Raw genomic sequence first — 72,089 nt, 5'->3', positions numbered from 1 at the left:
CAGTCAAAGTCGAAGGAAAGAAAAATTGGATTCACGGTGTGCATTGTAAGAAAGTGCCTTTGCCTCTACCCTTCGATCAATGGGTGCGTAGGGGCATTGGTGACTCAGAGTGAGAAGGTTCCACGATTCATACCTTTTAGCGATGCACGCCTGAATGGAACATTGTCTGAGAAAGAGGACGACGACATTCTTCAGGAAGCGATAACACCACATCGTCGCTTGAATACGACAAATCCGCGAACATTGTTCCAAGACCAAACTGTACCTGATAAAGAACATTATAATCTGAGACCTAGACCAAACACTTAAGATTTTTCTCTCTCCTATGTAGTATTCTATCCCGGTTGCAGGGTCACGGTAGGAGTCTTGATTGTGACCTGAGTAGTGGCAATAGGCCTGCAGGACTTGCAGTGTCATAGGACGGCAGATAATCATAATTAAGTGATCGAGGAAGATTGCCGTGAGCATCCATTTAGAAAGATGGAAACTACATTAGGCAAAAGAGAGAGAAAGGATGAAATGAAAAAAGTATCCTGTAGATTAATGTACAGTCTGCAGCAAAAAGTTGTCTCTCCTTCTACCTCTTCGTCTTCTTCTACTGTCTCTCCACATCTATTTCATACCCTTCCTCAACATGAACTCATTAGAAGAACTGAATATTATAACAATTCCTTTGTCCAGTTATTACATCAACTCCAATTAGTGATCAACACAGCTGACTGTTAGGTGTGTGGACTTATGCCACATACCACAGAAAAAGGAATGCCGTATTTAGTTCTTCCGTTTTCTTATGAGGGTTCTGCTTGGGCTTATTTTGTTATCTTTTCCAATGCCTATCAAAGCAAATTCAGATGATCCGTTAGTTCATATATTGGTGGTCCGGATTTTAGTCATAGTTCTTTGATAAAGGGAATGGTAGCTATGGCTAAAATCATGGAAAATAGTAGAATTTCCATTGATGAAAGGAAAGCGTACACAAACTGGAACGTCACCCATTATGTCACTAGCCTTAGTGATAAGGTTAAACAAGGGAAATCTCCACCGATTTGGACTATTCCTCATCAGGGAAATTTCTGTCTGCAAATAAATAGTCGGTCTTCTGACACCATACAAAGAAACAACTGTTCCCACACATACGTCTACTCTCAGAACTCGCCGCCTCTAGTGCCATCTCAAGGCACGTATTTTATCTGCCACGATAGGGCTTACACGTGGTTGCCAACTGGTTTTTCTGGTATCTGTTATATAGCTTTCCTTCTCCCCCCTACATACACTGCTTCTGCAAACTATCAACGAAACAGATATGGCAGAGGGATTATTATTATTATTATTATTAGTTCTTATATAGCGCTCAACTCACCCTTGGGCATCTTGGCGCTTGCATTGGGAACCCGTCCTGGTTTTTCCCTGTGAGATAACCCGTAATGGGCATCCCCAAGGTGAAAGCCAGGCATCCCGCCGCGGGGGGGCCGTTGTGGAGATTAAGCAAGCTTGTTGCCCAGAGCTGCATAGTGTGAACTCATGCTTAGAGTGGGCACCGAAGCGAGAATTATCGAGTCCGTGGACAATTGGGCTCCGGACCCTGCCGCGTCGGGAATTGAACCCTGGTCCCGGGTCTGACCTCTGCTTCAGGGTATGCCTCCTCTAACCAGTGAGCTACACTTCTCCACTTCTTATTGATTCTAAAGACACAGCAGGACAAGAGGGAGGAGATTTCCTCAAAGGGTTTCTTCCTTTTTGGGGTCCAATGGCCAACAGCAGAAATATAAGGCAACTGGTTCGTGTCGTAGAAACCACTATAGACATCACTGTAGGAGCCTTAAGTAATATCGCGGCAGAACTACAGGCGGATCGTCTTATGACCTTACAAAACCGAGTTGCCTTAGATTTTGTTCTTGCGGATCGTGGTGGAGTGTGCAAATTGATCGGGTCAAGTTGCTGTATTTTCATACCTGATGACGCTCCGACAGTATACCAAGATATCTCTAAGTTACATATAATCTCTGAGTCGATTCATCAGGACGAAGGAGATTGGTCATTATTGGAGTGGTTTTGGGGACTACTGTCCAAATGGGGTTGGAAGGCATTAATATTCCTTGGAGTAGTTTTGACCATCATTTTCTCTTGTTGCCTTTGTATGCACTGTGGTCCCGCCATCTGCGACCTTTGTGCTACTATGTGCATCCCTAAACCCAAATCACAAAGAACAGAGAATATAAGAATGATGCTACAGCAACAGCTCGATGACCTCATGGCCATTGACTCAGATTAACGTGAGTCTATGTATCTTGCCTGAGTTCTGGCAAAAGGAGGGTCTGAGAAAATTCGGTTTTCGATCGTGATCGAATCGACCCGCCATTTTGTGCTCCGCCGCCATTTTGTGTTGCCCTCACTCAGGCAGCACGGCGAACAAAGTCTATTCTGCTTTTTCTGCAGCATCGTGTCGAAATAAGCCTTCTGCCTCTATTTACAAAGCTGGTGTTAGGACTGGCCGAGTACACTAATCCCTGTCTGGTTTTCCTAATCCCCGTCTCAACTATCTGTTGGTTCACACTATTCTCTTCTGACTTTATCTTGTCGTCTGGCCTTCGCTGTCCTCTGCTAGCATTCTCTCGTTTCACAACTGTCCTCCAAAACACACAAACGTATCTCGCCACCTGCAAGTTGGTTACAGACCTGTTAATGAATTAGTTCGTGGGAGGGGTGACAAACACAGTCAGAGGAGAGGCTTCTTCGAGTTACCTAATACTTTATTTTCAAACTCTTCCTATTGGTTCGGTCTTATTTTCGAACTTTCTTTATTGGTTCTCTATGTATGTATTGGGTGTGCTTTCTGGTTAATGTATATGTCACCTATGTACTATAAAAGATTGTGCGCCACGGAGTTAAGTGGCAGTCTCCTGAGAACCTACCTCGTGTACTTCTGGGATAACTGTACTAGCTGCAGCTAATAAATCCGATCTTCTAACGCCTAACAGAGTGTCCCGTGTCTCTGTGTAGCTGAGCAGGAGAACCCCGGGGATTAAGGCGTACCCTGCGCCGCCAGGCCCAAAAGGTTCTGGTTCTTCAGTACTCCTCCATGCAGCTTTTCCAGTTCCTTCAGGTCGGACAGAGGTTTCTTCTTGGCAGGGCAGGATCTAGTTTCTTGGGAGCAGGGCTCCTACATTTATACAGCAATTCTTTTGTTCTGCCAGGCCAGGGGGGCCCTTGCCTAGTCCAGTCCGGTTTCTGAGCACTTTGTTTTTGCGATGCAGGCTGCTTCTTTTAGGGTGCAGGGCAGAGCCATCAGACGCTCCACAGGGGGCGGAGCCAGCATTGTGGTGGCAGAGCACAGGCCTATTCAGAGTCCAGGCGTACTCCTCCCACCCATCTATCTGCCAATCTTCCTATTCAACACCAGGCTACATAGCCCTGCCCATCTGGGTTTCCCCAGCCCTGTCACTCACACAAGCCAGACAGCAGATACACATCACGCAGAGGCGGATTGAAATGGTTAGGCAAGCAAAGGCCAACTTTCTAACAGTGGCATTTGCAAACGCAGAATATTAAAATAAACCTTACTAAAAGATGTACCTTATTATTCTGAGTTCATGCATACTAACCTCGAATTTCTACCATGTTCCCTGGGTCTGTTAGGATCATAGGATGTAACAATCTTAACAGCCCATTCTGACCTATGAGAACAGGTAGCCTTACAATAGTGAAAAACGAAAATGGCTGTAATTCACTATTAGGACATGCCACACAATGCACCCTGCCCTTGGGCCTACCATAGGGGTGACTAATATGAAGTTAAGGGAAGGTTTAGGGACTGGCAAGTGTGTGCACTTGTGCAGTCAGCATGACAGTACCAGACTGCACGCAGGTTCTGCAATGGCAGACCTCAGACATATTTTACCAGGCCGCTTCTGTGGGTGGCACAACCAGTGCTGCAAGCCCACCAGCGGCATTTTTATTTACACGCCCTGGCACTCCTGGTGCACTTTACTGGGGTCTGATAGTAAACCAAATAAGCCAATCATGGAATCCAACCAACATATACATTTTACATAGGGAGCACTTGCACTGTGGCACTGGTTGGCAGTGGCACAGTGCTCTGAGCGGCCAACACCATAAAAACACATGAGGCACAGCGAAAAAAAGTGGAAGGGAGACTCACGCCAAGGTGCCAGGTCTAACAAGTGGTCTTTGGGCAGTGTAGGGGGTCATACAGGGGGTACTGTTTTAGGGTTTATGGTAGTGCAAGTGGTGTTTGGGTAGTGTAGGGGGTCGGGCTGGAGGTAGTGTTTTATGGATTAGGGTAGTGCATTGGTGTTTGTGTAGTGAAGGGGGTCGGGCTGGGGATAGTGTTTTAGGGTTTAGGGCAGTGCAGTGGTGTTCGGGTAGTGTAAGGGGTTGTGCTGGGGGCAGGTGTTTTAGGGTTTAGGGCAGTGCTGTTGTGTTCGGGCAGTGTAGGGGGTCGTGCTGGGTGTTAGTGTTTTAGGGTTTAGGGCAGTGCAGTGGTGTTCGGGCAGTGTAGGAGGTTGTGCTGGGGGTGGTGTTTTAGGGTTTAGGGTAGTGCAGTGGTGTGTGTAGTGTAGGGGGTTGTGCTAGGAGTAGTGTTTAAGGGTTTAGGTTAGTGCAGTGGTGTTTGTGTGGTGTAGGCGGCCGTGTTTTAGGGTAGTGCAGTGGTCTTTGGGTAGTGTAGGGGGTCGTGTGGGAGTAGTGTTTTAGGGTTTATGGTAGTGCAGTGGTGTTTGGGTAGTGTAGGGGGTCGTGCTGGGGATAGTGTCTTAGGGTTTATGGTAGTGCAGTGGTGTTTGTGTAGTGAAGGGGGGTCGGGCTGGGGGTAGTTTTTTAGGGTTTAGGGCAGTGCAGTGGTGTTTGTGTAGTGTAGGGGGTCGTGCAGGGGGTACTGTTTTAGGGTTTATGGCAGAGCAGTGGTGTTCGAGTAGTGTAGGGGTCGTGCTGGGGGTACTGTTTTGGGGTTTAGGGGAGTGCAGTGGTGTTCGGGTAGTGTAGGGGGTCGTGCTGAGGGTAGTGTTTTAGCATTTAGGGTAGAGCTGTGGTGTTCGGGCAGTGTAGGGGGTCGTGCTGGGGGTGGTGTTTTAGGGTTTAGGTCAGTGCATTGTTGTTCGGGCAATGTAGGGGGACGTGATGGGGTGGTGTTTTAGGGTTTAGGGCAGTACAGTGGTATTCGGCGGTGTAGTGTTTTAGAGTTTAGGGTAGTGCAGCGGTGTTTGTGTAGTGTAGGGGTATGTGTTTTAGGGTTTAGGGTAATGCAGTGGTCTTTGCGTAGTGTAGGGGGTCATGCTGGGGGTACTGTTATAGGGTTTACGGCAGAGCAGGGGTGTTCGGGCAGTGTAGGGGTTGTTCTGGAGGTGGTGTTTTAGGGTTTAGGGGAGTGCAGTGGTGTTCGGGCAGTGTAGGGGTCATGCTGGGGGTGGTGATTTAGGGTTTAGGGCAGTGCAGTGCTGTTCAGCAGTGTAGGGGGTCATGCTGGAGGTAGTGTTTTAGGGTTTAGGGTAGTGCAGTTGTGTTTGTGTAGTGTAGGGGGTCATGCTGGGGGTACTGTTATAGGGTTTACGGCAGAGCAGGGGTGTTCGGGCAGTGTAGGGGTTGTTCTGGAGGTGGTGTTTTAGGGTTTAGGGGAGTGCAGTGGTGTTCGGGCAGTGTAGGGGGTCATGCTGGGGGTGGTGATTTAGGGTTTAGGGCAGTGCAGTGCTGTTCAGCAGTGTAGGGGGTCATGCTGGAGGTAGTGTTTTAGGGTTTAGGGTAGTGCAGTTGTGTTTGGGTAGTCTAGGGGGTCGTGCTGCGGGTATTGTTTTAGGGTTTAGGGTACTGCAGTGGTGTTTGGGTAGTGCAGGGGGTCATGCTGAGGTTAGAATTAGGGTTTAGGGCAGTGAAGTGATGTTTGGGTAGTGTAGGGGGGTCGCGCTGGGGGTAGATTTAGGGTAGTGCAGTGGTGTTTGGGTAGTGTAGGGGGTCGTGCTGGGGGTAGATTTAGGGTTTAGTGTAGTGCAGTGGTGTTTGGGTAGTGTAGGGGGTAGTGCTGGGGGTACTGGTTTAGGGTTTAGGGGAGCGCAGTGGTGTTTCGGTAGTGTACGGGGTACTGCTGATGGTAGTGTTTTAGGGTTTAGGGTAGTGCAATGTTGTTTGGGTAGTGTAGGGGGTACTACTGGGGGAAGTGTTTTAGGGTTTAGGGTAGTGCAATGATGTTTGTGTTGTGTAGGGGGTCCTGCTGGAGGTAGTGTTTTAGGGTTTAGGGCAGTGCAGTGGTGTTTGTGTAGTGTAGGGGGTAGTGTTTTAGGGTTTAGGGTAGTGCAGCGGTGTTTGTGTAGTGTAGGGGTACGTGTTTTAGGGTTTAGGGTAGTGCAGTGGTCTTTGCGTAGTGTAGGGGGTCGTGCGGGGGTAGTGTTTTAGGGGTTATTGTAATGCAGTGGTGTTTGGGAGGTGCAGGGGGTCCTGCTGGGGATAGTGTTTTAGGGTTTAGGGTAGTGCAGTGGTGTTTGTGTAGTGAAGGGGGTCGGGCTGGGGGTAGTGTTTTGGGTTTAGGGCAGTGCAGTGATGTTTGTGTAGTGTAGGGAGTCATGCCGGGGGTACTATTTTAGGGTTTACGGCAGAGCAGTGGTGTTTGGGTAGTGCACGGGGTCGTGCTGGGGTAGTGTTTTAGGGTTTAGGGTAGTGCAGTGGTGTTCGAGTAGTGTAGGGAGTCAGGCTCGGGGTAGTGTTTTAGGTTTAGGGCAGTTCTGTGGTGTTTGGGCAGTGTAGGGGATTGTTCTGGGGTGGTGTTTTAGGGTTTAGGGCAGTGCAGTGGTGTTCGACAGTGTAGCGGTCGTGCTGGGGGTATTGTTTTAGGGTTTAGGGTAGTGCAGTGGTCTTTGGGTAGTGTAGGGGTCGTGCGGGGGTAGGGTTTTAGGGTTTATGGTAGTTCAGTGGTGTTTGGGTAGTGTAGGGGGTCGTGCTGGGGGAGTGTTTTAGGGTTTATGGTAGTTCAGTGGTGTTTGGGTCGTGCTGGGGGAGTGTTTTAGGGTTTAGGGCAGTGCAGTGGTGTTTGTGTAGTGAAGGGGGTCGGGCTGGGGGTAGTGTTTTAGGGTTTAGGGCAGTGCAGTGGTGTTTGTGTAGTGAAGGGGGTCAGAATGGGGTAGTTTTTTAGGGTTTACGGCAGAGCAGTGGTGTTCGGGTAGTTTAGGGGATCGTGCTGGGGGTACTGTTTTGGGGTTTGGGGCAGTGCAATGGTGTTCGGGTAGTGTAGGGGGTCGTGCTGAGGGTAGATTTAGGGTCTAGGGTAGTGCAGTGGTGTTTGGGTGGTGTAGGGGGTCGTTCTAGGGGTAGATGTAGGGTTTAGAGTAGTGCAGTGGTGTTTGGTAGTGTAGGGGGTCGTGCTGGTGTAGATCTAGGGTTTAGGGTAGTGCAGTGGTGTTTGGCTAGTGTAGGGGGTCATGCTGCGGGTATTGGTTTAGGGTTTAGGGTAGTGCAGTGGTGTTTGGTTAGTGTAGGGGGTCATGCTGGGGGTAGTGTTTTAGGGTTTAGGGTAGTGCAGCAGTGTTTTTATAGTGTAGGGGTCGTGTTTTAGGGTTGATGGTAGTACTGTGGTGTTTGGGTAGTGTAAGGGGTCGTGGTGGGGGTAGAGTTTTAGGGTTTAGTGTAGTGCAGTGGTCTTTGGGTAGTGTAGGGGGTCGTGCTGGGGGTTAGTGTTTTTGGGTTTAGGGTAGTGCAGTGGTGTTTGTGTCGTGTAGGGGGCAGTGTTTTAGGGTTTAGGGTAGTGCAGTGGTGTTTGTGTAGTGTAGGTGGTCATGCTGGGGGTAGTGTTTTAGGGTTTAGGGCAGTGCAGTGGTGTTTGTGTAGTGTAGGAGATTGTGCTGGGGGTACTGTTTTAGGTTTTACGGCAGGAGCAGTGGTGTTCGGTTAGTGTAGGGGGTCATGCTGGGGGTAGTGTTTTAGGGTTTAACGTAGTGCATTGGTGTTTGCATAGTGAAGGTGGTCGATCTGGGGGTAGTGTTTTAGGGTTTAGTGCAGTGCTGTATGTGTAGTATAGGGAGTCATGCAGGGGATACTGTTTTAGTGTTCACGCTAGAGCTGTGGTATTCGGCTAGTGTAAGGGGACGTGATGGGGGACTGTTTTGGGTTTTAAGGCAGTGCAGTGGTGTTCGGGTAGTGTAGGGGGTCATGCTGGGGGTAGTGCTTTAGCATTTAGGGCAGTGCTGTGGTGTTCGGGCAGTGTAGAGGGTCGTGCTGGGGGTGATGTTTTAGCATTTAGGGCAGTGCATTGGTGTTCGGACAGTGTAGGGGGTCGTGCTGGGGGTGGTGTTTTAGGGTTTAGGGAAGTGCAGTGGTGTTTGGCAGTGTAGGGGTAGTATTTTAGGGTTTAGGGTAGTGCAGCGGTGTTTGTGTAAGGTAGGGGTACGTGTTTTAGGGTAGTGCAGTGGTCTTTGCGTAGTGTAGGGGGTCATGGGGGGTAGTGTTTTAAGGTTTATTGTAGTGCAGTGGAGTTTGGGAAGTGTAGGGGGTAGTGTTTTAGGGTTTAGTGTAGTGCAGTGGTGTTTGTGTAGTGAAGGGGGTTGGGCTGGGGGTAGTGTTTTGGGTTTAGGGCAGTGCAGTAATGTTTGTGTAGTGTAGGGGGTCATGCTGGGGGTACTGTTTTAGGGTTTACGGCAGAGCAGTGGTGTTTGGGTATTGTAGGGGGTCATGCTGGGGTAGTGTTTTAGGGTTTAGGGTAGTGCAGTGGTGTTCGGGTAGTGTAGGGAGTCGTGCTGGGGGTAGTGTTTTAGGTTTAGGTCAGTGCAGTGGTGTGGTGTTCGGGCAGTGTAGGGGGTCATACTGGGGGTGGTGTTTTAGGGTTTAGGGCAGTGCAGTGCAGCAGTGTAGGGGGTCATGATGGGGTTAGTGTCTTAGGGTTTAGGGTAGTGCAGTGGTTTTTGGTCGTGCTGGGGTAGTGTTTAGGGGTTTAGGGTAGTGCAATGGTGTTTGGGTAGTGTAGGGGGTCGTGTTGAGGGTAGAATTATGGTTTAAGGTAGTGCAGTGGTGTTTGGGTAGTATAGGGGGTCGTGCTGGTGGTAGATTTAGGGTAGTGCAGTGGTGTTTGGGTAGTGTAGGGGTCGTGCTGGGGTAGATTTAGGGTTCAGGGTAGTGCAGTGTTTGGCTAGTGTAGGGAGTCGTGTTGGGGGAGTGTTTTAGGGTTTAGGGTAGTGCAGTGGTGTTTGGGTAGTGTAGGGGGTCATGCTGGGGTTACTGGTTTAGGGTCTAGGGGAGTGCAGTGGTGTTTGGGTAGTGTAGGGGGTACTGCTGGGGGTAGTGTTTTAGGGTTTAGGGTAGTGCAATGGTGTTTGGGTAGTGTAGGAGGTACTGCTGGGGGTAGTGTTTTAGGGTTTAGGGTAGTGCAGTGGTGTTTGTGTAGTGTGGGGGGTCGTGCTGGGGGTAGTGTTTTAGGGTTTAGGGTAGTGCAGCGATGTTTGTGTAGTGTAGGGGGTCGTGTTTTAAAGTTGATGGTAGTGCAGTGGTGTTTGTGTAGTGTAAGGGGTCGTGCTGGGGGTAGTGTTTTAGGGTTTATGGTAGTTCAGTGGTGTTTGGGTAGTGTAGGGGGTCGTGCTGGGGGACTGTTTTAGGGTTTATGGTAGTGCAGGGGTGTTTGTGTAGTGAAGGGGGTCGGGCTGGGGGTAGTGTTTTAGGGTTTAGGGCAGTGCAGTGGTGTTTGTGTAGTGAAGGGGGTCAGGATGGGGTAGTTTTTTAGGGTTTACGGCAGAGCAGTGGTGTTCGGGTAGTTTAGGGGATCGTGCTGGGGGTACTGTTTTGGGGTTTGGGGCAGTGCAATGGTGTTCGGGTAGTGTAGGGGGTCGTGCTGAGGGTAGATTTAGGGTCTAGGGTAGTGCAGTGGTGTTTGGGTGGTGTAGGGGGTCGTTCTAAGGGTAGATGTAGGGTTTAGAGTAGTGCAGTGGTGTTTGGGTAGTGTAGGGGGTCGTGCTGGGGTAGATCTAGGGTTTAGGGTAGTGCAGTGGTGTTTGGCTAGTGTAGGGATTCGTGCTGGGGGGAGTGTTTTAGGGTTTAGGGTGGTGCAGTGGTGTTTGGATAGTGTAGGGGGTCATGCTGCGGGTATTGGTTTAGGGTTTAGGGGAGTGCAGTGGTGTTTGGTTAGTGTAGGGGGTACTGCTGGGGGTAATGTTTTAGGGTTTAGGGTAGTGAAATGGTGTTTTGGTAGTGTAGGGGGTCATGCTGGGGGTAGTGTTTTAGAGTTTAGGGTAGTGCAGCAGTGTTTTTATAGTGTAGGGGGTCGTGGTTTAGGGTTGATGGTAGTACTGTGGTGTTTGGGTAGTGTATGGGGTCGTGGTGGGGGTAGAGTTTTAGGGTTTAGTGTAGTGCAGTGGTCTTTGGGTAGTGTAGGGGGTCGTGCTGGGGGTTAGTGTTTTTGGGTTTAGGGTAGTGCAATTGTGTTTGGGTAGTGTAGGGGGTTGTTGCTGGGGGTGGTGTTTTAGGGTTTAGGGTAGTGCAGTGGTGTTTGTGTCGTGTAGGTGGTCATGCTGGGGGTAGTGTTTTAGGGTTTAGGGCAGTGCAGTGGTGTTTGTGTAGTGTAGGAGATTGTGCTGGGGGTACTGTTTTAGGGTTTACGGCAGGAGCAGTCATGTTCGGTTAGTGTAGGGGGTCGTGCTGGGGGTAGTGTTTTAGGGTTTAACGTAGTGCATTGGTGTTTGCATAGTGAAGGTGGTCGATCTGGGGTAGTGTTTTAGGGTTTAGTGCAGTGCTGTATGTGTAGTATAGGGAGTCATGCAGGGGATACTGTTTTAGTGTTCACGCTAGAGCAGTGGTATTCGGCTAGTGTAAGGGGACGTGATGGGGGACTGTTTTGGGGTTTAAGGCAGTGCAGTGGTGTTCGGGTAGTGTAGGGGGTCATGCTGGGGGTAGTGCTTTAGCATTTAGGGCAGTGCTGTGGTGTTCGGGCAGTGTAGAGGGCTGTGCTGGGGGTGATGATTTAGCATTTAGGGCAGTGCATTGGTGTTCGGGCAGTGTAGGGGGTCGTCCTGGGGGTGGTGTTGTAGGGTTTAGGGAAGTGCAGTGGTGTTTGGCAGTGTAGGGGTAGTATTTTAGGGTTTAGGGTAGTGCAGCGGTGTTTGTGTAAGGTAGGGGTACGTGTTTTAGGGTTTAGGGTAGTGCAGTGGTCTTTGCGTAGTGTAGGGGGTCGTGGGGGGTAGTGTTTTAGGGTTTATTGTTGTGCAGTGGATTTTGGGAAGTGTAGGGGGTAGTGTTTTAGGGTTTAGTGTAGTGCAGTGGTGTTTGTGTAGTAAAGGGGGTCGTGCTGGGGGTAGTGTTTTGGGTTTAGGGCAGTGCAGTGATGTTTGTGTAGTGTAGGGGGTCATGCTGGGGGTACTGTTTTAGGGTTTACGGCAGAGCAGTGGTGTTTGGGTATTTTAGGGGGTCATGCTGGGGTAGTGTTTTAGGGTTTAGGGTAGTGCAGTGGTGTTCGGGTAGTGTAGGGAGTCGTGCTAGGGGTAGTGTTTTAGGATTAGGTCAGTGCAGTGGTGTGGTGTTCGGGCAGTGTAGGGGGTCATACTGGGGGTGGTGTTTTAGGGTTTAGGGCAGTGCAGTGCTGTTCAGCAGTGTAGGGGTCGTGATGGGGTAGTGTCTTAGGGTTTAGGGTAGTGCAGTGGTTTTTGGGTCGTGCTGGGGTAGTGTTTAGGGGTTTAGGGTAGTGCAATGGTGTTTGGGTAGTGTAGGGGGTCGTGTTGAGGGTAGAATTAGGGTTTAAGGTAGTGCAGTGGTGTTTGGGTAGTATAGGGGGTCGTGCTGGTGGTAGATTTAGGGTAGTGCAGTGGTGTTTGGGTCGTGCTGGGGTAGATTTAGGGTTCAGGGTAGTGCAGTGTTTGGCTAGTGTAGGGAGTCGTGTTGGGGGAGTGTTTTAGGGTTTAGGGTAGTGCAGTGGTGTTTGGGTAGTGTAGGGGGTCATGCTGGGGGTACTGGTTTAGGGTCTAGGGGAGTGCAGTGGTGTTTGGGTAGTGTAGGGGGTACTGCTGGGGGTAGTGTTTTAGAGTTTAGGGTAGTGCAATGGTGTTTGGGTAGTGTAGGAGGTACTGCTGGGGGTAGTGTTTTAGGGTAGTGTTTTAGGGTAGTGCAGTGGTGTTTGTGTAGTGTGGGGGGTCGTGCTGGGGGTAGTGTTTTAGGGTTTAGGGTAGTGCAGCGATGTTTGTGTAGTGTAGGGGGTCGTGTTTTAAAGTTGATGGTAGTGCAGTGGTGTTTGTGTAGTGTAAGGGGTCGTGCTGGGGGTAGTGTTTTAGGGTTTAGGGTAATGTAGTGGTCTTTGGGTAGTGTAGGGGGTCGTGCTGGGTGTTAGTGTTTTGGGGTTTAGGGTAGTGCAATGGTGTTTTGATAGTGTAGGGGGTCGTGCTGGAGGTGGTGTTTTTGGGTTTAGGGTAGTGCAGTGGTGATTGTGTAGTGTAGGGGGTCGTGCTGGGGCAGTGTTTTAGGGTTTAGGGTAGTGCAGCGGTGTGTGTGTAGTGTTGGGGGTCGTGTTATAGGGTTTAGGGTAGTGCAGTGGTGTTTGTGTAGTGTAGGGGGTCGTGCTAGGGGTAGTGTTTCAGGGTTTAGGGCAGTGCAGTGGTGTTCGGGCAGTGTAGGGGGTTGTGCTGGGGCTGGTGTTTCAGGGTTTAGGGCAGTGCAGTGGTGTTCGGGCAGTGTAGGGGGTCTTGCTGGGTGTGGTGTTTCAGGGTTTCGGGCAGTGCAGTGGTGTTCGGGCAGTGTAGGGGGTTGTGCTGGGGCTGGTGTTTCAGGGTTTAGGGCAGTGCAGTGGTGTTCCGGCAGTGTAGGGGTTTGTAGTGGGGCTGGTGTTTCAGGGTTGAGGGCAGTGCGTTGGTGTTCAGGCAGTGTAGGGGGTCGTGCTGGGGCTGGTGTTTCAGGGTTTAGGTCAGTGCAGTGGTCGGGCAGTGTAGGGGTCGGGCTGGGGCTGGTGTTTCAGGGTTTAGGGCAGTGCAGTGGTGTTCAGGCAGTGTAGGGGTTTGTAGTGGGGCTGGTGTTTCAGGGTTTAGGGCAGTGCGTTGGTGTTCAGGCAGTTTATGGGGTCTTGCTGGGGGTAGTGTTTCAGGGTTTAGGGCAGTGCAGTGGTGTTCGGGCAGTGTAGGGGGTCATGCTGGGGGTGGTGTTTTAGGGTTTAGGGCAGTGCAGTGGTGTTCGGGCAGTGTAGGGGGTCGTGCTGGGGTTGGTGTTTCAGGGTTTAGGGCAGTGCAGTGGTGTTCAGGCAGTGTAGGGGGTCGTGCTGGGGGTAGTGTTTCAGGGTTTAGGGCAGTGCAGTGGTATTCGGGCAGTCTAGGGGGTCATGCTGGGGTAGTGTTTCAGGGTTTAGGGCAGTGCAGTGGAGTTCGTGCACTCTAGGGGTCGTTCTGGGGTAGTGTTTTAGCGTTTAGTGCAGTGGTGTTTGTGTAGTGTGCAGCGTATGCACTGCGTCGCTAGGCGAGACCTAAAAAGCATTGCACCAAGATGGCTGCCAACACTTCCTGGATTGAAGTGTTGGCAGCCAATTAGAGCCAAGCTCGTGCTTGTGTAGTTAGGCCCCGCCCAGATATATAACGATTTCTTTCCTTTAATATCTCAAAAACTACTGAATGGATTTACACCATTTACAGAAAAGGTCGCTTTATGAACCAAGCACTTCCCTTTTACCAAATTTGGTGTAATTCCGTTCAGCAGTTTTAGCGGTAACCGTGTCTAAAGTTTCCTATGGGAAATTAATTTTTTTACCTCTATTTTTTGAATTTCTCAGGAACTACTGAACGGATTTACAACATTTTAAAAAAAGGTCTCTTTCTGAACCAATGGCTACCTTTTTGCCAAATCTGGTGTAATTCCGTTCACAAGTTGGGGCTGTAGTCGTGTCTAAATTTTCCTATGGGAAATAACATGGAGAAAACGCGTTTTGGGACCCCCTTTTTTCTCGGCCCCCGCTTGGAGAATCACCCCGAAACTTTCAGGATAGGAGCTGACCGGAGCGGGACCAACGTTTTCAAAATTTCGCGAAGATTCGTCAACAGGCGCCAAAGTTATTGGGAAAAGAAAAATAGCTTTTTGAACAGAAACAAGTTCCTAACTATAACTACCTACTAGCGACCGCCAGTAGGTAATATATATATATATATATATATATATATATATATATCAAAGCTCAAAGTACCCAACTGCAAAAGACTCTGAAGAGAAGTGGGGACACTTCGAAACACGTCAGGCATCCAGGGCAGTTTTGAACAGTGAAAGGAATTGTTGTGTTGGAGGCGTGCTTACCTATTAAGGCTCCTTGTGTGCAGCTGAGGCCCGAGTGCTCCTTGTACGTTGGGTACTTTGAGCTTTGATATTTACGCGGTGACCCTGCCGCGGGAGGAGCACCACCCTGAGAGAACCGGGGGCCATGCGGTCTTTAACAATGGGCCTATATCGTGGGGCAGCAGCTTATGGATTTTGCACAAATCACGCACAGCGAGGCCCATCTGTGGGCTTGAAAGGTTGCCAGCTGAACATTTGCGCAACGTGAGGCACTACAAGTCCCATAAGTCCATCCAGGGCGTGCATCTATGCAATTAAGGGGGTGGTGCCCTAAGCGCTTTTTCCAAACTGCCAAAGCCTCTGAAGAGAAGTGGGGACACTTCGAAACGCGTCAGGCATCCAGGGCAGTTTTGAACAGTGAAAGGAATTGTTGTGTTGGAGGCGTGCTTACCTATTAAGGCTCCTTGTGTGCAGCTGAGGCCCGAGTGCTCCTTGTACGTTGGGTACTTTGAGCTTTGATATTTACGCGGTGACCCTGCCGCGGGAGGAGCACCACCCTGAGAGAACCGGGGGCCATGCGGTCTTTAACAATGGGCCGATATCGTGGGGCAGCAGCGTATGGATTTTGCATGAATCACGCACAGCGAGGCCCATCTGTGGGCTTGAAAGGTTGCCAGCTGAACATTTGCGCAACGTGTGGCACTACAAGTCCCATAAGCCCATCCAGGGCGTGCATCTATGCAATTAAGGGGGTGGTGCCCTAAGCGCTTTTTCCAAACTGCCAAAGCCTTTGAAGAGAAGTGGGGACACTTCGAAACGCGTCAGGCATCCAGGGCAGTTTTGAACAGTGAAAGGAATTGTTGTGTTGGAGGCGTGCTTACCTATTAAGGCTCCTTGTGTGCAGCCGAGGCCCGAGTGCTCCTTGTACGTTGGATACTTTGAGCTTTGATAGATATATATATGTATTCACTGAAAAAACCAAAGGTTTCAGGGGCGTTATAGTTAGGAATTGGCATTTAAAAAACCTTAGAAATTCACTGAAAAAACCATAGGTTTCAGGGGTGTTATAGTTAGCTGGACATTTCCCTCGTACAAAAACCTAGAAATTCCCCTGTTATAGTAAGTTCAGCTAACTATAACTAACGCCCCCGCAATGCACTGCTGATGACGTCACATATTACATCACTCATGACATTGTCAGTGACATCACTGATGACATCTCAAATGACATCACTGATGACATCATCCATGTGATAAATTACTGCATCTTCTCACACCCTAATTTAACCGTTGATACACAAACTCAAAATTTCAGACGTCCATTCTCAAAACCATAGATACTCCAATACCAATAACTACATACCCACTCATTGACTCATAGGTCTACATACACCTCCACTCATTCACATGTACAGTCACTCATACTTACAGTCACTCCTTACAAGACTATCATATGCATTTATACACCTACATGACACTCACACACCACCAATCATCCATAGAGGTACTGTCACACCTAGTCAGTCATGCAAATAATTAATCACACTCCTATTTACTCACAGTTATACACACTCAAGTTCACTTCCTCATAAAAATAGTACCACATTCTTTTTTTTTTTTAAAGATTTTATTGTGCACAAAAAGGGTTACAAACACGGGCCTACAACCACCAGGGCCGGCCGCTAGTAGTCGAAGTGTTCCAGCATATCAGTAAACAATGACTGGCCCACAGGGGCTCCGCACTATCACAGTAGATCAGACTGCACATAGGGGCAATCAGAATACACACTTTTAATATAAATAACAACAAAAAAAGAAAAAAACAAAAATACAACAAACAAGGCGAAACGACTTATGAAGGGCGGCGAACACCAGCCGGGGGAGTCAACACCCAACCACCCGAGGGCGGTCAATAAAAGAAGACCTGAGAGGGAGGGGGGGCCACGAGAGAACCAAATCTGTACTCCAAAGTACGAGATACACAAGGAACCCTCAAGGATCAGGGGGACGAGGCAACCCCGGACGTATCCACCAAAGGGGGAGCACAGATAGACCCACGATACGCGTTCCACTGCCCCCAAATTCTACCCCAAGCCCCCGGTTTACCACGAGCCACATACACCGTTTTCTCCCTGAACATGCACCAGTCCATGTTCTCCTTCCAGACGGATACGGTGGGAGGCCGCTGGGAACTCCAAAGCTGTGCAATATCTCTCTTTGCAATCATGTTCCCCAAGGCCGCCCACCGAGCCTGAGCCGCATTGCAGTCATTGGGCTCCCATACATTCAGCACACAATGACGCACCTCCGGCAGCAGAGCGACCCCGGTGACTCGTCTCATAATATCATGCACCCGGCGCCAGTATTCCGCCACCTCGCGGCATTCCCATAGGATATGGAGAAAGGTAGCACTGAGCCCGCAGCCACGCTTACAGAGTCCGTCGTCTGAAAACCCCATCGAGACCAGGCGGGGGCCCGTCACATATACACGATGGAGAACCTTAAGCTGGACCAGGCGGAGACGGGCCGGGATGGCCACCTCCTTAGGGGATGACAGTGCAGTCTGCCAGTCCTCATCGTCCAGCTCCACCCCATCTCCCGTCCATGCCTCCCGAAGACGCACCAAGAGGTCAGCCCGATTGTTTATCAGTTTTTTGTAAATCAGGGAGATAGTACTGTCGGGGACGTGACCATCGAGTATGCGGTCCACGAGAGGCGAAGAAGAAGGGACCGTGGTCCCCTCCCCAAAGACCGAAAGCAGGGCGTGCCGAACCTGTGCATAACGGAAGAACTCTCTGTCACTAAGCTCATACTCGCGCTGAAGCGCCGCGAAGGATTTAACCGCACCTTTAACCCACAGGTCCCCCACTCTGCTGATGCCGATCGTATCCCAGCGCTCGAAGCCTTTCGTTGTCCAGAGGCTTCCCAAGCGGTCTGAGTCGAATAGAGGAGTGGCGCACGTTAAACGCTCACTCCAGCCCATCGCTACGTTAGCCGCCTTCCATACACGGACCGCAATCCTGGTAGGGCCCGTAAGGGCCCTACCAGCAGACCGCGAGTAAAGCGCTCTGTTATAGTTACCGCCGGGGAGCAGGAACTTATCCATCTCATATGCCGGGTTCGAACCAGGAGCGTACATAGCATGATTAATGGCAGACAGCTGGGAGGCCCAATAGTACCGTCTAATATCAGGAAGCGCGATGCCCCCGTCATACCAGGAAAGAGTCAGCTTGGCCAAAGCGATACGCGATCGCCCGTCCCAAACCAGTCTCCTCTGCAAACTCTCCACCTCCCTAAAGTAGGCCGCAGGAATGACATCAAAGGAGTTCTGGAGTGCATAAAGGAATCTGGGAAGGGACATCATTTTAAACAGCGCCGCGCGACCAAGCGGAGACAAGGGCAGCTTACACCACCGAGCCGTATCTGCCCTCAAACGCCGGAGTGGAGACAGGAGATTCTGCTCATAGCGGACCGCCGGATCCAACGAAACGTACACCCCCATGTATTTAAAGCCGGACTGAGATATTTGGAGCGGAAGCCGAGGTGGCAAGAGAGGAAGACCACCAGAGATAGGATACACACAAGATTTGGACCAGTTAATTATCAGACCCGAGTTTTTCCCGAAGGAAGTAAGGACATCAAAGAGAACATTGAGCGACTTCCGCGGTGAGGTGAGATACAAGAGAATATCATCCGCGTACAATGAAACCCGATCCTCGAAGCCCGGGGCCCACCGGAGCCCTCTAATCGAGGGCTCCCAACGGAGCCAGGCAGCGAGCGGTTCCAGGGCGAGAGCAAAGAGCAGCGGGGACAACGGGCACCCCTGCCTAGTTCCCCTCCCGAGAGCGAAAGGCCGAGAAACCCGCCCATTGACAACCACCTGAGCCATTGGTCCAGCATAAAGGAGCTTCACCCAGCTAAGGAACCCCTCCCCAAAACCAAACTTCGCCAAGACGGCCCAAAGAAATGGCCATTCAATGGTATCAAAGGCCATCGTGGCGTCTAGGGAAACCAATATGGCCGGTTCAGCGAAGTACTCAGCCCTAGCGAGGACGCCGTGCAGACGCCGTAAATTGAGAGCGGTATTACGATGTGGGATGAAGCCACATTGATCCGGATGTATCAAGTCACATATAACGCTCAGCAGGCGATTGGCGAGGACCTTAGCAAGGATTTTGGGTTCGGCATTTAGCAGGGAAATAGGCCTATAGGAGGCACAGCGGTCACGTGGCTTACCCTCCTTGGGAATCACCACTATAGTAGCCAGACGCTGGTCGTCAGGAAGGGAACCCCTCTCGAGCGATTCCTGAAACATATGACGGAGGAAAGGCGCGATTTTATCCGGGCGCAACTTATATAGTTCAATCGGCAGACCGTTGGGGCCCACAGCCTTGCCCGAGCGGAGGGAGCGAATCGCAGTAGCTATCTCTTCGACAGACAAAGGGGCATCCATCAGCTCGCGGTCCTCGACGGATAAGTGGGGCAGGGCAATATCCCGAAGCAGAAGACGAGAGTCGTCCTCATCTCTATCAGACACCGGGGAGTACACTGCACGGAGGTGGTCAGCAAAACACTCAACAATCTCACCAGGCTCAGTCACACACACTCCATCCGACACCCGAAGCTCCGGGACCACACGATTCACTCTCTCCTTCTTGTCCAACCAGGCAATCAGCTTACCCGCCTTGTCTCCGGCGTCATACAACCTACCCTGCTGCTCCCTATACATAGTCTTGGCAGCATCAGTGACGAGAGACTTATATTCAAACTGCTTCAGGCTGAGGGCATGCAGCCCATCCGGGGTGATGCCCGCCTCCAAGGCTGCCTCCAGCCCCGATATTTCAGTCTCCAGCGTCACAACCGCCTCTCTCTTAACCCTCTTGGCCTCCACTATCTGGGACAGGGCATGCCCGTGGAGCACTGCTTTGAAAGCTTCCCACAGGGACACCGAGGACAACACCGACCCCTCATTCTCAGAAAAATATTGATCAATCGACTTAATCAGGCTATCACGGATCTTGGGGTCTCGCAGGTACCAAGGGTTAATAGGAGCGATCCGCCCAGCGGACCGCGACCCGGTGTCAAAAAGCAACCACAGTGGGGAATGATCAGAAATACCCCTGGCCAGGTGTTTGACCTCTCGAATCCGAGTAGCCTGGGCCGCGGGCATAAGGAAATAATCCAGTCTGGAGAGACTCCCATGGGCCCCAGAGTGAAAGGTGTACTGACACTGTGTCGGATGCATTAACCTCCAACAGTCCACCAGACCGAAGGTCTCCAGGAGCCCGCCCAGCCACGCCTGGGCAGCAGGGAGGGCCCTGGGCGGATGACGGTCCAGGTCACCCGAGACAACCGAATTAAAGTCCCCACCCATAAGCAAAAGACTGTCAGGAAGCCCAAGCAACATACGACCCAAGTCTGAGAAGGTGGAGTTCTGGAGGCCCGGGAGAACATAGACCGAGATCAAGGAAAGGGACTGCCCCTCCCACCTCCCAGTCAGAGCAACATAGCGCCCTCTATCGTCTGGGACCACCCTGGTGATCTCCAACGGAAGTGAAACTCGCAAGAGAATGCCCACCCCTCTCGAACCAGTGGTGAAACCAGAGTGGGCCACAAGTCGATATCCCCCCCTGTTCATAGCCCGACAAACATTGCCAACCAGATGCGTCTCCTGTAAGAACACCACATCAGGAGTCAGACGACGCAGATATTGCAGCACAACACCCCGTTTGATACGGTCCCCCAATCCATTGACGTTCCAAGACATCAATCTCAACCCGTCCCCCCCCATCCCCTCCAGTAGATCAAGGGCCCCCTAGCAAAGAGCTCAACACCCAAGGATGAACCATAGCCAATACTTCGCCTTGAAAACAAAAAACACAAATCCAAACCACCCCACCCACCCACCAACCCCCCCCCAACTCCAACACCCCCCACCCTGCACCCCTGCGGTCCAAAAAACCACCCCAACTTGCAGTGTGCCTGTCGCCCTACAAACCCCATTCTACGAAAAGACCCCGGAGGAGGGAAGGGACCCGTCCCCGCCCGCTCCCCACACACAACATAATGAAACAAAATGCACAAAAGAAGTAGAACCCAGCCGAACAGTACAACCTGGCAAAGTCCGGGACCATAAGTCACTCCAAAGGAGACCCGCCACCCTCGGTACCGGCAGAGGGCCCAGTCCGGTCACCCCGGTCCGGCAGCGAATCCAGCCAGTCACTCACAGTCGCAGGAGAGTCAAAAAAGGTAGTCCGATCTTCATGTTCCACTCGGAGCCTTGCAGGATAAAGCATAGAGTACTTGAGACCGAGGTCCCGGAGACGCCGCTTCACCCCCTGGAAGCCCATCCGCTGTTTCTGGACAAGTTGGGTGAAGTCCGGGAAAAAGTTAATGGACGAGTTCTCATGTCGGACCGGGCCATGGACCCGTGAGGCCTGCAGAATCGCGTCTCGGTCCCTGTAATGGAAAAGTCTCGCAACGATAGGCCTCGGGGGGGCACCCGGTCGCGGCCGGCCACCTGGGACTCGATGGGCCCGCTCCACAGCGAAAAACTTACTCAGGCCAGCGGGAGCAAGATGTTCGAGGATGAGCTCCTCGACCAGGAGATCAACCGGGCAGTTATCGGAGGTCTCCGGAACGCCTATGACGCAGATGTTATTGCGGCGGGCCCGTCCCTCGAAGTCTTCCAGCCGCCGGGCCATCAGATCATTGGCCGACTTGAGATCGCCGAGAGTGGCCTGCAGGTCCGACACGTCCGTACCAAGGGAGGACGTCCGCACATCCAGCGATTGAACCCTCTCGTTAGTCTTAGAGAGATCCGCCCGGATTAGCGTAATGTCAATGGCCACCGTGTCGATTTTACGGGCCAAGGCCTCGTACTGCGTAGCGATGGTCTCTCTGATGCCCTTAATGGCGCCCATGATGTCCTGCAGGGACAGATCCGGAGAAACGGACGGGCCACCACTGGTGTCCTCCGGGGGGACAGTGGCCGTCCCGGGGGATCCTTTACCCTGAGTGTAGCGGTCCATGTTGTTCGTCTGGACCGGTCCCCCACGTAGGGATGTTTTGGTCTTACGCCTCTCGGGGTCTCCCTTGCCTCCCATGAGAACCTCGATCGCCGAAGGGGACCACCGAGGAAGCGTCGAGGTGGCACAGGCCAGGCAGACGCGTGTCGCACCACAGGCCGCAATATGGCGGAGCGAAGGGACCCCCATCAATGAGCACACTGGCAGCAGACGAAGCCACCGGCATCAAGCGAAGGCAAAATGAGAGTCCAGTCGCACCAAGCAAGTCCACAGTCCAGCCCCTCAAAGACCAAAAGTGAAACCGAAAGTGATGTGACGGCCACTGGCACAGCCCCGCTGCCGTTGTTGTTCAACTACGCCCCGGCTCCACAGATCACCCTCGCATCGGGCACAGCCGTCGGGTGGGCCTCAAAAGTTCAAACCACCATAACTCCGGATTGCCAGGTCCGATTTGATTTCCGAAAGGAGTTTAGTGTTCAGCCAGCATTCGTCTCCCAGATTCCATCAACCAAGTCAGGATAGAGTCAGGATAAATTCCGAGGAGCAGCGAGGGTCCGGGGAGCCCTGTGCTCACGCGACCATCTTGGATGCGCGCTAGGCTCCTCCTCTAGTACCACATTCTTATGCGCTTATACAATCATTGATACAAGCACACACTCATCCATACAGCCACTCTCACAATCACACACTTCCACTTATATACTCTTACACGCATATATACTGCCTTTCACATATGTAGTTATTCACAAATGTACCACTGAGATATACATTCAATCCCTAACACACCCATACATACACTCACTCAACCATACAGTCCATCACAGTTGCACTCTTAAAACCATGCACCCATAGAATCACCCACTCACACATCTATGCACAGAGTCACACACACCCCACCCACACATAAACTCAGGCACCCATACAGATACTGAGACAACCAATCAATAACCCATAGAGACACTCATATTGCTATTCACAAAACCATGCAGCCGCTTATACACCAACAGACAGACAGATACAGACATTCACACAGTTTAGTCACTAGTCTGCAGTAAGATACATTTAATGACTCACTTATAGAGTCAGTTACGCACCTAGAAAATCACACATTCACACACTTGTACACCCACTTATTCTTCAACAGGCCTTTTTCTATATATATTAAACATATTAAAACTGTTCAGAAACACATACTCAATGTATGACGTCATCAGTGATGTCATTTGAAATGTCATCAGTGATGTCATCAGTGATGTCACTGACCATGTCATGAGTGATGTAATATGTGACATCATTAGCAGTGCATTGCGGGGGCGCGAGTTATAGTTAGCTGAACTAACTATAACAGGGGAATTTCTAGGGTTTTGTACGAGGGAAATGTCCAGCTAACTATAACACCCCTGAAACCTATGGTTTTTTCAGTGAATTTCTAAGGTTTTTTAAATGCCAATTCCTAACTATAACGCCCCTGAAACCTTTGGTTTTTTCAGTGAATTTCAAAGGTTTTTTAAATGCCAATTCCTAACTATAACGTGCATGAAACCCATGGTTTTTTCAGTGAATTTCAAAGGTTTTTTAAATGCTAATTCCTATCTATAACTTATCTCTGAAGATATCATGAAAAGCATTCTTTTTTAAAAGTAGGGTGCACATTAGTTTTGTGGAAAAGCATCTTTGTGATTGGTTAAGAAAAAGCAGTTTCAACGTGGAGTACATATTATAGGATAAAATTTGCTCAGCTCAACCACACCTGCTACTTGCATTTGGAAGGCACTGTTCGAACTTAAAACAATCGTCAAATTTTAACCTGCACGTGTCATTAAATGTTCAAGAAAATGTTACAAAAAAAATCATAAAGTTTTAAAAAATTGATGAACTTTTAACCTGCATGTGTTGTAGAATATTCTAGAAAGTGTGTTGATAGAATACGTTGCACTTCTGACTTCTATGTGTTGTTGAATATTAAAAAAAACGGTTCATATGGAAAACTAAAAAGAAACCAAGAGAAGTTTTGAAACCTAAAAGAATCAAGGAACTATTCTAATTTATTCTTTACATGTATTTATGTGTGCAGCAACAAAATTATAGTCACAACAGCACCAGGAAGAGGAAGAAGCAGGGAGTGGGGGGAGGGGGGGGAGATGGGCAGAATGGCACACATGCACAATTAAGTACAGCACAAGTATAGACAAACAATGGCCAAAATGAAACACACCAACAAGGAGCACAAGTCACACAACCCGCCAACATCACACCACTGAACGAGCATAGAAGTGAAAACCACGCTGCATTCATACAGGATGTGTACAAAGGCCAGTCGTTGGTGTTGTGGGATGTCTACGACCGTGGTCATCATGGATGAGATGCCCAGCATGTGGCACATGGTCGAGTTCACTGTGTGTTATGTTGCCAAACGGCTGCTCCTCCCTTCCACGAGTCCCCACACTTTTGTACGGTGAGCTGTTGTATCTCGTGCACTCATACGGCACTCCATTGTAATGCCTATTTGCGCATGTCCTGCTACATTCCAACATCATCACAGTGCCGTTTAGAGGTGGTACATGCCACTTCACAACATCGACTGCTGCGGCTCTTGTAACAGGCCACACCAGAACACAGAGACACACTTACCGCACTTCCTGTACACGGACATGTCCGTGACACCCCGTTCCCCTTGCCAGATAGGCACACCCCTCCACTGACCTGTGAACCCCAGATCAGCACACGCCAGTTGTGCATGCAGGAGGATACGTATGTAGCTACACATCCAGGCTCACTACCAACGCTGAGGTGACAGCACACTGTGATGTTGCAGGGCTCGTGCCTATCATGCTAAGACAATGACCACAGGAACACACTTACTAAGATATGGGTTTGGGGGGCATTGGCGGTCCTGGAGTTGTTGAGATGAGTCTCCTGGCCCTCATGGGTATCCCTGTATCATGCTCATTGACTTTATGGCACCTGTGGGTGTTCTGGTGTGGCTCTTGGCTGTTTTCCCTTTCATGGTGCAGGTAGTTGTCCTGCTTAACACCAGCAGAAAGCAGGTGTAAAATCCCTGGTGCTAACGTGTCTTATCGCCGGAATTTGTTTCGCATTGCAATTAGTGTGAAAGTTGTGATGTGATTTTTTTCGTATGCAGAACAATATACGAACTGAGCAGTGTATCTCGTCAAGATCCAGCACCTGACGCACTATTCCCAATCAATATAAATACAATGAGATTTCTTAATAGATTTTGTGTGTACACTGTCAGTGCAGCCAATACCTCAGTGCAATACAATACAGGATTTTAGTATTTAGAATAAAACGCAAAGGTGCACCTCATGTCTTTTTGCACGGGAACGGCTACTCTCCATTTCATTATCAGCACTTTAACGGAAGTAAAGTTGAGATAAATCTAACACACTATTCAGAAGTTGGTGCAAACTACAGATATCACTATTGACTATATTATGCTCAGCATGGACCACAATCCCATTGCTGTAACCATGGAGGGTTTCACCAATTGCAATGTCTCCGTAAATGATTTACCCATACTAGCACCCTTGGTTATAGCCTGTGGTGCTCGAAGAGTTAGATGGGAAAAGATGGCCCAATCCCAAAGGAATCTTTGTGCCATGTACACTGATATTTATCCCCTTTTGGAGAAATCTATGAGAGAAGCCAACTTGCCAAAGGCTCACATGGATTTGGATCTGATTGGAGCAACCCATCTAGAACTCTGTGGTACTCTAGAAACCCATTTTAGCCGGGAAATCAGGAGAAATCCGGCATCTATGAGGGGGACATCGCCTGGTTTAACAAATCTTGCAGGGAAGCAAAGTCATCGCTCCTGTTAACCATTAAGAATGGGGACAAGCCATTAATTAAGGAAGCGAGGGCTTACTTTAAGAAAATCACCAACGAAGCAAAAAAAGAATGGGAAATAAGTAGATGGGAGGAGATCTCTCTAGCACTTAAGAATAGGGACTCAAGATCGTTCTGGAGTTTAGTGAAAACAGGATCGTCACATCCTAACCAAGCTTTTCAACCTAATCTTGGGGAAGAAATATGGCGTGGTTACTTTGAAGCCCTGTATGCTTCTAAGCCTCCGGTAGCAAACAATCTCTTTCCCAACCCCAACGCTTGTCCATCCCCTATTTCGGGTCTGGCCCAGAGGTGCACCCTTAGAGAGGTTAGAGTGGCTCTTAGTAAAGTCCTACCAAACAAAGCGCCAGGTCTAGACAAGATCCCAGGCGATCTCTATAAAAGCGAGCCTGACATCTGGGTGCCATATCTATATGGTCTTTTTAATGCAATCTTAGCTGGAATGCCGCTACCTTCTACATGGGCTGGTGCCGAGATCATACCAATACACAAAAAGGGTTCTCCCCTGGATCCGGCAAACTATAGGCCTATCAGCCTAATTGACGTCGCCCAGAAGATTTTTGCGCGCATTCTTTTGGGGAGACTGCAAACCTGGATGGAGGACTTTAATATTTTAACCCCTCTGCAGGTGGGCTTTAGAGCCAAAATGTCAACTGTGGACCAACTGTTTAGGCTGCAAATGATCCACTGGAAAACTATCATTCTAGAAGGGGGCAGCCTTTATCTCACGTTTGTTGACCTAAAGTCTGCCTTCGTCACGGTGGATCGTAGCCAGTTGTTGGAGCTACTAAAAGGGATGGGAGCACCGCTTTATCTCTGTGACCTACTCAAGCGGTTACATAAAGATACTTTTGCTAGAGTCAGGTTTGGACTTAATGGAGAACTTACGCACCCCTTCAGAGTTGAGAAGGGAGTCAGACAGGGGTGCGTCTTAGCCCCAACTCTTTTCTCCCTCTTCTTAAATGGGCTGGTTGAGGATATTCTGGCTCTAGGAGACATAGATGCTCCTAAGCTGGCAGGAAGGAAAATTCCTGCATTAATGTTTGCAGATGACACTCTGCTTCTCTCCAGGACTCCCATGGGGATGGAAAGAGTCCTGGACGGATTTGCGACATTTTGCAGGAAAAGGAATTTAGTCATTAACGTGAGTAAGACCAAATATATGGTCCTCCACGCAGATACTATTAACCGCCCTATCCCAAAATTGGACGGTTTGCCCTTAGAACGGGTGAACCTCTTTGACTACCTGGGCCCGACACTCAACAATAAAATGACCTGGGGCCCCCAGATTTTAAAAGTAAATTTAAAACTTGCGCATATATCAGGGGAAATCACAAAGATGTATAAAAATAGTCAATTAAAACTAATTAGCCCTCTGGTGGAGATTTATAAAACCCAGGCTAGGGGGGTGGTAGTTTATGGAACTGAACTATGGGGCCATAACTCAGCCCAGATTTTATCCATGTCAGAAAATCAATTTTTAAGACAACTATTTGCACTCCCAATGAGTACTCCCATCCAGCCGCTTAGGATGGACCTAGGTATTAATCCCATTGCAGACCTGGTCGCTTCCAGACCAGTAATGTATTGGCGCCGAATATGGAGCACCCCTGAACTCGCAAGTTTTCAGGAGGAAATAAAATCCATCCTGTTGATACCAAAGGCAGGTGCCATCCCTTGGCTAGCCTACGTAAAAAAATTGCTGAGGGAGATAGGAAGAGAAGACCTCTGGCTCACACCTGAGGACTCTTGCCCTTCTGTTTCAAAAAGATAATTGGCAAAAACCTTGGAGGAACATAACCTGACCCAGGCTATTCGATCAGTTAATACTGCTAATTTGACCTCGGCTTTTTTCAAGATAAAAACTGCCTATAGCTTTGAGCAAGTAATAGATCTGATCCACCCGGTTACTGCCAAAACATTATTCTTGCAATTCAGGCATGGTTCTCTCCCGCTCCACTCAAGAACGAATAAGTGGGCTGGCTCTGTTTGGAAACCCTGTCCTGGGTGTAGTGCTTCTGACGAAACCGAGGTCCACGCTATACTTTTTTGTCCTGCCTATAAAGTCCCCGTCGAAGATGTATTATCCAACTCGCAAATAATACGGGGGCTAGGAATTACAGGGATCTGTTCAGGCTGCTGAAGTACGATTCTTCTCCCTTATATGTTACGGTGATTGCCAAATTCTTGTTTTCAATGTGGTTGATTAGAAGACGACTATTACCACATTAAGGCAATCCATGTGTTATTAACTATTCTACTCATTGTTTTTTTTTATTTTTTTTATTTAACATTTATATTTAAAACTATGCATTACCCTTTTTAACCTTGTTGGTACTGTTTTATGTGGCATGAACTTTTATGGCTTTTAGCCGAAATAAAGTTTTCTGACTGACTGACTGACTGAAACACCTAAGGACCCTTCATCCAAACAATCTTGCACGAGAAGAGTGCAAACAGATGAGAAACACTCCTGTTCTGTAAAAAAGAATCACAAATACATGTATATTAATAACTTTAAAATTTATACTATTCCATTACTGTACAAACACATTTTATATAAAAACTGACTAAGAAACTATAGCCCTGCACCAAAAGTGTGACGATCGTTAAAACACTATATGCATAGTGCATACTACTTTGAAGCAGTTCATGGCCTAATGCCTACCTCACTAAAAGACTACATGCTAACTGACTAAATGATTACAGTACTATAAGGAGACACACTGGGTGAGTGACAGGGTGTTTGCTAGAAGAGTATGAATACTAACTAGAGAATTGAAGGTGTGAAAGACAACTGTGTAGGTGATTAGAGGCCTGCATCAATACTGCATAGGCATTTAAAGCAGTCCATGTGCTAAGGCCTGGCTCACTGCATGACTACTTGGGTACTGACTGAATGATTAGAGTACAGCAAGGAGAGTGCCTAGGCGAATTTATAAGTGCTAGGATTTTGGCACAGGGAATGGATTAGTACTTGGTACTGAATGAGTCACTAGAGGAGTGCAAAGGCAGTCACAAGTGCTGGACTGTATGGATACTGACTAGGAAATTGAAAGTGTGAAAGACAAGTGTCTAGGTGGTTAGAAGACTGCATGCATAGTGCATAGGGGTTTGAAGCAGTCCATGTGCTAAGGCCTGGCTCAGTGTATGAATACTGAATGATTAGAGTACTGCAAAGATAGTATCTTGGTGAATTTATAAGTGTTTGAGTTTTAGCACAGTGAATGGATTAGTACATGGTGCTGAATGGGTCACTAGAGGACTGCAAAGGGAGTGACAGGGTATTTCCTGGAAGTGTATGGATAGTGACTAGGGAATTGAAGGTGAGAAAGACAATTGTGTAGGTGGTTAGAGGACTGCATGCATAGAGGATAAGGGTTTGAAGCAGTCCATATACTAAGGCCTGGGTCACTGGATGAGTACTTGGGTACTGACTGAATGATTAGAGTACTGCAAGGAGAGTGCCTGGGTGAATTTATTAGGATTTGGCGCTGTGAATGGATTAGTACATGATGCTGAATGGGTCACTAGAGGAGTGCAACGGCAGTGACAGGGTGTTTGCTGGAAGTGAACGGATACTGACTGGGGAATTGAAGGTGTGAAAGACAAGTGTGTAGGTGGTTAGAGGACTGCATGCATAGTGGATATGGGTTTGACGTAGTCCATGTGCTAAGAACTGGCTCAGTGCATGAATACTTAGGCAGTGACTGAATCATTAGAGTACTGGAAAGAGAGTGTCTAGGTGAATTTATAAGTGTTTGAGTTTTGGCACAGTCAATGGATTAGTGCATGCTGTTGAATGGGTCTCTAGAGGACTGCAAAGGAAGTGACAGGATGTTTCCTGGAAGTGTATGGATACTGACTAGGGAATTGAAGGTGTAAAAGACAAGTGTATAGTATGTCAGAACACTACATGCATACTGCATAGACATTTGAAGCAGTCTATTTGGTACTTAGAAACTGACTAAATAATCAGACTACTTCTAGGACAGTGCTTAGGTAAAACTTTAAAATTTTCAGTTCTGCCACAGTGAACAGAACAGTACATGGTACTGCACCTTAGTGTCAAATCCGGACTCATTTTATCAATCCATAAGCAAAGACTAGCTTCTAATGCTACTAAAACTTGACAACATGAGAGGTTTTAAATTAGTTATCTGTCAGCAAATACACGATGTTACCAAATGCTTCTCTCACAGTGGTTCTCAAATGCACACAGACTCACAGTGTAATTCTAGACAACAACCACTATACCTAGGAGTTTAACAAAAATCATTCACTACTGTGGAAATGGTAAGCGAACTGCACACAATCTTCATATTTCATGACTGCACATTTGTGTCAATGCCTGACTCATTTAATCAACACATAAGCAAAGATTGGCTTCTAATGCTACTAAAACTTGACAACCTGACTGGCTTTAAAACACTTATCTGTCAGCAAATACACAATATTACCAAATGCTTCTCTCACAATCCTTACCCAAATGCACACAGACTCAAAGTGTGATTTTAGACAAGCAACACTATCCTAGGAGTTTACCAAAACTCATTCACTAGTCTGGAAGAGTTAATGGTACTGCACACAATCTACATATTTAAGTACAGCACATCAGTGTCAAAGCATGACTCATTTAATCAACATATAAGCAAATACTGGATTCTAATGCTACTAAAACTACTCAACATGACAGATTTTAAAACAGTTATCTGTCAGCAAATACATGATGTTACCAAATGATTCTCTCACAGTGATCCCAAATACACACTAACTCACAGTATGATTCTAGACAAGCACCACTATCCCTATGAGCTTACCAAAACTCATTCACTACAGTGCAAGTGGTAAGGGAACTGCACACAATCTACATATTTCACAACTGCAATTTACTGTCAATGCCTGACTCATATAATGAAAGCATAAGCCATAACTGTCTTCTAATGCTACTAAAACTTGACAACATGACATATTTTACAACACTTATCTGTCAGCAAATACACGATGTTACCAAACGCTTCTCTCACAGTGGTTCCCAAATGCACAAAGACTCACAGTGTGATGCTAGACAAGCACCAGTATTCCTACAAGTTTACCAAAACTCATTCACTACACTGGAAGTGATAAGGGAACTGCACACAATCTACATATTTCACGACTGCTCTTTAGTGTCAATGCCTGACTCATTTAATCAACACATAAGCAAAGACTGGCTTCTAATGCTACTAAAACTTGATAACATGACAGGTTTTAAAACAGTTTTCTCTCAGCAAATACACAATGTTACCAAACGCTTCTCTCACAGTGGTTCCCCAATGCACAAAGACTCACAGTGTGATTCTAGATAAGCACCAGTATTCCTAGGAGTTTACCCAAACTCATTCACTACACTGGAAGTGATAAGGGAACTGCACACAATCTACGGGCCCGATTCACAGAACTAACTTAAGACAAAATCCTAAACTTACTACCATTTTGGTATTCACAGAAGGTACTTACTCATTTTGGTATTCACAGAAGGCACTTACTCATTTCGGTATTCACAGAAGTTAGGAGTCCTAACTTTAGGGCTCCTAAATGCCTTCTGTGAATACCGAAAGGCTTAAAGTTAGGATTTTTCTCAGTTTAGGAGTAGTAAAGTTAGGGCTCCTAACTTAAGGACTCCTAAACTGAGAAAAATCCTAACTTTAAGACTTTCGGTAGTCACAGAAGGCATTTAGGAGTCCTAAAGTTAGGAGTTCTAACGTTACTACTCCTAAACTGAGAAAAATTCTAACTTTAAGACTTTCGGTATTCACAGAAGGCATTTAGGAGTTCTAACTTTACTACTCCTAAACTGAGAAAAATCCTAACTTTAAGACTTTCGGTATTCACAGAAGGCATTTAGGAATCCTAAAGTTAGGAGTCCTAACTTTACTACTCCTAAACTGAGAAAAATCCTAACTTTAAGACTTTCAGTATTCACAGAAGGCATTTAGGAGTCCTAAAGTTAGGAATCCTAACTTTACTACTCGTAAATTGAGAAAAATCCTAACTTTATGTCTTTCGGTATTCACAGAAGGCATTTAGGAGTCCTAAAGTTAGGAGTCCTAACTTTACTACTCCTAAATTGAGAAAAATCCTAACTTTATGTCTTTCGGTATTCACAGAAGGCATTTAGGAGTCCTAAAGTTAGGACTCCTAACTTCTGTGAATACCGAAATGCGTAAGTGCCTTCTGTGATTACCAAAATGAGTAAGTGCCTTCTGTGAACACCAAAATGAGTAAGTGCCTTCTGTGAATACCAAAATGGTAGTAAGTTTAGGATTTTGTCTTGAGTTAGTTCTGTGAATCGGGCCCTACATATTTCACGACTACACTTTAGTGTCAATGCCTGACTCATTTAATCAACACATAAGCAAAGACTGTCTTCTAATGCTACTAAAACTTGACAACCTGACTGGTTTTAAAACACTTATCTGTCAGCAAATACACGATATTACCAAATGCTTCTCTCACAGTGGTTCCCAAATGCACACAGACTCACTGTGTGATTCTAGACAAACAACACTATCCCTTGCACTATATGAAAGCACATTTCTTCATCTAGAAGTAGTACTACATTTTAGTATAGAAACATAACATAACTCATTTCACAAATTCATAAACAATGACTGGTTTCTAATTCTACCAAAATATAAAAACTGCACAGTTATCTCTCTACAAACACATGAAAAACACAAATGCCAATCACAGAATGGTTTCTACATGCACACACATTGTAGAGAAAAAAAGTACTCCCTACACTTTAGCAGGAAAAATACATTAGTCTGATTAAAATCAAAATAGTTAAATACATCCCCTCACAATTAAATAACTCATCTTTCAAGTTCTTTTGTAGATTAAGGAGTATATCAATCACTCACCATATTTTATTTTACAGAATCTCTGCACTGTGCACCTCTCAGCAAAAGCAAAGAATGGAAAAGTTTCCCTTTCATTTTCCACACATATACATGTAAACATCAAATCACAATCCTTCGCACATAAACTCAAAAGCAAACACACATTTCTATTGGTTAAACATTTCAACCCTTTCCAACTGAAATACATTCAACCCTTCCCCCAATCTGCCTACTGCCTGTTACCATAGAAACAGGTCATGGAACACTGCACTGAGCTCACAGGTCACAAGTTCAGCACACAATGTTCCTACACAAGACAGGAAGTGTGCTTGACTTTTCAACATATCAGCTTATCATATATAATGTTCCTTACAATCTGTTTTTGTTAACCAATAACAATCATACCTTTAAAAAACAAAAATATACACCCTACCTTTCAGTGTAGAAAGTTGTCATACAACCAATGATTTGGCGTTTTTCAAAAAACGTTGCAGTGGATCCGCGCACCCACCGCGAGAGAATCCGTGCATCCAACGCGATAGGATGCGCGCACCGTGCGCGCATTTCGCCGCTTTTTTTTGTTTTAAAAAGGGGGGCCCCAGGGGGTTCTTCTGGGACCCCCTAAGCACATCTAGAGGGTCAGAGTATTCCCACTCTGCCCCTTTATATGTTTTACGCACTTATTCCCCTTGCTTCTTCAGCCTCGCTTCTACCGAGGCAGAAAATGGCCACCAACAGTTCCTGGTTTCGAATGTAGAGAGACGCTCGACAGCCAATTAGCATTTAGCGCGCGATCGGGAGGGTGCGCGCTCGGTTCGGGGAGGGTTCGCATACGGTGCGGGTACAGTCCGCGGATCCTCTGCGGCCATAGATATCACTAACTTTTTTACCCTAATTTTCTCAGGAACTACTGAACAGATTCACACCAAATATGCAAAAGGCACGAGTCCGAACTGAGGACTACCTCTTTGCCAAATTTGGTGTCATTCCGTTAAGCGGTTCGGGCTGTAGCTGCGACAACAGATCTTATGGGAAATTGCATGAGGAAATAGTGTTTTGGGACCCCCCTTTTTTCTCGGCCCCCGCTTGACGAATCACCACGAAACTTTCAGGGTAGGAGCGGAGCGGAGCTGGCCAAAAGTTTGGAGAATTTCGCGAAGATTCGTCAATGGCGCCAAAGAAATTCCCAATAGAATGTTGCGGATTTCCTATGGAAAATAGGTCCTAACTATAACTATCTACTGGCGACCGCCAGTAGATAATATATATATAGCAATATCATTAAATCTATTAGAAAAAGCGGAGGGGTAAAAATTACTATTCCCCCTCCAGTGAGTTAAACAGTAGGGAAAGTGTTTGGTAGCGAACTGGTAAACATGACTATTCCCACTCCAGTGAGTGCAATGGTATGGAAAGTGTTGGATAGCTGAGGGATAAAATTTACTATTCCAGCTCCAGTGAGTGCAATAGTAGGAAAAGTGTTGGATAGCGGAGGAATACATTTACTATTCCCACTCTAGTCAGTGCATCAATAGGGAATGTGTTGTATTGCGCAGGGGTACAATTTACTATTCTCACTTCAGTCAGTTCAAAATTAAAAACAAAAAAACATCATCAGCAGAATAAAACATTTTTTTTTTAAGTAATTGAAAAAATATATAAGTGTTAAAAATAAAAATATATTCAATATTGAAAAATACAATAAAAACATATTATCATGGTCAATACATATCACAAACACCTACAAATATTATATGAAATAAAATAAAATTAATTTTCAAAGATTTGTTTTTATTTATCAACAAAAACATTAATTACATACATTAAGTCTATTTACTTCCTAGCCTATAACACCACACAACTCACAACCCACATTGAAAAAGAAATATTGACATATATAACATTAATTAATTATCAATTAAACAAATATTATTAATTAAAAAACTAATTAAAAACACATAAAATGTAATTAACTTCCACCCTTTAAACCTATAATCCCCACAACCCACACCTAAAATTAATCTGTAAAAAAAATTAATTGCACAATTACATTTTTTCAATTAAATACCTAGTAGTATTTAATAAATAATTATAAAGTAAGTAACATTAATTTACTTCCCACCCTTCACCCCTATAAACCCAAAAAATAATTAAAGAAATACCCTGATTCATTCTCAAGTCATTAATTAATATTAATTATCAACTAATTAGTAAATAATTAAAAATAAATGACTTCACACCCAGTACCCCTAGAAATCCCAAAACCCACAACTCAAATTAATTGCACAATCTCCATATTTCATTTTCAATTAATTAACCAATAATTATTAATTAAAAATAAATTACTTTCCACTCTTTACCCCTATAAACCCCACAACCCACACCTAAAATTAAGTACACAATTATCATAATTAATTGTCAATTAATTAATAATAATTAGCAACTAAATAATTACATATAAATTACTTCCAACCTTTACCTCTATAAACACCACAACCCACACCTAAAAGTTACCCCAAAAAAGTAAAAACAAAATTAACATAATAAAATGTCAAATAAATAAATATTTATAAATTAAAACATTCTTTAATTTATTATAATTAAATTACTTCCCACCCTATAAACCCACAACCCACTATGGATTTAAAAAACAGAAAATGTAATTAAAATAAAATTAATAACTGCTAAAAATTGAACATATATTTTAAAAAACATAAACAATACTGATACAAAAAAGTATATCACATACATTTAAAATATATACTAAAATACATAACACTAATTAAAAAAATTGATATTTTAAACTATATTTTTGCAAACGATATTAATGACTTTTATATTTTTTAAATTTATATTTCTCACTTTAAAGTCGATATTCTTGACCACTATCTTGTCGATATTTCTGTGTCACTATATTTAAAGCTCAATATTAGTGTAAATCGACATTTCCAACTCGATATGTTTACTGAATACCATGATGGAGTGGTCTGTCCATGTGAGTGGTGAGGTGAAGTTGTATATAATCATGTCGCTGGTGGCAAAGTTTGGGTCAAGTTTATGTCCTGAAATGTGATTTGGTCTGTGATATGCTGGGTGAGTAAGATGTTGTCCGGGCTTTCGAAGAGGGATGTGGAGAAGGGGTCCATTCTGTCTTCGAGGTGGAAATTTAGATCATTGAGCAGTAGGAAGTACCAGGAGTTGATCATGAAGTCTGTGATGAAGAGGCTGCAGAAGTTGGTCCTTGGTCCTGGTGGTTGGTAGGCGAGCGTTCCTTTTAGGTTCAAGCTGTTGTTGATTTACAGTTTGAAGTGCACGTGTTCCATGATAGGGGAGTTGTTCCCCATGGATGTACAGCATTTGATGGTTTCTTTCTGGGAGATTGAGTCCTAACCCCCAAGAGGTGTCCAAAAGGTCCTAGATCCTTGGCTTGTGTTAGAGAGTACTCTTCTCCTACAAGAACTGCAAAACTGGGCACTTAGGGGCTCATGTGGATGGCGGGCGGGGCGGACCTGTAGCGGTGATTGGGTCCGACCACCATGTGTGCGGCGTTCCCGCATATACAATTATGATGGGACCACCACCGCTGCAGTCGGATTCTGCACCTTTAACATTGCGGCGGTGGCTGCTGACAGCAGCACCGCCGCGATGTTGAAAAGAGCATATTGTGCATTTCACTGCACTATGTGGCAGGCACGACACAGTGCCTACCACTTGTTGCAATGAAATGTAGGGGGGTACCATGGGTAGCCCCCCAGTGCACCCACACCTCCCCCCAACACAAGGGGGCCTGCAACAGGCCCCTGAAGACATTCTCTGCCAGCCATTCAATGGCGGTTCAACCGCCACGGAAAGGCTGGCTTCCGCCGGCATCATAATTGTGCCGGTTGAACCTAATTGGCTCCGCCGCCTTTGTGAGCATGCTGACCACTCCGCCAGGCAATTTCCGCTACCGGCGGAAAAGCGGGGGACGGACTTTCCGTCCGCCGCGATACCCACCGCCATCATAATGTGGCGGGGGGTAAATCTCATGACAATGGCGGAACGATCGCCACCACCGGCCGAGGGGTGGCTATTTTTCCTCCCTCGCAAATAGCCCCTAAGACACTTTCTCCAAAAAGAACTAGAGGCTATCACCGGACTGTCACCGAGCTGCAGCCACTGCCGTCGCATTGCCAGTCTGATTCAACTTGCTGGTTCAACTAAATTGAAAACATGGTGATCATCAGTGTAGCATTATGGTTTTAGAAGGCCCTGTGCTTTTTATGCACATTCACTAATATTTAATATAGTAATGTTTACACACAATCAGGCCTGTCTTGCATGCAACATGTATAATAGTATCAGTTAAAAGCCCTGCCACACTCAAAATAACTATACCAAATTTGGCATGAAGTACAACTTTACTCAGTATTGTTCCATTGCTTGAATTGGTGCATATCTGTTCCATAGTTTCTGAGATACAAGCATTTTTTTAAACACATTGATTTAAATGTAGACACAGCCGCAGCTAGTGCAGGTAAGATTGACAGACGACGACGAGGGAAAATTAATTATTTATTGAATTTTCCCTCATGGTTGGCTGCCGAATCCCCCACAACCCGGCCCCAACGCCCCACCGCTCTTACCTGCATAGGCCACAACTTTGTAGACATATCTTGCTTGTTGGAAATGTGTATCTATATGCCTCTAACATTAGCGCCATTTGACAAATTTACACAAAATGTGTCAAGTGTTTAGCATTTTTAGCTTATATTTTTTATTTTTTAAATCCATGCAGAGTATTCAAGTGTTCAATTACTAATGGGTGTGACGTACTTTGTAGAAACTTTGTGATATCCGACAATCATTTGGCATGTTTAGTTATCTGGTGCTATGTCAAACTTCCTGCAGCTTCATAAAGTGGGGCAAACCTAAAGAAGGGAGAAAAACATTTTTGTGTGCTAATAACTTTGATGCACTTCAATGAATTTGCACGAAAATTAAGCAGCTTCTAGAGAAGATAAAACTAGTGTAGGATTATTTTGTTTCATGCAAACCTGACATGTGGGGGGGACAAAAGTTAAAGGGGGTACAAAAAATCGTTCATTTGTTAATAACTTTGAGACAATTTCATGGGTATGTTCGAACCTTGACAGATGCTAACCAAGGGGGTGATTGGGATGGCGGGAAGACTTTAGTTCGCACGCCACCCTAGCGGTGCTGGGACCGGCCGCCAGATGTGCGGTGGTCCCGCACCACTAATTAGGATGCGACCGCCACCCTGGCGGTCGCATTCCACATTTTTGAAATTGCAGCGGGTGCTGCTATAAGCAGCACCTGCCGCAATGCCAAAGTGCCATGTTGTGCATTGCCATACACAACGTGGCAGGCACCGTGTGGTGCCTGACACCTTGTGCAGGGCAATGTAGGGGGGTACCATAGGTACCCCCCAAGTGTAGCCCCCCACACCCCTGGGGGCCCGCAACTGGCCCCCAAAGCAATTCCTCCCCAACATTTCCATGGTAGCAATGCCGCCATGGAAAGGCATTAAAAACCACAAATACGTCCGCCGCTATACCCTCACCATTATAATATGGCAGGGGGTAAATCAGGTTGCGATGGCGGGTGGATCTCCACCACCGGCCCGGCGGTGGCGATACGCCCACCATCCTAATCACCCCCTAAATTCAGATTTACCATGATAATTTCAATGAAAATATGTCACAGGAACAGAGTTAAAGGGTGGACATCAAAATGTTTTATAGAAAATGGGGTTACTGGATTGGAGAAGTAAAACCCTACTCCATCAGCAACCACAATCTCTGTCAGAGTGAAATATAAGCAAACCACCAATTAACCTGTGCTTAACTGGTAGCTTGGCACAAAAACAGTCATGCTTAACTTAGAGGCAATATATAAAGTATTTATGCAGTATTTTAAACATTAATAAAGTGAAAACATAGCACAAGAAAAGTCCCACACCAATTTAGAAAAAAACTGTGTAATAGTTAATACATTTGTTTAGAAAAAAACAACAACATTCCAATCAGTAGAACTAGAGATATGGAATTTTAAAGATTTAAGGGAGAACAGTGCCTAGAACCACAAAGCCCCAACTGTTGTCACTCCAGACCAGGACAAAGTCAAAAGTTCAGTCCGACTACAATGGAGCGTGGGCTGGATACAGGGGCCAAGTTAGGCCCGCTGAAAAAAGTACCTTAAATTCGGGTTTGGCGAGCTTTACAATATCCCACGTCATATATGTGTTACGCAGTGGCAGTTTTGAGAAGCTGCGACGTGGTGATGCAAAGTCATGCATCATCATCAAGGAGGCCGTCAATGGGGGTCTTAAAATGCGCATTCCTACATCACAGATGCGTGGTGCACCGGGGGGCTCCAAAGAAGCTGCAGAGCTACAATGAGGAGTCATGCGTTGTCATTAAGGAGACCGTCAATGAGGGGCTTGCGATGCAAAAGCCTGTGTCGAGGGTGCATCGTGCAGCAGCAGTTCTGAGGAAATTGCGGAACTCAATGCGAGGTCAGGCACCAGGATGTGTCATGCTGCGGGGATTCCAAAGTGGAACCGCGAGGAGATGCATCATGATGCGTTGGTTCCTACCATAGATGGACTAGTAGAGCACCATCAGGCCCACTTCCAAGGCTCCAGGTCTGGGGTGGCACCACTTGGCAGTCAAGACCCAGGCAGACTGAGTCCAGACGCTGGGATCAAGGTGGTAGGAGCCTTTTCTGTCCCTGAGCCCCTGATCAGGAGGCCATCCAACTTGCCTCTTGGAATTACTCTGCGAGTCCTGAGATCAAGATGCAGGTCTGATCCTTTCACTCAGGCAGCAGAACAGCACGGCAACAGAGTGGCAATACTTCTTGCAGAACAGCATTGCAGTCCTTCAAAGTCTACCCCAGATCCAGAGGTGTAATGAAGAGTTAAGTCAGGGGGTCCATTATATATATTTGATGCCCACTTTGAAGTAGAAGAAGATTCTGAAGGAATCCACCATCAGAGGTGTTTAGAATTTCCTGCCTCCCTGACCTTGGCCCCCCTCTCCCAAAGGACATCATCCACTGTCTGCTGGGCCTCAACACATGCACAGCCGAATGAAAACCACCTGGTAAATTAATAGATTTGGCCCTGATTCTTGCCAAGCGCCAAATAGCTATGGGTGGAAGACAGCCCTTGCTCCCCCATATCATTTGGGCCTCTATGATCTGCGTTCTGGTATCCTGCTGAGCGGAATGCACTCCGCAAACTGGATGTGGGGGGTGCTGGTCCATCCACACCTCGACACTGGGAACAAGACTTAGCGCTGTGGAGGCCAAGTCCAATGAGATGTCAACCTGAACTCTCGAACTCCACTTTTGTCATTAGGGGATGCTGCTGCCTGTGGAACCTACTCCTGATCCTAATTTTATTACTACCACAAAAGGGAAGGCTCCAGCCAGGACAATGTATGGCTAGTTTTTCTGGGAAAGGGAATCCTTCTACACATTGATCATTGTTGTGGCGATTTGCCTCACTCCCTCCCCCTCCTTGCTGAGGCCAATCGCCCATCTCCCCCCTTCCCTTGCCTCCCTAGATATCGGGACAAACCCACCCCTGCATGCCCTCCAGCCACCTCCCCCTCACCGCCCAACTTCGCACTCACACGTGCACTAGCAACTGCACATCTCAATTTGTTTAACTTTATTGAAGTTGTTTTTCACCTATTAAATAGCTGGCTAGATAGGGCTAGACCACAGGTCACAAATGTAGACCAGTACACAGGTTGCAAGGGGTGGGGATTCTGTATCTCCTTTAACAAAGGAAAGCAAACGTAGTTGCTTTTGCATGCCATGATATGTTTGGAAACCTGCTACCTGGCAGTTTTGATACTGCTGTGATATTTGTCCGTGACTTTGATGTTACCAATGCAAATATATATATATTTTTAAAGTTAACAGTACTACAGAACACGTTTTGTAGAATGTACATCTTTGGAGGACCTAGGCGAGGTGCCAATCCCACCCAAAATAAGATGCATCCTTGACTGCTTTATTTTGTACCTTCTTTCACATCTGTTACAGTGCAAAGTCTGCAGCTACAGTTCGACCACTCAACTAAAGGATCGTATCTGATGAAGCCCTACTCGGCCACAGCTTTTAGACTTCCCTCAGTGAAGATCTTCAACCTCTGGAAAAGGTTCTGTGTTTGAAGGTAAAACCTTTTACCAGGTCAAAACACAGATTTTATTTAGATGTGGTTGCATATAGGTGAGCCACAAAGGGTACAGAGGGCCCAGTCAACACTCCAAAGAGCCACCAGTGAATTTTTTATTTCCCTTTTCTTTAACTGAATGTATTTTTATATTGTTTTTATAACCTTTCATCCCTACATCTACTTCTCTTAATTTTTGTAGTAACTAACTTGTCTTGGACCTTTTGATTTTTAAATATTTTATTTCTTAAAAGTTTTCTTGCTTTGGTTAGTTGTTTTAAGATGTACCATTGCATTTCTCTGAGAAAAGTCCTACTTCCAGAGCCAAGCTACCCAATGGGACATGGTACCTCAAACCACACTCTTGGCCCGGCTTCAATCCATCAGAATTAGGGTCACGCACTGGGCTTTGCTACACGGGCTGGTTCAAGAAACAAAGCTAGCTAGCTTCATTCCTTGATTGTTGAAGTCAAGAGGCTTGGATTCCTCCTTTCTCATCTGGGACGTGTGAGTTGTGAGTGGGAGTGCCGCGGGGCTTTGCTGTGAGCCCGACCATATTTATTATCTGACTTAGATCAAAAGCACAGGTGCACCACACTTTAAGAAAATCGGGAAGATAATAATATAATTCATTCCCAACGTAAATGTAATTTTGAAAAAATCATTCTTTATTTACAACACTCATAATTAATCTCTCTCTTTTAAAAGACAGTGGAATATAAATACAGTCTGTTCTTGACAATACAGCCGACGCGTTTCGTCCTTGAAGCGGACTTCTTCAGGGCTGTTTGGACACAAACATATAAATATACATAAGCATACATAAAAAACAAAATATACATAATATACAAATATATATATACAACCCACACCTATGTGTGCTACAAACTACTCAGGTGATTATTTTCTGTAAATTTCCGTTGTTTTTTTCTTTTTTAATTTTCTATGTACAAAATTGTCAGCATGTTTTAACTGCTTTCATAATATTATTCCTAAACATTCAATAAATATATTCCATGTAGAACATTTTGTCCCATTACAACATATACAGCGCTGTATTGTTGTTTCTAAAAAGATAAGATCTACAAATTTTAACAAAATTCAGGTATGAAGAGATGATGTGTGATCTGAACAGAGAAAGAGGGGTGGGAGAGGGAATCCAATTTTCACATTTCCCAAACCAGGGAGAGAGAGTACAAACAGGTAAGGTCACAAATCTTATTGTCAGTGCCAGTCACAAGAAACAAATATAGAGTCACAATTGCTAACGTGCCCAGGTCTTGGATCATATGCAATCTCTGATCAATCTTATGCTTTGCAGCAAATAGGACGCGGCGATAAAGATAACCAATACCCACCATATAATAGGTTGCACTAGACCTTAAGTCTTAAACTGCACTGAAAGGAGCACTGGTGGTGCAAGGATGACCGTAGTTGGAATCCCCAAATTCTTATTAGAGTATAGACTATCTAAAAATGAGAAAGAATTATGATAGACAGAATACATACGTTTCAAATGACAATGTATGCCTATAGTGTCTGTAGGAAGGTGGATATCTGACTATGGTTACCCCCAAATTTTTGCCTAGTGTCTAGCTGGTTTTTCGACTTAGTTGGCCTGAGATCCTGCCATTCAGGCTCTCAGGCTATCTGCTCTCTCTGTAAAATGGACTCCATGTACCCTAGGTACATACCCAATTGGTTGGATCACCCTGTCAGCCCCTGTACCAGTGTACACTAGGTACCCAGGGCATTGGTGTATCCAAGGCCTGCCAGGGGCTGAAGCATGTATTATGCCACCCCAGGCTTGGCCTAACAATCTGACACAACTGGCTGATCACTCAGCTGGGGTAAGTTGGTGTAATCACCTCTTACTTAGGTGTAGTATACCTATACCTAAACTTAAATGGGACACCTGGTAACCTATAAGTCACTCCTATGGCAGGCCTTAACAATCCTGAAGGCAGAGTGCTTGGTTCCATGTGAGATGGTGCTCTGGCATGAGCTGAGCCTGTCTGCAGTGGTCGGAACAACTTCCTTCTACTGTTTCCAGATATCGTCATACCATATACTCTTAAGTGCATTATGAACCTCGCGGTTAAATGCTATCTTTGGTTTGGCTTTATCAAAACATGTCGAGTAAGGTGTCATACGAATTGGAATACTAACCCCTCGCCAATTCTGGCGACGGGGTTAGCATTCCACCCTTCTAGAGGGACACGACATGTACAGTACCTGAAACCCGGGTAAAATCAGACATAGCCTCAGCTCCACAAAATGGATGCTGCCACCACAGACACAAGTCTGCCCTCCTGCTGCTGGGAGTCCTTCCAGCTTGGGAGGTGTGGACAAAGGGTTTCCTGCCAGGGGAGGTGCGTGCACCACCCCAGACAGGATTTTGTGTATTGGTCAGGTAGGGCTTGAAAGAAACCAGACATGCCTGTGGCTCACAAGGAGCCTCGGTGCATATGCCAGTTCAAACCGGTCCTGGGGCACACCAGTCCCGGGCCTGGGGCGAGCTGGACAAAGGATTGGGGGTGTAACCACCCCCCTTCCTGGTCCCACCCATAGGGAGGGACCTAGCAGGTAGTCCGGCCCCTAGAATCCGAATAAAGGTAGGAGCTGTGTCCTAAGACTTCAGACATCCTGGAATCAACTTGAAACTAAGAAGAAGACGGGAACTTCGACATTCTGCTGCACAGAAGACTGAAGAAAATCTCCCCTGTGGTCAGGGAGTGACCACCTTGCTAACGCAAGCACCATCCAGCGAATCACCGTCTGCTTTGCCGCCGCCTCCCGCCGGAGCCCGAGCCCAGAGACTGACAAGACCTGGACCTCCAGACCTCTCACCGCCCGATCCACAGTCCCTGCAAAGAAGAGACCCGTGGAGGCACCGAGACCCGTGGAGCCAGCCATCTTGGAACGACTACGACAAGCTGACAAGTGCAACAACCGAGGCTCCCTCCAAGTTGTGCTTTGGGTCCTGAGAAGCCCAACCCTCGAGCAGCATCTGCACCAAAGGTGAGCCCTCCAGCATCTCCACGATCTGCGTGGGGCCCTTCTGCATTTTGCCACTCGACGCGCCTAACCGGTTGCTGGCCCGCTGGCTAGTGGCCATCTTGGCGACGAAATCTACGACAAACACCGCTGGTCTGGTTGCTCCAGACTGGCCCTTGCTCCCCTCCAAAGGAGCAATCCCTCTGACCTTGCTGGTCAGAACCAACAGCTGATTTCCGAATCCTTCTACAATTGCTTTTGCCAAGGCTTGTTTGCTTCGATCAAGTCGCCGACACCGCCGACAGCGAGAGCCTGCGTGGGACAGCTCGTGAGCCGACTCCTGGACGTCGTCGACCTTCAGGGACCACGTGGCTGCGGAGACAAGCTACCCCTCATCACCTGTTTGCACCCGACATCGCCTGGTACCCACCTGGTGCCACGCTGGTCACTGGCTAGTGACTGTGAACACTGTCCCCTCTGCTTACAGGTCTTCAACATCTCCGATCCACTCTTGGATCCACTGCATCTCTTCCCGACCGACCGCCTGCAGCACTTTTGTCTACAGGCCCCACGGAACAGATAGAAGAAACCCGACGCACTTCGAGGCCTATGCACCCGCTTCCTGTGGGTGAGGTAAAGCTGGCACACCTGTGCCCAAGTGTAGTATTACATCTCTAGTGCCTGTGTTCCAAATCTTAAGTTCCTAGGTCATCCGGAAGATTCCTTTTGCAGTAACTTTGTACTTTTTACGCACCCATTGAAACCTATGGGAGCCCGCGTGTGACTATTTGCTCTGCACACGCCACCCGTGGACCTCCTGGTCACTAACTGACGTTAGCTCCTTGTAGGCCCAGCGATTCTAGAGGCCCTAGGCCTTTTCCCTTTTCTGTTCGTGGTACTTATACCACTATTTTAGTATATGGTTCGAGTGGCCACCAGGGCCTATCCATATAAAGTGCAACTTCTGTGTATTCTGTGATAATCTTGTTTGACGATTTGTGCTCCTGTGCTCATAAAGAGACTAGGGGTTACTTTGAGAAATAAATATATATATATTTTGAATATATATCTGTGTGGTGTCCTTTCATTGGTATAAAAGGGGGTTACTATTGGTAAAACAGCTTGCTTAACACGCTTCACGAGTTTAGCCTCAAAGACTGCTTAGCCTACGCTACCACTAGGGCAGCTAGTCCGAAAAGGTTGACTTACAACCACACCATAAGGGTTGCTTGGTATGGTACAAGGTGATCACTTTAACTAGTGAGCATCATATACCAGGCCAACTTCTCACATTGGTGAGCAGCGGTTGGATTTGAGCTTGCTGTGTTTTACCATTGTAATCTCTTGGTTACCAATTGAAAGATCACATAGGTACCTGTAGGTACATATAAAACAAGATTAGATATACATAAGTTCTACTGAACTTAGTTGTTGTAGAGCAAAGGGAGTAGCACACCCTGACTACAACTACTAGATAGGTTTAGTAGGTAAACCCAAGTGTAGGTAGATTGCAACACATCCACCCACACTTAAGAGCAATGGCCGGGGCAGAGGGGTCCACTGTACCCATCTCTGTCGAGAGTGACCCCCAGAGGGCACCAACCAGCTTTGCTACCCTTAATCAGAATGAGCTCAGGCATTTGGCAACTCTTAGAGGCCTTAAACAGCCCAAGAACCCAAACTCTGCTGAGCTCAGAGAGCTCTTACAGAATGATGAGAATCAGAGAGCACTCAAGAAAGCTTCCCAGTTAGCCCCCTTAGGGACAGGAACAGGAGGCCCCCCTTCTGAAGATGCCACTGAAGTACCCCTTCCCAATAGTCACCCCTTAGATGGGATGCCTACCACAGAGGAAGAAAGTGATGGGGATACAGATGTGAGTGGGGATGAAGGGAGAACTAGCCCAGTGCCAAGTGTTATACTTGGCCCAGCTAAACTAAGGCTATTGGGGACTGACAGTGGGTTCACCCCATTGGATCTCCCCAGTGGACTTAACACAGGGCTTGGAAGGCAAAGGAATCGCTCAGGTGACTCCAATGCTTCCCATGGCTCTAGAGGCTCTCAAGGTCACTCCAGAAGGAGACTGACCACCCCTCAGAGGAGGGAACATGAGGCCAGAATGCAGGAAGCCCAGCTGAGGATCAGGAAGCAGGAGCTAGAAGTAGCCCTGATGGAAGAAAAACTGAGCAAGGCTAGGCAGCATAGAGAGAGTGGGTCTATACCCACTGGTGGCAGCAATGTCCCTAGGGACAAAGATAGGGTCTTTGACAATAGGAACCTGTCCAAGATTGTGCCCCCCTACAAAAGTGGGGATGACATCCACAAATGGATGACTGCTCTTGAGAGAGCCTGCAAAGTGCAGCAGGTTCCTGAAGACCAGTGGGCAGCAATCTTATGGCTCTCCTTTGAGGGGAGAGGCAGAGATAGACTCCTCACTGTTAGAGAAGAGGATGTCAGAAATTACAGAGTCCTGAAGAGTGTCCTAGTTGATGGGTTAGGCTTAACCACTGAACAGTACAGGTTAATGTTCAGAGACACCCAGAAGACACAGACTCAGGACTGGTCTGAATATGTGGAATGTGCCACTAAGGCTTTGGAGGGTTGGTTGCTGGGAAGTAAGGTGTCTGATTATACAGGATTGTACAATTTGATGATGAGAGAGCAGATTTTAAGTAATTGTCAAAACCAGCTTCTCCATCAACACCTGGTAGACTCAGATTTGACCTCTCCCCAAGAATTGGGAAAGAGGGCAGATAAATGGGTCAGGACCAGGATCAGGCCTAAAAACCAGGGTGGTGACCAAAAGAAAGATACCACCAAGCCTCAAGAGAAGGGTGGGGATAAAGAAAAAGAGAAACCTTCCTCAGGGCCCCAAAACTCCACACAGGGTGGTGGGTCCCAAGCTCCCTCCTCTACCACAGCTAAAAAGCCCTACTGCCATGAGTGTAAAACTCCTGGGCATTGGAAAACTGACAGCGGTTGCCCAAGGGCTAAAAACAAAACTGTTCCTCCAATTACTCCTGTCACACCACCTATTACTGTCAGCAGTAATCCCCCAGGTGGTGGGAGTGCCCCCAGAAATCTGGGTGGGTTTACTTGGGGAACACAGGGGGACCCTGGCTTAGCCAATTCCCCTACAGCAACCACTCTTGTCTGTGATGGTGGCATGGGATTTGCCAACTTCACTGCCTGTCCCAACACTTTGGGTAGGTACAGACAGGAGCCCTACATCAATGGTACAAAAGCTGAGGCCTACAGAGACACTGGGGCTAGCATCACAATGGTGGCCCATTGGCTAGTTCCCTCTGAGCAGCTTTTGCCCGGTTTCTCCTACCAGGTGACTAACATTGATGGCAAACAGAACAGTCATCCCATGGCAGAGGTATGTCTCAGCTGGGGAGGGGTCACTGGCCCTAAAAGGGTAGCAGTGTCCCCAACCTTGCCTGTAGACTGCTTACTGGGGAATGACTTAGAACTCTCAGCTTGGGCTGGAGTTGAACAAGACACCCATTCTAAAATGGTAGGCCTTTCACAAAAGGGTAGGGGGGTTGTGCCATTCACAACCCCTGTCCAAATAGATTTCCTCCCTGAAAAGGTTGGAAGGGCAGTGGTAGCCACAGCCCAGGCACAGACAGACTTCCCTGTAGGGACTGGCAGAGCTGTGACAGTCACAGCTCAAACACAAACTGAGTGCCCCCCTGAAAAGGTTGGCAAGGCTGTAATGGTCTCAGCCTATACTCAGACTGACATAGGTGTAGTGAAGCCTGAAACAATGGATCACTCCACACAAACTGAGAGTAGTGGGGAGGAAGAAAAGTCTCCCTCTCCCCAGACATTAGGAAAAGGTCAGCCTCCTCAGGGATCTGACCTCACCCCTTGTGAAGGAACTGCCCCAGAGGTAGCCAGGCCTGGCCTGGCAGAGCCTCTGATGTCAGTGGCCCCTTCCAAGGTGGGATCCAGTCTGGTGCAGGTAGCCTGCCTCTCTCTACCCTGCCTCAGTCAGCCCAGGGCTGCAGAGGTCAGGGAGGCCAGTGGACCCCCAGAGGGCCCCTGTCCACAAGAACCCCCCCATCAAAAGAATGAGGATTGCCTGGCTAGTAGCCCTAGTCAGGTGATGGGTAAAAACATTCCTGAGGGATCTCCTTTACAGGTAGTTAGGGACCTCCCCCAGGGGGATTCTGTTGGGCACAGGCAAACATGGGACCTTAGGGCCCCAAACCTGACCTGTCCCTCCAGTAAGCCCACAAAAGGGACCCAGCCTCCAGCTTTAGGTAGCCAGAGGCTGACCCTGAGAGCACAGTGCAACTCAGTTAAAGGAAGAAAGGCATCCATGGTGGAGGATGATTGGAGGAAGCTGAGGCCTCACTTTGAGGACACTCACTTCAGTACTCCATCTCAACACCAGCCTTTTACTTTGCCAAGACACACCACAGGTAGAGATTCCCTATGGTGGAGACCCTCTGATACCCTTAGGGTGAGGGATTGCTTAGTGGACCATGAGACAGGGGGTAACCATGCCAGTGCTGGTTCCTCCTTATATGGCCACTTGGGCAATATAGGCTTACCTGGTCAAGGTCAGCCTTATCTCCCTTCGTTTGGGGGGGGGTTGTGTAGGAAGGTGGATATCTGACTATGGTTACCCCCAAATTTTTGCCTAGTGTCTAGCTGGTTTTTCGACTTAGTTGGCCTGAGATCCTGCCATTCAGGCTCTCAGGCTATCTGCTCTCTCTGTAAAATGGACTCCATGTACCCTAGGTACATACCCAATTGGTTGGATCACCCTGTCAGCCCCTGTACCAGTGTACACTAGGTACCCAGGGCATTGGTGTATCCAAGGCCTGCCAGGGGCTGAAGCATGTATTATGCCACCCCAGGCTTGGCCTAACAATCTGACACAACTGGCTGATCACTCAGCTGGGGTAAGTTGGTGTAATCACCTCTTACTTAGGTGTAGTATACCTATACCTAAACTTAAATGGGACACCTGGTAACCTATAAGTCACTCCTATGGCAGGCCTTAACAATCCTGAAGGCAGAGTGCTTGGTTCCATGTGAGATGGTGCTCTGGCATGAGCTGAGCCTGTCTGCAGTGGTCGGAACAACTTCCTTCTACTGTTTCCAGATATCGTCATACCATATACTCTTAAGTGCATTATGAACCTCGCGGTTAAATGCTATCTTTGGTTTGGCTTTATCAAAACATGTCGAGTAAGGTGTCATACGAATTGGAATACTAACCCCTCGCCAATTCTGGCGACGGGGTTAGCATTCCACCCTTCTAGAGGGACACGACATGTACAGTACCTGAAACCCGGGTAAAATCAGACATAGCCTCAGCTCCACAAAATGGATGCTGCCACCACAGACACAAGTCTGCCCTCCTGCTGCTGGGAGTCCTTCCAGCTTGGGAGGTGTGGACAAAGGGTTTCCTGCCAGGGGAGGTGCGTGCACCACCCCAGACAGGATTTTGTGTATTGGTCAGGTAGGGCTTGAAAGAAACCAGACATGCCTGTGGCTCACAAGGAGCCTCGGTGCATATGCCAGTTCAAACCGGTCCTGGGGCACACCAGTCCCGGGCCTGGGGCGAGCTGGACAAAGGATTGGGGGTGTAACCACCCCCCTTCCTGGTCCCACCCATAGGGAGGGACCTAGCAGGTAGTCCGGCCCCTAGAATCCGAATAAAGGTAGGAGCTGTGTCCTAAGACTTCAGACATCCTGGAATCAACTTGAAACTAAGAAGAAGACGGGAACTTCGACATTCTGCTGCACAGAAGACTGAAGAAAATCTCCCCTGTGGTCAGGGAGTGACCACCTTGCTAACGCAAGCACCATCCAGCGAATCACTGTCTGCTTTGCCGCCGCCTCCCGCCGGAGCCCGAGCCCAGAGACTGACAAGACCTGGACCTCCAGACCTCTCACCGCCCGATCCACAGTCCCTGCAAAGAAGAGACCCGTGGAGGCACCGAGACCCGTGGAGCCAGCCATCTTGGAACGACTACGACAAGCTGACAAGTGCAACAACCGAGGCTCCCTCCAAGTTGTGCTTTGGGTCCTGAGAAGCCCAACCCTCGAGCAGCATCTGCACCAAAGGTGAGCCCTCCAGCATCTCCACGATCTGCGTGGGGCCCTTCTGCATTTTGCCACTCGACGCGCCTAACCGGTTGCTGGCCCGCTGGCTAGTGGCCATCTTGGCGACGAAATCTACGACAAACACCGTGGGCTGGTTGCTCCAGACTGGCCCTTGCTCCCCTCCAAAGGAGCAATCCCTCTGACCTTGCTGGTCAGAACCAACAGCTGATTTCCGAATCCTTCTACAATTGCTTTTGCCAAGGCTTGTTTGCTTCGATCAAGTCGCCGACACCGCCGACAGCGAGAGCCTGCGTGGGACAGCTCGTGAGCCGACTCCTGGACGTCGTCGACCTTCAGGGACCACGTGGCTGCGGAGACAAGCTACCCCTCATCACCTGTTTGCACCCGACATCGCCTGGTACCCACCTGGTGCCACGCTGGTCACTGGCTAGTGACTGTGAACACTGTCCCCTCTGCTTACAGGTCTTCAACATCTCCGATCCACTCTTGGATCCACTGCATCTCTTCCCGACCGACCGCCTGCAGCACTTTTGTCTACAGGCCCCACGGAACAGATAGAAGAAACCCGACGCACTTCGAGGCCTATGCACCCGCTTCCTGTGGGTGAGGTAAAGCTGGCACACCTGTGCCCAAGTGTAGTATTACATCTCTAGTGCCTGTGTTCCAAATCTTAAGTTCCTAGGTCATCCGGAAGATTCCTTTTGCAGTAACTTTGTACTTTTTACGCACCCATTGAAACCTATGGGAGCCCGCGTGTGACTATTTGCTCTGCACACGCCACCCGTGGACCTCCTGGTCACTAACTGACGTTAGCTCCTTGTAGGCCCAGCGATTCTAGAGGCCCTAGGCCTTTTCCCTTTTCTGTTCGTGGTACTTATACCACTATTTTAGTATATGGTTCGAGTGGCCACCAGGGCCTATCCATATAAAGTGCAACTTCTGTGTATTCTGTGATAATCTTGTTTGACGATTTGTGCTCCTGTGCTCATAAAGAGACTAGGGGTTACTTTGAGAAATAAATATATATATATTTTGAATATATATCTGTGTGGTGTCCTTTCATTGGTATAAAAGGGGGTTACTATTGGTAAAACAGCTTGCTTAACACGCTTCACGAGTTTAGCCTCAAAGACTGCTTAGCCTACGCTACCACTAGGGCAGCTAGTCCGAAAAGGTTGACTTACAACCACACCATAAGGGTTGCTTGGCATGGTACAAGGTGATCACTTTAACTAGTGAGCATCATATACCAGGCCAACTTCTCACAGTGTCACATAGAAATCCCAATGTTTTATACTTACAAATGGGAAAGAAATTCTTATGCAGTCACCATGAAGTGTAAATGACGGATGATCGTGTTGATCTTTCCAGAATTATTCAAGTATATTCTTGATATTCGCAAGAAGGTGCAGTTTTCACAGTCTATGACAAAAGGTAGAATACTTGTGAGGCCGTTGTATGCTGGTTTGTCATAAAGATAGTCTACCCGCAACATGAGCCTACCACCTAGGCGTCCCAAGTGCAAATCAACATTTAAGACAATCATGTCCCATAACCATGGGTTCCCCCTGGAGTCTTGGTAATAAATTTCCATCATAAGGTGAAGAAAGCAACCAAGGCAAATATGCCCTGTCAGTCAGGTTTATAAATAATTAGTTCCAATCACAAGTCTTTGAGTGACAAGTTGATAAATTGAATATTACGCCCCCTATGCAATGAAATGGCAGCAGAGCACACCGATGTCTAGGCAAATAGGTAGACTCTAATGGCATACACTGTGTGTCCCGCAACGAGCGGGAATATATATTTACATGTATTTACATATTTCTAAAGTCGGCAAGGTCTCCAAGTAACCTGTGAGCCAAAATCTTGGCTGATAAGTAATCACTCGAGGCAATTAGTGCGCTTCCCTCACCAAATAGGACTAACCACCGGGTTTTTTTTATATGTAAAAATAGGCAAGGTTTACAGATAATCTGTGAACCAGTGACGTAATCAATTCAGCAAACGAAACCCTTAAAGTATAAAGGCAAATGCATCCAATAACCGGAATAGACTCTAGTCCACCTCCCGATAAGATAATATCCTCTGATCATAATTTGTAATAAAAAGTAGCTCTGGAAAACAATCCTACCCAAATCCGGCTGTAGTAGGCTCCCGACGGTCTCGATAGTAACGGCTGACGCTGAGTAGGCAGTGTCGAGGACAGCTGAGTGGCCATGTTCGTGCTTTAAATATACGTGGTAATTGATCACCACGAGTAACACCTGAGAGCCTTCACATTCCGGCATCACGAGTAACAGACGGGCCACGTATGCGAGGGGCTGCTCAAATGGTGCGGCCATATTGGAGTGTTGTGATAACGCCGCAAAGATATTGATAATGCTATTTGTTTTGCCATTGTTTTACAAAGCACTGATAATAGATAGTTTTTCCGACTTAGTCTGCCAAATCCACAAGGCATAGAGGTAAAAAAGTCATAACCTGGGAGAGGTAAATGTAACACGAAAGGCTCGTGAACATTGTATTAAAGCGGTTTTTCTAATTTTGTTATCTGTATAAACAAAGTATGCACAAACACTCGTGGGCATTGTCATATAGCGGTTTACTTAATTTTGTCATCTATATAAACAAGTTGTGCTCAAAATGAGTTGTAATTCTAAAATGATTCTCTTCTCTAAACCAGGGCAAATACGTCTGGTCTAAAGCACTGCAAGGAATAACAAGCCCGGCGGCCATCTTGGAATGGGTTTTAATAGATAAGGAAACTATCCTTATACTATCTATTTCTTAGTTGTAGATCCTACATCCATTGATCTACCCGCACCAAAAATGCAATACACAGTGTACTCAAGAGGGTATGTCCATACATAAACAATTACTAACCTTTATCCTCTATTCACGGTAGATGTGAGGACAAGAGGCTGTTTTCTAACCCTACACAGTATTGCATATAGGGCTGCTATCTTCAAATTCAACGATTGACAACCTATGAACAGTATGTATTCTAATCGAAAACGAAATAAGCATATAAGGCTCCTTTCCTCAAATTGGCTCGAATAACAACCTATGAGCAATGTGTATATTAATTAAAGTCGAAGTGGACTGTCAATCAACGTGCCTCAAAAGGTGCCAAAGGTTGTAGGTAAACGGCATATTCATACTCAAGGGGGCAGAGCAAACATCATAGGGGAGAACTAATATTAGTTCTTACAAACCTGGAATATGCCATGTCAATTTCCAACCTGGTAAGGCTTAAAGCCCGGAATGATGTCCTGACACCTGAAGATGTCAACTAATCGTTACTCGGGGGTATCATGTTAAAATGTCATGAAGTGGAAATACATTTAGTCAGATAGTGCATAATGATCCAAAATTGGGAGTCAGTCACAAGAAGGTACTCGTAAATAACAGGCTAACATGGCAAACAAACAACTGAAAACATCCAAGGGAGAGAGATAAATTCTTATTCTTGGTTTACAAATAGAAAAATACATATTAGCCACAATTGATCATATTATAATACAGGGTACAGCAATCGTTGGATGCTGTTGATAAAAACGCATGGACAGTTCATCTAGAGCATTTTCAGAATGGAATTTTAGTGAAACATATACCAGCGATGCCTGAGTGTGAATATGTATATTCCCACTATTATGTTAAAATCCCTTAACTTATAAGTCCAGGTATATAATAGATCCAAGGGGTACACTACCATGTATGGGACCAACACATTACTCAAGGAAATAATGCATCTCATCATCGCTGTTATGCCCTAATTCCACACATTTAAGTCTACATATCCATGCGGCTTCATTTTTTCTGAGGGTAAGCTCTCTGTCCCCTCCTCTCGGGTGGATAGGGATATGGTCTATTCCTATGAACCAGAAATCCTCCATTTTCCCATGGTTTTCCTGCATATGATAGGTCAAAGGGTATCTAAGATCACCTTTCCGAAGTGCCCTTAGGTGTTCTTGTACTCTTATTTTAAGTTGCCTCTTGGTACTGCCCACGTAGATCTTGTTACATGGGCAGCCCAAGATGTAGGTCACAAACGTCGATTTGCAATTAATCATGTGATTGATCTCATATGTACGGTTGGTGTTATAGCAAAATGTCTTGGTCTTATTTTTGCCCAGCCTACATACATTGCATTCATTGCATGTATAGAAACCCTTTGTCATGTGGGGTAGCCAGGTCTGAGGTTTCGGGGTCGTAACATAGCTAGGGCATAGCTTGTTACGTAAAGTCTGTCCTCTCCTGTAGGTCACTCTTGGATTATCAGTGATAATCCCTTGTAAACTCGGTATCTCTCTCAATAAATGACAATTTTTTCGTAGAACATTATACGTTCTACTGCTATTGTTGTTGAATTGGGTATTGAATGAGATTCTGTGTTTAGCCTCTTTTTGTACAGGTTTCGATCTTAATGTATCAGCCCTAGGTACCTTCATCACCCTTCTGTGTGCCTTTTCCAATATTGTCTTAGGGTATCCTCTACTGAGAAACCGCTGTTCTGTTTCATTGATATTTTGAAGAAATGTGCTTTCCAGACTACAGTTGCGACGCATCCGGACCATTTCCCCATAGGGGATATTGTTTACTACATGGTTTGGATGTACACTTAGGAAATGCAATGTACTATTGCATGCAGTGGTTTTCCTGTGCGTGCGACTCTGGATTTGGTTATCGTGGACATAAAAAGTTACATCTAGGAAATCGATAGTTTCCCTGTTGTACTCAATAGTAAACCTCACGTTGAAAGGGTTGTCGTTTAGGTAGGAATAATATTCCAAAAGGTCCGGGGCAGGCCCATCCCATAACATAATAATGTCATCGATGTACCTGCCCCAGAAAATGACATTGTCCATCCATTTTGCAGCATGGCGACCCCAAGCATGCCCCCGCTCAAACCAGCCCATGAAGAGCCCGGCATAAGCGGGGGCAAACTTTGAGCCCATAGCCGTGCCCTGGATCTGATGGAACCACTCAGAGTCATACAGGAAAAAGTTTTTCGATAGAATAATCTCCGTCATTTCCAGGAGAACCTCATTGTGTAAGTAATGGTCCGCTGTTCTTTGACCTAGAAAGTGTTGTAATGCCTGCATTCCAAATTCTTTTTTAATGCACGTGTAAAGGCTAGTCACGTCAAGCGTGACGAACATAAGGTTTTCAGACCAGACTAGGCCCTCAAATTTGCCTAATATGTCCTTTGTGTCCTTTATATACGACGGGAGATTTTGGACCAATGGTTGAATATAATGGTCCACGTATTCAGAGAGTCTTTCGGTGGGTGAATTCACCCCCGAAATGATAGGGCGTCCCGGTGGAAAAGGACCTCCCTTGTGCACTTTGGGTAATATATATATGCACGGGGAGGTGGGGTTTTGTAAATATGGTACAAAACCCCACCTCCCCGTGCATATATATATTACCCAAAGTGCACAAGGGAGGTCCTTTTCCACCGGGACGCCCTATCATTTCGGGGGTGAATTCACCCACCGAAAGACTCTCCGAATACGTGGACCATTATATTCAACCATTGGTCCAAAATCTCCCGTCGTATATAAAGGACACAAAGGACATATTAGGCAAATTTGAGGGCCTAGTCTGGTCTGAAAACCTTATGTTCGTCACGCTTGACGTGACTAGCCTTTACACGTGCATTAAAAAAGAATTTGGAATGCAGGCATTACAACACTTTCTAGGTCAAAGAACAGCGGACCATTACTTACACAATGAGGTTCTCCTGGAAATGACGGAGATTATTCTATCGAAAAACTTTTTCCTGTATGACTCTGAGTGGTTCCATCAGATCCAGGGCACGGCTATGGGCTCAAAGTTTGCCCCCGCTTATGCCGGGCTCTTCATGGGCTTGTTTGAGCGGGGGCATGCTTGGGGTCGCCATGCTGCAAAATGGATGGACGTCATTTTCTGGGGCAGGTACATCGATGACATTATTATGTTATGGGATGGGCCTGCCCCGGACCTTTTGGAATATTATTCCTACCTAAACGACAACCCTTTCAACGTGAGGTTTACTATTGAGTACAACAGGGAAACTATCGATTTCCTAGATGTAACTTTTTATGTCCACGATAACCAAATCCAGAGTTGCACGCACAGGAAAACCACTGCATGCAATAGTACATTGCATTTCCTAAGTGCACATCCAAACCATGTAGTAAACAATATCCCCTATGGGGAAATGGTCCGGATGCGTCGCAACTGTAGTCTGGAAAGCACATTTCTTCAAAATATCAATGAAACAGAACAGCGGTTTCTCAGTAGAGGATACCCTAAGACAATATTGGAAAAGGCACACAGAAGGGTGATGAAGGTACCTAGGGCTGATACATTAAGATCGAAACCTGTACAAAAAGAGGCTAAACACAGAATCTCATTCAATACCCAATTCAACAACAATAGCAGTAGAACGTATAATGTTCTACGAAAAAATTGTCATTTATTGAGAGAGATACCGAGTTTACAAGGGATTATCACTGATAATCCAAGAGTGACCTACAGGAGAGGACAGACTTTACGTAACAAGCTATGCCCTAGCTATGTTACGACCCCGAAACCTCAGACCTGGCTACCCCACATGACAAAGGGTTTCTATACATGCAATGAATGCAATGTATGTAGGCTGGGCAAAAATAAGACCAAGACATTTTGCTATAACACCAACCGTACATATGAGATCAATCACATGATTAATTGCAAATCGACGTTTGTGACCTACATCTTGGGCTGCCCATGTAACAAGATCTACGTGGGCAGTACCAAGAGGCAACTTAAAATAAGAGTACAAGAACACCTAAGGGCACTTCGGAAAGGTGATCTTAGATACCCTTTGACCTATCATATGCAGGAAAACCATGGGAAAATGGAGGATTTCTGGTTCATAGGAATAGACCATATCCCTATCCACCCGAGAGGAGGGGACAGGGAGCTTACCCTCAGAAAAAATGAAGCCGCATGGATATGTAGACTTAAATGTGTGGAATTAGGGCATAACAGCGATGATGAGATGCATTATTTCCTTGAGTAATGTGTTGGTCCCATACATGGTAGTGTACCCCTTGGATCTATTATATACCTGGACTTATAAGTTAAGGGATTTTAACATAATAGTGGGAATATACATATTCACACTCAGGCATCGCTGGTATATGTTTCACTAAAATTCCATTCTGAAAATGCTCTAGATGAACTGTCCATGCGTTTTTATCAACAGCATCCAACGATTGCTGTACCCTGTATTATAATATGATCAATTGTGGCTAATATGTATTTTTCTATTTGTAAACCAAGAATAAGAATTTATCTCTCTCCCTTGGATGTTTTCAGTTGTTTGTTTGCCATGTTAGCCTGTTATTTACGAGTACCTTCTTGTGACTGACTCCCAATTTTGGATCATTATGCACTATCTGACTAAATGTATTTCCACTTCATGACATTTTAACATGATACCCCCGAGTAACGATTAGTTGACATCTTCAGGTGTCAGGACATCATTCCGGGCTTTAAGCCTTACCAGGTTGGAAATTGACATGGCATATTCCAGGTTTGTAAGAACTAATATTAGTTCTCCCCTATGATGTTTGCTCTGCCCCCTTGAGTATGAATATGCCGTTTACCTACAACCTTTGGCACCTTTTGAGGCACGTTGATTGACAGTCCACTTCGACTTTAATTAATATACACATTGCTCATAGGTTGTTATTCGAGCCAATTTGAGGAAAGGAGCCTTATATGTTTATTTCGTTTTCGATTAGAATACATACTGTTCATAGGTTGTCAATCGTTGAATTTGAAGATAGCAGCCCTATATGCAATACTGTGTAGGGTTAGAAAACAGCCTCTTGTCCTCACATCTACCGTGAATAGAGGATAAAGGTTAGTAATTGTTTATGTATGGACATACCCTCTTGAGTACACTGTGTATTGCATTTTTGGTGCGGGTAGATCAATGGATGTAGGATCTACAACTAAGAAATAGATAGTATAAGGATAGTTTCCTTATCTATTAAAACCCATTCCAAGATGGCCGCCGGGCTTGTTATTCCTTGCAGTGCTTTAGACCAGACGTATTTGCCCTGGTTTAGAGAAGAGAATCATTTTAGAATTACAACTCATTTTGAGCACAACTTGTTTATATAGATGACAAAATTAAGTAAACCGCTATATGACAATGCCCACGAGTGTTTGTGCATACTTTGTTTATACAGATAACAAAATTAGAAAAACCGCTTTAATACAATGTTCACGAGCCTTTCGTGTTACATTTACCTCTCCCAGGTTATGACTTTTTTACCTCTATGCCTTGTGGATTTGGCAGACTAAGTCGGAAAAACTATCTATTATCAGTGCTTTGTAAAACAATGGCAAAACAAATAGCATTATCAATATCTTTGCGGCGTTATCACAACACTCCAATATGGCCGCACCATTTGAGCAGCCCCTCGCATACGTGGCCCGTCTGTTACTCGTGATGCCGGAATGTGAAGGCTCTCAGGTGTTACTCGTGGTGATCAATTACCACGTATATTTAAAGCACGAACATGGCCACTCAGCTGTCCTCGACACTGCCTACTCAGCGTCAGCCGTTACTATCGAGACCGTCGGGAGCCTACTACAGCCGGATTTGGGTAGGATTGTTTTCCAGAGCTACTTTTTATTACAAATTATGATCAGAGGATATTATCTTATCGGGAGGTGGACTAGAGTCTATTCCGGTTATTGGATGCATTTGCCTTTATACTTTAAGGGTTTCGTTTGCTGAATTGATTACGTCACTGGTTCACAGATTATCTGTAAACCTTGCCTATTTTTACATATAAAAAAAACCCGGTGGTTAGTCCTATTTGGTGAGGGAAGCGCACTAATTGCCTCGAGTGATTACTTATCAGCCAAGATTTTGGCTCACAGGTTACTTGGAGACCTTGCCGACTTTAGAAATATGTAAATACATGTAAATATATATTCCCGCTCGTTGCGGGACACACAGTGTATGCCATTAGAGTCTACCTATTTGCCTAGACATCGGTGTGCTCTGCTGCCATTTCATTGCATAGGGGGCGTAATATTCAATTTATCAACTTGTCACTCAAAGACTTGTGATTGGAACTAATTATTTATAAACCTGACTGACAGGGCATATTTGCCTTGGTTGCTTTCTTCACCTTATGATGGAAATTTATTACCAAGACTCCAGGGGGAACCCATGGTTATGGGACATGATTGTCTTAAATGTTGATTTGCACTTGGGACGCCTAGGTGGTAGGCTCATGTTGCGGGTAGACTATCTTTATGACAAACCAGCATACAACGGCCTCACAAGTATTCTACCTTTTGTCATAGACTGTGAAAACTGCACCTTCTTGCGAATATCAAGAATATACTTGAATAATTCTGGAAAGATCAACACGATCATCCGTCATTTACACTTCATGGTGACTGCATAAGAATTTCTTTCCCATTTGTAAGTATAAAACATTGGGATTTCTATGTGACACTATAGGCATACATTGTCATTTGAAACGTATGTATTCTGTCTATCATAATTCTTTCTCATTTTTAGATAGTCTATACTCTAATAAGAATTTGGGGATTCCAACTACGGTCATCCTTGCACCACCAGTGCTCCTTTCAGTGCAGTTTAAGACTTAAGGTCTAGTGCAACCTATTATATGGTGGGTATTGGTTATCTTTATCGCCGCGTCCTATTTGCTGCAAAGCATAAGATTGATCAGAGATTGCATATGATCCAAGACCTGGGCACGTTAGCAATTGTGACTCTATATTTGTTTCTTGTGACTGGCACTGACAATAAGATTTGTGACCTTACCTGTTTGTACTCTCTCTCCCTGGTTTGGGAAATGTGAAAATTGGATTCCCTCTCCCACCCCTCTTTCTCTGTTCAGATCACACATCATCTCTTCATACCTGAATTTTGTTAAAATTTGTAGATCTTATCTTTTTAGAAACAACAATACAGCGCTGTATATGTTGTAATGGGACAAAATGTTCTACATGGAATATATTTATTGAATGTTTAGGAATAATATTATGAAAGCAGTTAAAACATGCTGACAATTTTGTACATAGAAAATTAAAAAAGAAAAAAACAACGGAAATTTACAGAAAATAATCACCTGAGTAGTTTGTAGCACACATAGGTGTGGGTTGTATATATATATTTGTATATTATGTATATTTTGTTTTTTATGTATGCTTATGTATATTTATATGTTTGTGTCCAAACAGCCCTGAAGAAGTCCGCTTCAAGGACGAAACGCGTCGGCTGTATTGTCAAGAACAGACTGTATTTATATTCCACTGTCTTTTAAAAGAAAGAGATTAATTATGAGTGTTGTAAATAAAGAATGATTTTTTCAAAATTACATTTACGTTGGGAATGAATTATATTATTATCTTCCCGATTTTCTTAAAGTGTGGTGCACCTGTGCTTTTGATCTAAGTTTGTAAGGTCCGTTTGGACTGGCATTGTATCAGTGGGTGCGATTCAGTGTGCACACTTAACCCTAGCAAGTATATAGGGATCTACATATAGAAGGGATAGCAGCCTAGGTGCTGGCATATAGAGGGCTCCACTGATTTGGTATGATTCATACCTCATTTGCTAAACCTATATTTATTATCTGAATTACACCACCCACCCTAGTTGCTAGAAGCAAAAATAATTTCCTTTGCGATTGACACCCAGCTATTGTTCTCCTAGAGAAGGAACGAAGTGTTTAAGAGTGGAAAGATTAGAGCCTGTCTGACAGACGTTTTTCAGTGGCTAACACACCACCAGCTCAAATGCAAAGCAGAAAATACAGAGATACTTTTCTTTGGTGTTAAGGCCTTTGAGCCTTGGAAATCTTTTTAGCCAGCCTTGCCTCCCCTCCAGGTCACCAAGCTAGCTTAGTAAAGAATGTAGCCATTAAATTCGATGACGGTCTTTCCTTTTCATCTCAAGTCAATGTGGTGGAGGGGACTTGCTTTGGACTGCTGCTTGTGCTAAGAAAGTGTCTTCTCTTTCTTTCTTTCTTAGCTAGGAAACAGGTAGTACGGGCCCTAATAACATTGAGGCTTGACTAAGGCAATGCAGTGTACCTGGGTCTTCCAGACTATCTCATCAATAAATTGTACTCGGTCTAAAACGCAGCACCCCACACCCTTTTGGATCTACTGTTGAGAACACATGTATCTCCACATTTGAGGATATTGCACTGGCTCACTGTTAAGAATAGGATTCTTTTCATGACCCTGGTACAGAATGCCCTCCATTAGTCTGGTGCAGGGTACCTCTGAGAAAGGATTATTCCCTGTGCCCCGTCTAGACGCCTTCATTCAGCCAACACTTTTTAGGTCAAAACCACTCAGATCCAGCACTCCAGAGGTGGAAGAAGGTCCTTTTCCTTCTTAGGACCATCACCATGGAACAAACTACCCTGGGAGCTGAGGCCCATCTCAGCCACTGCTCAGTTTCAGAAGAAATTGAAAACATGGCTCTTCAATCAGGATTAATGGTTTGGAACTTTTTTTGTCAGTCAACATTTGAGGTGCAGAGCGCCAGCACACTCTTTAGAGTAACATAGCACATTATAAGTGCCCTTTACATCATATTACTCACTAAAAAAAAGCCTACATTTTAGGTGCTGGACTGTTTCAGCCTTCTGGGAGCTAAGCCATAGCTCACACCAAGCACTCTGACCTATAGCTTAGCATTCTGATTCCATACAGAGAGTACCAGAGAAATAGAGAGGAAGAGAGAGAACAAGAAATGAAAGAGAGAGATTGCAAAACGGAGCAATATAGCGAAAAAAGAGCCTGATCAGCTGACATGAATCAAGCACATTGGGTAAATAAGGTTTTGCTTAGGTTAGTGCTACTTTGGTGTCACTCCTAAAACTTTGTATTTGTGGAATTCATTTTTAGTCATTAATTGGAGTCACGATGGTGGGAAATCCACCAGTGTGGCAAACATTTAGGGTTTGTGCCAGGAAAGAGGGTGTGCCGGGGGGGGGGGGGGGTGTCGGGGGTAAATAAACGTGGTGAAGATCCGCAAGCTTGTATGTTTGTGCATATTCACAAACATTTTGTAGACACTTCCCTTCCTGTGAACTAAAACAAATTTCCTCATGTGAAATGAAGGAATATGCACTTTTCCAAGATGTGAAGGTAAAAGGAAGAACCCGTACTCTGAGGAAGCTTAGTAAAGGGGTTTCCAGCATTTCTTCAAAATGTACTCATGCACTTGTTCACCAAATGGAAAATATGCATTTGTGGGAGGACTCTCTGAAATTTAAACTGTGATGGATTTCACAGGTTAATGGGGTTCTTTACATTTCACATAAAAGTCGGGAAACAATTTCTGACTTGTCCAACTTCAGCTTTGTAAATTAGGCCCAAAGTGTTTGCAAATAGAAATTATTTACTTGGACTAATAAGTAATCTAGTTATTTGTCATTTTATAGATACTTGAGCCTTAATCAGAGACTGAATGTCTACTCATTTTCGAATCCATTTCAGTCTATGAAACCTGTTCTTCTAGTGGTCTCTGGCACTGTTCATTTACATTTTTGTTTCGCTTGCACTCTAGGTAGAATACATCAGGAAATGCTTCTGTTGTGCTGCACTCAAATTAGGGCCTCTTATCACAGAGGAAACTTTGATGCAAACCTTGTTTCCTCCCAGGAGTGTGTGATCCAGAGAGAGAGTGTGTGTTTGCATCAAAGGAGCTGCAGTATCAGCTCATTAATCAATAAAGACACCAACAAAAGAACACTGTTCAAGACAATCAAGCACTGCATCAACCCACCTATTCATCACTCCACAGATATGTGCAATGCCATCAATCTCTTTTTCAGTGGTTCTGGGGCAGGTTTCACAAGTCTGAAGAAGCCCAAGGAATCTTGCAACAAGGATGGCCAGCCCTAATAAAGATGCAATAGCTAAATTGCATTTTACAAGCAACGTGTTACCAAGCTAGCAGCTCACGTAATGATTTCGAAGTTAGAATACAAAACATGGCTTGAACATATGGTAGACCAAGCTTTATGCACCATTGGCAATGTTATCTCTATCATTACACATGCTCTTAGACCTTTTCTGTTCAGTATGTAACTCACAAAATGGCTGAAAGATGACACATACACCTGCTGAGTTGATCACTTTGAGAATTCTATCAACCACTTTCTCAAATTGCTGGAAGACATCAAATTTGTTCTTTTTGCAGAAAGTAGAGAGCTTCCTATGTAACAATGTCACAAGGTGATTGAATGGTAGCACAAACATCTGTTTACTCATTAAGCTGAGAAAGAGCTTCCGCAATGGCTTTGGTTGTCCTTCTTTTAATTTTTACACTTTATTAACTTTTCTTAAAAAGAAGAATACAACAAAGCTTTCATATTATCACAGTAATTCAAAGCAAGCATGCCAGATTGCTTGCAACCTCAGAATTCCTTCTCCACCATACTTCTAAAACCCTGCATGAAAGATTGACCATGACTTACTTAAATCCTCTTTTTTGCTTTCTCCAGGAACCCTCTCTTTATCCTCCATCCTCTACATGCCTTTTTTTCTGGGTATAGGAACCTCTCATTCTCAAATCTGCCTACCTTAATCTCCCTTATTGAAATTCTGCAAATGACTCAGACCTCATTTTATCGATCACAACGTCTCCTTTTTTAATACACTATTTCTGCAACCTGATAATAACTAACCTCAGCCAGTCTATCTATTTATCTCACCGACCATTTGTCTGAAAGCACATTGCCCCAACTAATGATCACACCTAAATGGTATACATTTTAATCTGTATCAAACAGTAATGGGGGGGAGAGCGAGGAAGAGATGAGGGACGTCCCTATCCCCAAGTAGAATCAGTAAACAATGTGGACGTACCCAGAAACTGACTAAAGAAATGTTGGACTTACTCTAGGTAATTGCAGTGCCCAAAAACCATTAGGTTTTTATTAAAGACCCCTCACACACCAACCTGGTTGGTGTCATGCTTCATCATTGGGGTCCCAACCATGTGGCCGAGTGCCGCCCGGTTGTGCTACGATGCCTGATTACAGCGGAGCTGGTGTGGTATAACAGTGTGATGAAGTGATGTGCTGGTTAAAAATACCTCTGGGAATCCATGCTGGGTAAGTTTATTCATAGCGGCCCAGGATATGTTAAAAATACAAAAGGGGACAACTAGTGGAGTAGTTCGACTCGCAGTTGTCAAGGTAGGTCTACATGTTTCAGCCCCAAAGAAAAATTCTGTAGGGCTTTCGTCAGGACCATGTGCAAAAAAGTGAGTGTCAAAATCACGCCATGTGAGTGATAAAATCACAACACACGCGCTAAGGTGTGTTGAAAAAGAGAATGTGGGGAGTCGAGCTTTTGGTCCCTGTATCGTTACCTGTAAAAGAAGATGACAGGACATATAAAACATTTAAAAGCAACATAAAATGAAATCTTTTGTGTGATCAAGTGCCTGTCTATATCTCTGGTGTAGGCACAGGAGTGAATCAAATTGAGTAGCAGAGTGATGAAGTGCTTATGACAAGTCATGGCATATCGCATGTTAGTCGGCTTAAAACAAAAAAATTGCGTGCCTATGCTGTGGTCGATTCGGGGCAATAACGGAATCGTGCAGCATGCTGGGTGGTTTCCTATGTGGGGCACGTTAAGCCCACTACCACTCCCTGGGTGTGGGGAACATCTAAACTAATATGGTGGTGTTGTCGCTGTGTCGCTCGACACGGTATACTTGCTAAATAGCAGTGCGTAGGGAGTGAAGTTATACTTGGTTACACTCGATAATTAGTGATATATTTTTAAGAAAGAACATAATTACACTAAGTTGAAGTGTATGGCAGCGTATCGGGGGCCCGGGAGGGGAACTGCCTGTAGTCCCACTCTGCGGCAGAAAAAGCAAGAGGAAAATGAGGGAGAAATACAAGGAAACAACGAGGATGTTCTCGGAATGAATGGCTACGTCTGAAGCCTACCAGTATTAAAAAAAAATTATTATCTGGGGAGTCAGACAGTGCGCATGCTAGCGGTCAGGTCTAACTTGGTTTTGGTCCCACTCTGCGGCAGAAAAAGGAAAATGACGGATGAATACAATGAAACAACAAGGCTGTTCTGGAAATGAATGGCTATGTTTGAAGTCTGTCAGCATTACAAAAATAATTTTATCTGGGGAGCGCGCGTTATAGAGGTCCTGTCTTACTTGGTTTTGGCGAAGTTCCCTCTGGAAACCTAAATTGGTCTTCCTATGTCGCGGATGCTGGTGCCTGGTGTCCATGCCGGTGTCTAAGTAGCAGGGACCACGGAAAGCGGAAACGCGTCATGATGTGCTGTGCAGGAGAGCTAGAGCGTGCGAGGCAGGTGTACCGCGGAAGTGCGGGCGCAATGTTCGAAGTACCAGGAGCGGCCAGGGGCAGAGAATAGAAGTTTAATAAGAAGCTTAATAAGAGGGTGACTAGCGTACCGGGCAATGACGAGCGCTATTGGGAAAAAAACCTATGCAGATCATGAAGTCGCTTATGTGCATAAATGCGGGCGCTTGATGTCATGGAGGAAAGCTGTTACACTTATAGTGAGCAGCAGGCCAGAATAGTGTGGGTTCCACGGAATATTGTCATTGAGTCCGGTGATATGGCTGGATAAGCGGTAAATCCACCGCTGTTCCTTCTCTAAGACGCGACTTGCAATATTGGGGGTGGTTGGTTCCAATGTTTCAATCACGACCCACCGCATGTCGTTCGTGATGTGGCCAGCCTCTAGGAAGTGGTTGGTCATCCTAGTGGTGTTTTTCTTGCAGCGAATCGTGCTGCGGTGCTCGCAAATGCGGGTCTTGACTTTTCGGTTAGTCATGCCAATGTACGTAAGGCCGCAGGGGCAGACAATGCGGTAGATGGCATGTGCTGTGTTGCAATTAGTGTGCTTTCTGATGGACCAGGTTTTGCCTGGTTACAGTGATAGAGTTTTTGTTGTTTCAGTTATGTGGCACACGCTACAGTTCCCGCATGGAAAATGGCCCACTATGTTGGGCAGGCCCCATGCGTTCAAAACGGTGTTGTTATGAGGGGAGGGTTGTTTTGGCCGAGTGGACACAAGGGAGTCATTTAGAGATCTTGACTTTCTGTAGTATAGCAGGGGTTTTTCCCACTTTAGTTTCCCAGTGTGCAGTATGTTCCAGTTCATTTTAATGATTTGTGACACTTTCTTGGCGACGGAGTTGTGTGTGACCACACAGGTCAGGGGGATCGATTTATCAGTGCGTTCAGTTGTCTCAAGCAGTCCCTCTCGATTTTGATTGCGAGCACGCTTTTGTGCCTTGGCTGTTATCTTTTTGAGGTAACCTTGATCTTGTAGCCTTGTGCTGAGGGCTTTTGCCTGCGGTGAGCCGTGATTGAAACAGTGGAACCAACCACCCCCAATATTGAAAGCCGCCTCTTAGAGAAGGCACAGCGGTGGATTTACCGCTTATCGAGCCATCTCACTGGACTCAATGACAATATTCCGTGGAACTCCCTGAGAAAGTGACATATGCCAATAATACACCTGGTATATACTGTGATTGGTGTCAACCATATGATATTACCAACACACATGCCTCTGGCATGCTCTCTTTATTCTGTCAGTGCCACCTATCTACCTCCTCCAACCTAGGAGCACCTCTTTGACACTTCTGTTCTTTTCTTTTCTTTTTATTTTTTCAGAATTAAATTTTTAGAACACCTTTGGAAGTCTGAATCACTCCACTCTGGCTGTGCTGCCATCTACTGACTCCCCAGCCCCTCACCAAATGGCTCCCACACTATTCTGGCCTGCTGCTCACTATAACTGTAACAGCTGTTCCTGTAGGTTTCCAGAGGGAACTTTGCCAAAACTAAGACAGGACCTCTATAACGCGCGCTAACCAGATAATATTATTTTTGTAACGCTGACAGGCTTCAAACGTAGCCATTCATTTCGAGAACAGCCTTGTTGTTTACTTGTATTCCTCCATCATTTTCCTTTTTCTACCGCAGAGTGGGACCAAGACTAAGTTAGACATGACCGCTAGGATGTGCACTGTCCAACTCCCCAGATAATAATTTTTTAATACTGGTTGGTTTCAGACGTAGCCATTCATTCCGAGAACAGCCTTGTTGTTTCCTTGTATTTCTCCCTCATTTTCCTCCTGCTTTTACTGCCGCAGAGTGGGACTACAGGCGGTTCCCCTCCCAGGCCCCCGATACGCTGCCATACGCTTCAACTTAGGGGGCGATTCCGATTCCAGTCAGAAGGGCTACAAACGACGTTTGGAGCCTTTCCGCCCGCATCAGAATGTGCCGGCCGGATTTCTTTCCGACCGAGCCATTCCGATGGGCTCGGTCAGAAAGGAATCCGACTCGGATTTCCGGATGGCTGACGACAGGCTCGGAGAGCCCGTCCGCCGTCCGGAAATCCTTCAGTACTCCCCCAGTGGCCTCTTTACGACCGAGGGAGTACGATGGCAGTATCTCACTACCTTATCGTGCCGGTCTTCTATCGGAAACTGTCTTTGGGGGCCCCCAGAATGGCAGCCTGGGGGCACCTATAGTGCCCCTGTGTAGATCTCTGCACCCGGTGGCCAGCACCCTGGGGTGCCGGCCTCAGGGTGCAGGGATGGACTGCACCCTTCCATTGCACAATGCGGGCATGCATTCCGGGCGGAATGCATGCTCCCATTGTGTGGGATACGATTGCGACCAATCAGAGTTCGGTAGCATCGTACTTGCAGGGCCGTGACCGACGACAGTGGGTAAGTCTGTCATGGTTCCTGACCGATGTTGGACGGACTCAAGTCTGTTTGACATCGGAATCGGCCCCTTAGTGTAATTATGTTCTTTCTTAAATTTCTAATTTCTAATTATCGAGTGTAACCAAGTTTAACTTCACTCCCTATGCACTGCTATTTAGCCAGTATGTCGTGTCGAGCGACACATTGGCAACACCACCATATTAGTTAGGATGTTCTCCACACCCAGGGAGTGGTAGTGGGCTTAACTTGCCCCACATAGGAAACCACCCAGAATGCTGCATGATTGCGTTATTGCCCCAAATCGACCACAGGCATATGCACGCTATTTTTTTGTTTTAAGCCGACTAACATGCCATATGCCATGACTTGTCATGAGCACTTCATCACTCGGCTACTCAATTGGATTCACTCCTGTGCCTACAGCAGAGACCTAGACAGGCACTTGATCACACAAATGATTGCATTTTATGTTGCTTTTTAAATGTTTTATATGTCTTGTCTTGTCTTCTCCTTTTTCAGGTAACGATACAGGGGTCGTAAGTATCGACCCCCTAATTCTCTTTTCCAACACACCTTAGCACGTGTGTTGTGATTTTATCACTCACGTGGCGTGATTTTGCCACTCACTTTTTTGCACATGGTCCTGACGAAAGCCATACACAATTTTTTGGGGGGGCTGAAACATGTAGACCTACCTTGACAACTGCGAGTCGAACTACTCCACTAGTTGTCCCCTTTTGTATTTTTTACATATCCTGGGCCGCCACAAATAAACTTACCCGGCAAGGATTCTCAGAGGTATTTTTAACTAGCACATCACTTCATCACACTGTTACACCACACCAGCTCCGCTGTAATCAGGCGTCATAGCACAACCGGGCGGCACTCGGCCCCCGGTAGGGACCCCAATGTTAAAGCATGACACCAACCAGGTTGGTGTGTGAGGGGTCTTTTATAAAAACCTAATGGTTTTTTGGCAGTGCAATTACCTACAGTGAGTCCAATATTTCTTTACTCAGTTTCTGGGTACGTCCACATTGTTTACTGATTCTACTTGGTGATAGGGACATCCCTCATTTCTTCCTTGCTCTCCCCCCATTACTGTTTGATACAGATTAAAATGTATACCATTTAGGTGTGATCATTAGTTGCGGCAATGTGCTTTCAGGCAAATGGTCGGTGAGATAAATAGATAGACTGGCTGAGGTTAGTAATTATCAGGTTGCAGGAATAGTGTATTAAAAAAGGAGAAGTTGTGATCGATAAAATGAGGTCTGAGTCATTTGCAGAATTTCAATAAGGGAGATTAAGGTAGGCAGATTTGAGAATGAGAGGTTCCTATACCCAGAAAAAAAGGCATGTAGAGGATGGAGGATAAAGAGAGGGTTACTGAAGAAAGCAAACGAGAGGATTTAATTTAAAGTAAGTCAAGGTCAATCTTTCATGCAGGGTTTTAGAAGTATGGTGGAGAAGGAATTCTGAGGTTGCAAGCAATCTGGCATGCTTGCTTTGAATTACTGTGCCAATATGACAGCTTTGTTGTATTCTTCTTTTTAAGAAAAGTTAATAAAGTGTAAAAAATAAAAAGGAAAAGAAGGACAACCAAAGCCATTGCGGAAGCTCTTTCTCAGCTTAATGAGTAAACAGATGTTTGTGCTACCCTTCAATCACCTTGTGACATTGTTACATAAGAAGATCTCTACTTTGTGCAAAAAGAAACAAATGTGATGTTTTCCAGCAATTTGAGGAAGTGGTTGATAACATTCTCAAAGGGATCACCACAGGAGGTGTATGTGTCACCTTTCAGCCATTTTGTGGGTTATATACCGAACAGAAAAGGTCTAAGAGCATGTGTAATGATAGAGATAACATTGCCAATGGTGCATAAAGGTTGGTTTACCATACGTTTAAGCCACGTTGTGTATTCTAACTTCGTAATCAATACATGAGCTGCTAGCTTGGTAACACGTTGCTTGTAAAATGCAATTAAGCTATTGCATCTTTCTTAGGGCTGGCCATCCTTGTTGCAATATTCCTTGGGCTTGTTCAGACTTGTGAAACCTGCCCCAGAACCACTGAAAAAGAGATTGATGGCATTGCACATATCTGTGGAGTGATGAATAGGTGGGTTGATGCAGTGCTTGATTGTCTTGAACAGTGTTCTTTTGTTAGTATCTTTATTGATGAATGAACTGATACTGCGGCTCCTTTGATGCAAACACACACTGTCTCTCTGGATCACACAATTCTGGGAGGAAACAAGGTTTGCATCAAAGTTTCCGCTGTGACAGGAGGCCCTGGTTTGAGTGCAGCACAACAGAAGCATTTCCTGAACTATTCTGCCTAGAGTGCAAGCAAAACAAAAATGTAAATGAACAGTGCCAGAAACCACTAGAAGAACAGGATTCATAGACTGAAATTGATTAGAAAATGAGTAGACAGTTACTCTCAGATTAAGGCTCAAGTATCCATAAAATGAAAAATAACTAGCTTACCTATTAGTCCAAGCAAATTATTTCTATTTGCAAACACTTTGGGAGTCATTTACAAAGCTGACACTGGAAAAGTCAGAAATCGTTTCCCGACTTTTATGTGAAATGTAAAGAATCCCATTACTCTGTGAAATCCATAACAGTTTAAATTTCAGAGAGTCCTCCCATTTTGCAAAAGTTACTTATGCATATTTTCCATTTGGTGATCAAATGCATGAGTCAATTTTGAAGAAATGCTGGAAACCCCTTTACTAAGCTTCCTCAGAGTACGGGTTCTTCCTTTTACCTTCTCATCTTGGAAAAGCGCATATTCCTTCATTTCACATGAGGATATTTGTTTTAGTTCACAGGAAGGGAAGTGCCTACAAAATGTTTGTGAATATGCACAAACATACAAGCTTGCGGATCTTCACTACGTTTATTTAGGACCACCCCCTGGCACACCCTCTTTCCTGGCACAAACCCCAAATGTCTGCCACACTGGTGGATTTTCCACCATCGTGACTCCAAATTATGACTAAAAATGAATTCCACAAATACAAAGTTTCATGAGTGACACCAAAGTAACACTAACATAAGCAAAACCTTATTTACCCAATGTGTTTGATTCCATGTCAGCTGATGAGACTCTTCTTTTGCTATCTTGCTCTGTTTTGCAATCTCTCTCTTATCTTTCTTGTTCTCTCTCTTCCTCTCTATTTCTCTGGTACTCTCTGTACGGAATCAGAATGCTAAGCTATAGGTCAGAGAGGCAATGTGCTTGGTGTGAGCTATGGCTTAGCTCCCAGAAGGCTGAAACAGTCCAGCACCTAACATGTAGGATTTTTTAGTGAGTAATATGATGTAAAGGGCACTTCTAATGCGCTATGTTACTCTAAAGAGTGTGCTGGCGCTCTGCACCTCAAATGTTGACCGACAAAAAAAGTTCCAAACCTTTAATCCTGATTGAAGAGCCCTGTTTTCAATTTCTTCTGAAATTTGGCAGTGGCTGAGATGGGCCTCAACTCCCAGGGTAGTTTGTTCCATGGTGATCGTCCTAAGAAGGAAAATGACCTTCTTCCACCTCTGGAGTGCTGGATCCGAGTGGTTTTGACCCAAAAAGTGTTGGCTGAATGAAGGCGTCTAGATGGGGCACAGGGAATAATCCTTTCTCTGAGGCACCCTGCACCAGACTAATGGAGGGCATTCTTTACCAGGGTCATGAAAAGATTCCTATTCTTAACAGTGAGCCAGTGCAACATCCTCAATGTGGAGATACATGTGTTCTCAACAGTAAATCCAAAAGGGTGTGGGGTGCTGCGTCTAGACCGCGTGCAATTTATTGATGAGATAGTCTGGAAGACCCTGGTACACTGCATTGCCTTAGTCAAGCCTCAATGTTATTAGGGCCCGAACTACCTGTTTCCTAGCTAAGAAAGAATGAAAGAGAAGACACGTTCTTAGCACAAGCATTAGTCCAAAACAAGTTCCCTCCACCACATTGACTTGAGATAAAAAGGAAAGACAGTCATCGAATTTAATGGCTACATTCTTTACTAAGCTAGCTTGGTGACCTGGAGGAGAGGCAAGGCTGGCTAAAAAGACTTCCAAGGCTCAAAGGCCTTAACACCAAAGAAAAGTAGCTCTGTCTCTTCTGCATTGTATTTGAGCTGGTGGTGTGTTAGCCACTGAAAAACTTCTGTCAGACAGGCTCTGATCTTTCCACTCTTGAACACTTCGTCCCTTCCCCAGGAGAACAATAGTTGGGTGTCAATAGCATAGGAAATTATTGCTGTTCCTAGCAACTAGGGTGGGTGGTGTAATTCAGATAATAAATATGGTCGGGCTCACAGCTGAACCCTGCGGCACTCCCACTCACAACTCACACTTCCCAGATGAGAAAGGAGGAATCTATGGAGCCAATTACGATGGCGGGGGGATCGCCACCGCCGGCCTGGCGGTGAGGACCGCCGGCCTGGCGGTGGCGATCCGCCCGCCATCAACCTGAATATACCCACTGCCAAATTAGGATGGCGGTGAGAATGGGAATGGTACAGCAGCGGACGGAAAGACCGTCCGCCATGGTCCCGCAAGGCGGTCCTTTTCCACCCGCCTTGCGGGACACGGTACAATGGGGCAGTGACAGCAGTGCCGTGCAGGCACCGCCGTGGGCATTACAATGCCTGTCTTTTTCGGCAGAGATCCTGCCGCAAAAAGACAGGCAGGGAATGCCTTTGGGGGCCCGTTGCGGCCCCCAGGGGGACTGCACGTGGGGGGTACCTATGGAACCCCCCCTGCATTTGCATGTACAAGGTGGCAGGCACCACAGGTTGCCTGTCACGTTGTACATTCCAATGCACAACATGTATTTTTACATTGCAGCGGCTGCTGCTTGCAGCACCGCCCGCCGCAATGTAAAAATATGGGATGCGCCCGCCAGTGTGGCGGGTGCATCGTAATTGGTATTGCGGGACCGCTGCACCTATTGCGGGTGGTCCCTTTTGCCAATGCGATGGTGGGCGGACTTTGTCCGCCCGCCATTG

General features: G+C 46.0%; 2 long non-coding RNA genes across 2 annotated transcripts; one reads left to right on the top strand and one right to left on the bottom strand.

The window, feature by feature from the left end:
* Nucleotides 1-40,893: 40,893 nt before the first annotated feature.
* LOC146866622 (uncharacterized) lies at nt 40,894-52,458 on the bottom strand. Its single transcript, XR_014965643.1, has 4 exons — nt 51,404-52,458; nt 50,571-50,691; nt 41,543-41,654; nt 40,894-40,968 (listed from the first exon to the last, which is right to left on the bottom strand). It is a non-coding gene; the product is annotated as an uncharacterized LOC146866622 (long non-coding RNA).
* A 4,632-nt stretch (nt 52,459-57,090) lies between these two features.
* LOC146866621 (uncharacterized) lies at nt 57,091-59,644 on the top strand. The gene is made up of 4 exons (XR_014965640.1): nt 57,091-57,923; nt 58,636-58,756; nt 58,856-58,967; nt 59,542-59,644. It is a non-coding gene; the product is annotated as an uncharacterized LOC146866621 (long non-coding RNA).
* Nucleotides 59,645-72,089: the final 12,445 nt, after the last annotated feature.

This window comes from Triturus cristatus, chromosome 1_2 (assembly GCF_964204655.1).
Source record: "Triturus cristatus chromosome 1_2, aTriCri1.1, whole genome shotgun sequence".
Lineage (NCBI taxonomy): Eukaryota > Metazoa > Chordata > Amphibia > Caudata > Salamandridae > Triturus > Triturus cristatus.
The sequence above is the reverse complement of the archived record's forward strand: the minus strand, read 5'-3'. Positions and strand labels throughout refer to the sequence as shown.